This window comes from Cervus elaphus, chromosome 21 (assembly GCF_910594005.1).
Source record: "Cervus elaphus chromosome 21, mCerEla1.1, whole genome shotgun sequence".
Classification (NCBI taxonomy): Eukaryota; Metazoa; Chordata; class Mammalia; order Artiodactyla; family Cervidae; genus Cervus; species Cervus elaphus.
The window spans coordinates 64,952,896-65,024,984 of NC_057835.1; the positions used below are offsets into that span (position 1 = coordinate 64,952,896).

Genomic DNA, 72,089 nt, shown 5'->3' on the forward strand with positions numbered 1-72,089 from the left:
CATCACCACAGTCTATGACCAATGTGACCCTACACCAGGATTACTGCACCAGCCTTAGTCTCCCCTGCTGCAATTCTCTCTACACAGAGCTGCCAGAAGAGCCATCAAACTTTGTTTTCATCCCTAATGTTTATTTGCATGAGCTTTTACCAACTTCCCAGTGTCTGTCAAATAAAATCTAAGCTCCCCTTGACATCTAAGGTCTTCTGTCATCTAGGAGTATTCCTCATCTGAGCATTCTCAGCTTTCATTATTTCTTCATGGAGCCCCCTCTCTTTTTGTCAAGCTAACTTGCTGGTGTGTTTTCTACACGACACTGTGCCTTAAAGCACCATATAAATGTATGTTTTTCAGTAATGATGCAAGGTAAGCATGTGACTAACAAATGTTAACATAATGACCAATACATGTTGACCTAATGACTGAAAAAGATTATGAGATGAAGAGCATGAACCATTATGTCATAAGCAGCATCACTTCATAGAAGGCATGTCATAGCTGACGCAAGTAGATTTAGTGATTCAGACATACTGAACATATCTGACTTACAAAAGAAGTAAATAGACTCCAGATAGATGTTAGTAGAATCAAAGTCCTCATACAAAAACAGCTTATTTTTAGAGTAATTTACTGTGTTTATTCAATTATGTGGGACAATTTGAAAGGCATAGTACTTGACCAAATTCTCTCAGGTTCTGGGCACTATATTTGAAATGAATTCAATATTTGCTCATTCAATGTTTTTTTGTTTTAGCAAATATTAATTGTTCCCCAGTTGTATACCAAGCACTGTTTTAGGTCCTAGAGTTACCCTGGTGAAGAGAGTTCAAGTTCCTGTTCTCAGGGATCTTACATTCCAATGGGAAAGAGAGGACAGGTAAATAAAATAATTGCAGATTATAACAAGGGCTACGAAGAATGCAGTGGTGAGGGGACAACTGCAAGGGAGTCCTGTAGATGGCACACTCAAAGGCAGCAAGAAGAAGGTGACATTTCAGCTGAGACTAGATAAAGCAGAGAGTGACAGAAAGAGCCCAGAAAAGAGCATGCCAGAGTGAGTGCAAAGGCTCTGAAGCAGGAAGGGGCTGGCCTGTGTTAAGAGGCCTATGTGATTGGAGCCTAGTGATAAAAACAGCTGGAGTCAGATCATGCAAAGCCCAGTGGGTCTCTGTGAGAAGTTTGGATTTTATTCTACATGTAATGGAAAGCTGCTAACATGGCTTACATATTATTGAAATTATAATCATGCTATTAAAAAAAATCATAGTCAGTTTATAAACATTTTGGGCCACTTCACAAAACTTAGCATGATTTGGTTCAAAATGCAAGTTTAGAAGAAAAATGTCTAGGCATTTTAAAATTTGGGCCTCCTCCATAAGGATGGACGAGCTGGCTATGCTATGCCTATGCTATGCAATGGTTGCCATAGGTTCTACCTGCTGTTAGCCTTACCCGTCTTGTGAAATTAAGATTCTTCACATTCCAAGTGCAAGCCATCTCATCAACAGAGAGGCCACCTTCAGGGATCCTTTAAAATAGATTCTTACGGCTATGCAGTCATAACAAAGGAGACTGCTGATGTACTAATATGAAATATCCCTAAACAATGTTAGGGAAAAAAAGCCTTGTGCAAAACAAAGGTGTCCTTTTATATGCATGGGATCCATAAGAGATTGATAGCATTAGTCACACCGACAGTGAAGAGACCTGGGTAGCTGGGGAAGAGAGTGGGAGAGAATTCTTACTGTATACTTAAAAAAAAATTTTTTTTAATGTTTTAAATAATGTAAACGTGTTACCTTTTCAAAAAAAAATTTTATCAAAGTATAGCTGACTAATAATGTTAGTTTCTCAAAAAAGAATGTTTAATCCTAAATTTTTTTCAATATAGATGCTTTATCTTAAAGGAAATGAACAATGTCCTAAATTGATGAGAAGGAATTGCATTTCTGAGTAAATCTAAAGGTATTTTATGTAATTAAAAAGAAGCTTAAAATCTAGACCTGTGCTGTTCAGTACAGTAGTTGCAAGCCACGTGTCTATTTAATTTTAACTTTAAACAAATTAAATTTAATTTAAAATTCCATTTCTTGGTCACACTAGCCACATTTCAAGGCTTAATAGCCTTTAGCTGCATGTGACCAATGTCTACCGTACTGGACAGCACTGATATAGAACATTTCCATAGCATGAAAAATTCTTTCAGGTAGTCTGCTCTATAGACTTATGCAAAGTACCACCAGGGGTCTGATCTGGCTCTCAAGACTTAATCTTGCTGATTAATACATAGAGACTCAGGAGTACAGTAGTTCAAATATATTCCAATGCTAATTTCCCCAAGATGACTCACTAGAATGGTGCTTTGAGGTACAATCAAAACTCCCACCACTAGGTTTCTAGGGATATAATTTCACTAGGGATATAATTTTGTCACCACAAAAAATCAGTTTGCACTAGTATAGACACTGACAGTTATGGCCTGAGAGTTAAAAATTATTTTCCTAAATGTAAATTTAGATTAAGTAAAACTAACATACTTGATATTTACTGAATTTGTTATTCTGCACTGATTCAATAAATGAGTCAGTAGTGCTAACATGATAAGGGTGAGTAATGAGATTTAATTATATTCAACTTCTTTAGTACAACTTGCCAACTTTTCTCATTTTTGCTATCATTTATTTATTTTTTATCTTTTATCTTGAGAATGTGTCACATTTTTCTGGTACTTCATATATCACATAATACTGGACTATAACCTGGACAGTTTAAATGTTATGTTACAGAAACTCCAATTTTTTTTTTTTTTTAATATTCCTAAAAGGTGGGCTTCCCTGGTAGCTCAGCTGGTAAAGAATCTGCCTGTAATGCAGGAGACCCCGGTTCGATTCCTGGGTCGGGAACATCCCCTGGAGGAGGGATAGGCTACCCTCTGCAGTATTCTTGGGCTTCCCTGATGACTCAGACAATAAAGAATCCACCTGCAATGCGTGAGACCTGGGTTCGATCCTTGGGTTGGGAAGATCCCCTAGAGGAGGGCATGGCAACCCACTCCATTATTCATTCCTGCCTGGAGAATCTCCATGGACAAAGGAGCCTGGTGGGTCATGTACATGGGGTCACAAGGAGTTGGACACAACCGAGCGACCAAGCACAGCACAGCATAGCACAAAAGATATTGAACTGTTTGCTTTAGTGGACAATTAACTTGTTTAAAGTCAAACTGCAAACATTATAATGCCTGTGTTGAGTGCCATTTATATCTCAGTTCAGATTTTAATAAGTCATTCCCATATGTGCACAGTTGACAACTCAGAGGGGTTTGGGACAAGTTTCTATATGACTGGGTTTCCCTTTTTTAGTGGTCTCCTATCCTGCCTTCCTCTTTATTCTCCTATGTTCTTAGTTTTTTCCCTGGTACATTTTTGCTATCATTTATGACTGCAGCTTTTCACAGATTAACACATTTTAACTGACTATAGTCATCATTTTCTTTTGATATGCTAATTGATGGAAGTTAGTCATGAGTGTCCCTTTAAGTTGGCGTTTGTGTTCTTCCATGCAATACCATTATTACTGACCAATAAAATGTTTCAGGGCTCACCTGTGCCTTCCCAGGCCCAGGCTTGAATCTGTCAGTTTTCTTAAGCATGTTGTTTTCTTTAAGTGTAAAATAGCATCAGACCCCAACTTTCAGAAATTAGGAGTGCATAGCATCAGTCTCATGATGGTGGAGTAATATTGTTCCTTGACCATTTCATTGAACAGAGCTGGAAAAGATATGTTTTATTAAATGGCATTAGTTTATATTAATGTTTCTAACTTAGCCTCACATTGAAATATGCCTACCTCCATTTTTTATTCTTCATCCAAATTATATTTCTTTTTTTAATAATTCAGTGAAACATTATCACTCTAAGTAAAAATGTTGGCTCCCTAACAAAGTTACTATAATCACTCATTTCTTTTATCTGATGATGAAAGCATAAAACAGTAATACAAAGAGAGAAACTACTACATAATGTTTGAATTTTCTTTGCTTTTCTCTTCGAATACATCTCACTAAGGATGTCAACACCAATCATTTTGCCGCTCAGTAAGTCTTCATTTTGCATGCTTATAGTATACTCACCAGTGTAGGGACTGGTTCTTTTCTCTTGGTCCATCTGACTGCATCAGTAGGCAGATGATTGACACTTCTGAGTTCTTGGATGAAGTGACTTTCAGCTTCTCACTTTTTCCTCTTGAGAAATTAGGATTTTTTCTCTTAATATATATATTTCATTGAAGTATAGTTCACTTACAATGCTTCAGATGTGCAGCAAGATGATTGAGTTATATATATGCACATATATTATTTTTGAAATTATTTTCCACTGTATGTTATTAAAAGATATTGACTATAGCTCCTTGTGCTATACAGTAAACCTTTGTTGCTTGATGCAGATCTATTTTTTAATTATAAATCTAGTATTCTATTTATATGAAGTCAAATAAGTGGAATAAAAATATAAAATTTTTAGTTAGGCAAAAATTTGTAAGTTTTCTAAAATATATATATTACACATATTATTTATATATATGTATGCAAAGCTTTTCTACTACACTTGATAAAGCCTTGAGAATATCAGAAAAAAGAAGAGATGGAGAAATTAGAAAACATAAGCTAAATTAAATGAGAGCACTTATGAAATACAAAAAGTGAAACAAGCCTGATAAAAGTAAAAGATCATTCATATAGCCCATTGTTTTTAAACATGGTTGTTCATTAGAGACCTATCTGGAACTCTGGGGAAAAAAAAGCAATACCTGGGCTTTGGTATTTTTCAAAAAATTTCAAGATAATTCTGATATGCATCTGGGTTTTAGAAAGTGATTACAGGTTTTCCTATTAAATCATAGTTTTGGTGATATAGAGTTCTATTATTTTTCTTTGACCAATCATATACAATGGTATTAAATGAGTAATAGGTACATAATCACAATAGTGAAAGATGTTTATCAGTTTTCATAATCAATCTGTGACCTGTGACGTTGCTCAGTCGTGTCCGACTCTTTGCGACCCCATGGACTATAGCCTACCAGGCTCCTCAGTCCATGGGATTTTCCAGGCAAGAGTAATGGAGTGAGTTGCCATTTCCTTCTCCAGGGGATCTTCCCAACCCAGGGATCGAACCCAGGTCTCCCGCACTCCAGGCAGACGCTTTACTGTCTGAGCCACCAGGGAAGCCCTCACAATCAATAGCCAGACAAAAAATAAAAGATAATTGCAATTGCAAGCCATAATGGGAACATGATTAACTTAATAATATAAAATAATTACATACAACCTGGGGGGGGTGGGTCAAGCAGAGGGCTGTGGTAAGTGGAAGTGCATACATGCACATGTTTTCATCCTCCCAGCCAGTCTATGTCTTTTGGTGGGTGCATTTAATCTATTTACATTTAAGATATGTATGATCCTATTACTGTTTTCTTAATTGTTTTGAGTTTATTTTCTGTAGAACTTTTCCTTCTTTTGTGTTTCCTGCCTAGAGAAATTCCTTTAGCATTTGTTGTAAAGCTGGTTTCATGGTGCTGAATTCTCTTAACTTTTGCTTGTCTAGAAAGCTTTTGATTTCTCCATCAAATATGAATGAGAGTCTTACTGGGTTAAGTATTCTTGGTTGTAGGTTCTTCTCTTTCATCACTTTAAATATATCATGCCACTTCCTTCTGGCTTATAGTTTCCCTTGAGAAATCAGACTGATGGGACTTCCCTTGTGTATTTTTTGTCATTTTTCCCCCTGCTGCTTTTAATATTTTATCTTTGTCTTTAATTTTTGTCATTTGATTACTATGTGTCTCGGTGTGTTCCTCCTTCGGTTTATCCTGCCTGGGACTCTCTGTGCTTCCTGGACTTGGTTGACTATTTCCTTTCCCATGTTAGGGAAGTTTTCAGTTAATATCCCTTCAAATATTTTCTCAGGTCCTTACTCTCTCTCTTCTCCTTCTGGACCCCTATAATGTGAATATTGGTGCCTTTAATATTGTCCCAGAAGTCTCTTAGGCTATCTTCGTTTCTTTTCATTCTTTTTTCTATACTCTGTTCTGTGGCAGTGATTCCACCATTCTGTCCTCCAGTTACTTATCCACCCTTCTGCTTCAACTATTCTGCTATTGATTCCTTCTAGTATATTATTCATCTCTGTTTGTTTGTCCTTTAGTTCTTGTAGGTATTTGGTAAGCATTTCTTGCATCTTCACCAATGTTTTCCCAAGATCCTGGATCATGTTCACTATCATTATTCTGAGTTCTTTCTCTGGAAGGCTACCTATCTCCATGTTATTCAGTTGTTTTTCTGAGATTTTATCCTGTCCCTTCTGTGATTGTGGTTTTCATTCTGTTTTCCCTCTGATGGATAAGGATAAGAGGCTTGTGCAAGCTTTCTGATGGGAGGGACTAACTGTGGGGGAAACTGGGTCTTACTCTGGTGGGCAAGGCTGTGCTCAGTAAATCTTTAATCTAATTTTCTGCTGATGGGTGAGGCTGTGTTACTTCCCTGTGGTTTACTTCCCTGAGGCCAAACTATAGTAGGGGTAATGGCAACTTCCTCCAAAAGGACTTATGCCCGCTGGGCCTCCCAGGAGAGCTGCTTTCAGTGCCTGTGACCCTGCACTGACCCCGAAGCAGGGCATTGTTGACCCATGCCTCTACCAGAGACACCCAAACACTCACAGGCAAGTCTGACTCAGTCTCTTGTGGGGTGCTCCTTTCTCCTGGGCCCTGGTGTGCACAAGGTTCTGTTTGTGCCCTCCGATAGTCTGTTTCCCCAGTCCTGTGTAAGTTCTATAATTGCAAAATTCAGATTTGAATTGAGGAAAGTAGGGAAAACCACTAGGCCATTCAGGTATGACCTAAATCAAATCCCTTATGGTTATACAGTGGAAGTGACAAAGAGGTTCAAGGGATTAGATTTGATACACAGAGGGCCTGAAGAACTATGGACAGGGGTTTGGAACATTGTACAGGAGGCAGTGATCAAAACCATACCCAAGAAAAAGAAATGCAGCAAGGCAAATGGTTGTCTGAGGAGGGCTTAAAAATAGCTGAGAAAAGAAGAGAAGTGAAAGGCAAAGGAGAGAAGGAAAGATATATCCATCTGAATGCAGAGTTCCAAAGTATAGTTAACGAGAGATAAGCCTTCTTAAGTAAACAATGCAAAGAAATAGAGGAAAAGGATAAAATGGGAAATAAAACCACTTACCTCAGATTGGGACTTGAAACCACCTGGCTGGGACTGGAACCCAGCCAAACCCATGCTACCTGGTTTCAGGACCTAATGAAGCTCAGGTTCTTGATGTCTTGTTGCAGAAAGAATTCAGTGAGAAACAAAGTAATAGGTAAGAAATGGATTTGTTTAGATTCAGAGAGAAACACACTCTACATACAGAGTGTGGGCCACGTAGCGTAGTTCATTTTTATGGTTTGGGTAATATCATATGTTAATGAGTGGGAGAATTATTCCAACGATTTTGGGGGAAGGATGGAGATTTCCAGGAATTGGGCCACTTCCCACTCCTTGGTCTTTTGACAGTGCCTTGGAACTGTCATGGTTCCTCTGAGTGTGTCATTTAGCTTGTTGATTGAGGATTAAGGTCTAGTCAAAGCCATCTTGGACCCATTTGATTCTAATCTGTTTGTGTTGTGTCCTTGGGCTATGTCATTCTTTCATAAGTTGTGCCCTGCCCCTTTCCCTCCTGTTACAGAGAGACTAGCAATCTCTTCAGGAAAATTAGAGATACCAAAGGAACATTCACCCAAAGATGGGCACAATAAAGAACAGAAATGGTGTGGACCTAACAGGACCAGAAGATATTAAGAAGAGGTGGCAAGAGCACACAGAAGAACTATACAAAAGAAGGTCTTAATGACCTGGATAACCACAATGGTGTGATCACTCACCTAGAGCCAGACATCCTGGAGTGTGAAGTCAAGTGGGCCTTAGGAAGCATTACTATAAACAAAGCTAGTGGAGGTGATGGAATTCCAGCTGAGTTATTTCAAATCCTGAAAGATGATGCTGTTAGAGTGCTGTACTCAATATGCCAGCAAATTTGGAAGACTCAGCAGTGGCCACAGGACTGGAAAAGGTCAGTTTTCATTCCAGTCCCAAAGAAAGGCATTGGCAAAGAATGTTCAAACTACTGCACAATTGTACTGATTTCACATGCTAGCAAGGTAATGCTCAAATTCCTTCCAGCCAGGCTTCAAAAGTATGGGAACCGAAAACTTCCAGATGTACAAGCTGGATTTAGAGGAGATCCAACTGCCAACATCTGTTGGATCATAGAAAAAGCAAGGGAATCCCAGAAAAAAAATCTGTTCCTGCTTCATTGACTATGCTAAAGCCTTTGACTATGTGGATCATAACAAACTGTAGAAAATTCTTAAACGGGTGGTAATACCAGACCACTTTACCTGCCTTCTGAGAAATCTGTATGCAGGTCAAGAAGCAACAGTTAGAACCAGACATGGAAAAATGGACTGGTTCCAAATTGGGAAAGGAGTATGTCAAGGCTGTATATTGTCACCCTGCTTATTTAACTTGTATGCAGAGTACATCATGAGAAACACTGGGCTGGATGAAGCACAAGCTGGAATCAAGATTGCTGGGAGAAATGTCAATAACCTCAGATATGCAGATGACACTACCTTCTGGTAGAAAGCAAAGAGGAACTAAAGAGCCTCTTCATGAAAGTGAAAAGAGGAGAGTGAAAAAGCGGGCTTAAAACTCAACATTCAAAAAATGAAGATCATGGCATCCGGTCTCATCACTTCATGGCAAATAGATGGGGGAGAAATGGAAACAATGAGAGACTTTATTTTCTTGGGCTCCAAAATCACTGTGGATGGTGAATGGAGCCATGAAATTAAAAGACGCTTGCTCCTTGGAAGAAAAGCTATGACAAACCTAGACAGTGTATTAAAAAGCAGAAACATCACTTTGCTGACAAAGATCTGTGTAGTCAAAGCTGTGGTTTTTCCAGTAGTCGTGTACAGATGTGATAGTTGGACCATAAAGAAGGCTAAGCACCAAAGAATTGATGCTTTCACACTGTGGTGCTGGAGAAGACTCTTGAGAGTCCCTTGGACAGCAAGGAGATCCAATAAACCTTAAAGGGAGAACCAGTAAACCTTAAAGGAAATAAACCCTGAAAATTTATTGGAAGGACTGATGCTGAAGCTAAATCTCCAATACTTTGGCCACCTGATGCAAAGAGCTGACTCACTGGAGAAGACCCTGATGCAGTGAAAGATTGCAGGCAGGAGGAGAAGGGGGTGACAGAGGATGAGATGGCTGGATGGCATCATCAACTCAATGGACTTGAGTCTGAGCAAACTGCAGGCAATTGTGAAGGACAGGGAGGCCTGGCGTGCTGCAGTCCGTGGAGTCACAGAGTCAGACACGACTGAGCAACGGAACGAGAGCAATCTTGTCTCTTCATCTGGGACATAACTTTCTGCTTTTTCATCATGATTAACTTTCTGTAATATGGTTTTTTAGTGCTGTGGGACTGTGCTTCTTGCTTCTTCAGTCTGCCCTCTGATGGAGGAGGCAAAGTGTAAGCTTCCTGATGAGAGGAACTGCCATGGGAAAAACTGGCTCTTGCTCTGGTGGGCAGGGCCTTGCTCAGTAAAATTTGAATCCAATTATTTGCTGATGGGTGGGGTTGTGCTCCCTCCCAGTTGGTTGTTTGGCCTGAGGCAACCCAACCCCGGGGTCTAGGGATAGTGTTTTAAAATTATTAGTGAAAAGAAAATGATATGCCTGGGTAAATCTGAAGTAACTCTAACCAAGTAAAAGTAGGTTTACAATCCAAATTATATAGATATAGTTTTCCAAGTCAGAGACATAACTGGACAGGTACTTACATAATTTTGTCACTATCACCATTCAACATACACGGAGGACATAGGCAGCTATCCATCACTTAGTGTAAACTTTTTTTTTTTTACTTAACCTATGAAGGAACCCAAAGAATGATATCTATAAGGAAGTTGCTCATACCTTCTGTTTCCTAGAAGAAGAAACAAAATAAACCAGTGAACCACAGTTACAGGAGCTGTCTAATCATTAATGATACAGAACCGGAACTGATTATCTTCATTTAATCTGACAGGTAGGTCACTAATGACTCCTGAGAGCAGCTGCAGTGCTCTGTCAGGGCCTGACCCAGTGGAGGTGGCACCATCACCGAATGCATTGCTAGTGGGCTGGCTCTGTGCTGACCGTCCCTGGGCCTCACTTTGTTTCTCCCTTGAGCTATGTGTTGAGTAAAGGAGCTTGCTAAATCATGGCTGTTATTAAATTAGGAAAAGTCAACCTGATTGCTTCTCTCATGTCCCTGGCCCCAAATGCCCAAAGCTGAGTTCAGTGTACCTGTTTGTGTACCCAGAATGCCCTGTGCTCACCTACTCCTACACCACTTACAGTGCTGCCTTGCCATTGGTAGCAATCATGTCTGTCGCCCCACTCGACTACATTTCCTTCACGAAGTATTTTACCATTAAAGAAAAAAAAAAGAAATATCTTACCATTAAAGAGTCTCCAGAAAGTCTGCCTTTTCAGTTGGGAGATGCTATATTCCCTCTCTATTCATAGCAAGTGTGTTAATTGTTAAGTTGCGTCTGACTCTTTGCAACCCTGTGGACTGTAACCTGCCAGGCTGATCTGTTCATGGAATTCTCTAGGCAAGAATACTGGAGTGGGTTGCCATTTCCTTCTCCAGGCGATCTTCCCAGTTTAGGGATTGAACCTGGGTCTCCCATATTGCAGATGGCAGATTCTTTACCATCTGAGCCACCAGGGAAGCAGTTCATAGCAAAGAGGCTTCTTAGACTTGAACGCATCATGAAACCATTCAACCCTGATTTATCTTATATAATAAAGTATATTGTATAATATATAATAATATATAATACTTATATAATAAAGTATTTTTTTATTTTTTATTTTTTTTAATAAAGTATTTTTTATGTATATCCTAGAGAGCAATAGTTTGAAAATTATTTATAAATCACTAAGGAAGTTCAGTGGGGTTTCCTTGGTGGCTCAGTGGTGAAGAATTCGCCTGCAAATGCAGGACAGGTGGGTTTGATGTCTGGATCAGGAAGATCCTCTGAGAAGGAAACGGCAACCCACTCCAGTATTCTTGCCTGGGAAATCCCACGGACAGAGGAAACTGATGGGCTACAGTCCATGGGGTCACAGAGTTGGATATGACTTAGCAACAACAAGAAGGAAGTTCAAATGTCAAGTTTTCTAAGAGAACTTCTCAATCCATGCACTAAGCTTAAATCAATATCTACACCAGAGCTGAATTAAATGATGTTACTGTCATGCATTCTTTAAGGTAGAGAGTCTCTTGTCCGTTTCTGTATCCACAGTGTTTCAAGGTTCTTAACATATCACTCAGTAAGTATATGTTCACCGAATTAAGACACATGTAAATGTAGAGCCAGTATAGTTGTCCTTTAGTCACTCACGAGAAACCTCGGTGAGTTTAAAAAAGAGAAACCTCTTTTTTAAAGAGCCCATGCATATTTGAGATATGTTGCCTAATGGCTACAAGACCATCAGTTTTTATAGAGTTGGTAAGCTTTATGTAGAGCCTTAAACAAGCATACACCATGGGCCTAAATGAATATTTGGTTTGTAGTAAACAAAGGGATGAATTCTATAATTCAGTGTCCTTTATATAAAGATACATAATAATTTTTAAAGAGAGTCCCAAGGAGACTTTTAAGAGACTTTTAAGACACCAAGTAGATCAAACCAGTCAGTCCTAAGGATATCAACCCTGAATATTCATTGGAAGGACTGGACTGATGCTGAAGTGAAGCTCCAATACTTTGGCCACGATGCAAAGAGCTGACTCATTGGAAAAGACCCTAATGCTGGGAAAGACTGGGGACAGAAGGAGAAGGGGGCGACAGAGGATGAGATGGTTAGATGGCATCACCAACTCAATGGACATGAGTTTGAGCAAACTCCAGGAGATAGTGAAGGACAGGGAAGTCATGGGGTTGCAAAGAGTCAGACACAAGTTAGTAGCTGAACAACAACAAGATTTATTACAGGAAAAAAGTTTGTATTCCTGAAAAAAACTTGTGTGCTTCTTTTCATTAGGCAGTAAGAACTTGTCTTCTTTGACTTCACTTCTTGGAAGAGCAAAGTGAGATGGTTCCAAGAATATCTTAATTGGTCTCCCTTTTCTCCTCTTTCAAACCAATACTTCTACACTGCCACCAGAATTACCTTCTGATAATCCACAGATGGCAAGATTAGATCCCATGCCCCAGTTTATTTTTCTAGTAATAAAGCCCCAATCTAGTTTTCCAATGTTTAAGCCCTAATCTATTTTTCCCTTGTTATGCCCCTCTCTTTCACTCTTTCACTTGCCTTTACTGCAATTTGTGTGCCATGTTTCAACCATAAGATTTTCTCATACGCTCAGCACATCTTGCTTATTCCCACCTCCATGACATTCCTGATGTTATTTCCTCCACCTTACAATGCTCTTTCCTCTTTTTATTCCAAGTATTAGTTCCCTAATTCCCAGATCAAAGATTTTATCCTTTGATCTTGCACTACCTATGTTTGAATCAAGGTTATTTGACTTCTTTAAGCCTTGGTTTCCTCATTGGCAATATTGTTTCATATCTGATAGAGTTGTTGTGAAGAGGCTTGTAGGTACTCAACAAATATTAGCTCTTAGTATTAATAAAATTTCTATTTACCTGAAATATATTTTTGTCATTCTCTATAGCTTAATTTATGTACTTAGATTATTAGTGCCATGGTCCTAGAATAGAATCCATTTCAAAGTTCTCTTGTTGAGCCCCTGCTCACATAATCCACAACCTAGATAATTGACTTTAGTTTTGCTATTGTTATTCATCTGACATTTAACACTGTCTTAATGTAGCCATTGCAATTTTCTGTTCTCCAGATTGGCTTAGGACAGTAATGGTTGTATCTTTTGTATGTCTGTATATGTATGTCTCTGTGTAATATTTCTGCCATGGATTTGAATTTAGAATCTGCCAAATTGATATGTGCTTATATTTGCAAAACTAGGAACTGTTCAATCAATGGTAGCATTGTGCATTATATAATTTAAGCTTACATATCATACCCTATTCGGGTCTCACAATAATCCTATTAGGTGATGGTATGCCTATTGTAGCAGTATCCCTGTTGTTATCATTATACCAAACAATGATAGTGATTTAACTAACACAGATGGCTATGCCATCAGAAGAGCATTTTGTAAGAGACCTAAGTATGCTGAAATTTCTCTAAGTTTCTTATTCTCTTTCACTATAAAGCCATTAATTATCCTTTTCTCCCAAGATTTCTTCTCTGCTTATGAGTCAACGTTTATGACTCTAAATGGGTCTTTGTTTCTAGATCTGTATCTTCGTACTTGGCAGCCATTTTCTCAGAACTAATGTCATGTTATGTCATCTGACACACAATGTCAGAACCACTTTCAAACTTGTATAAATCCCTTTGTTCTTTCGGTATGAGGAAAATATGTAATGTATATGGAAGAAAACATAAAATCTGAATGGAACTCTTATAGGAAATCTTTCTGATCATGAGCATGACAGTTTACAAATTTGAGTAGGTGCTATATTCTTCACCAACCCAGCAAACCAATGAAGCAGTAGTTAATATTGTTAAACATTGTATAGCTTGGGTCTTATCATGGACATTGTTTAATATTTTTTTCTTTCAAGGATCTATGCAAAGTATATCCTTTCAGTTGGGAGGCGCTATTATATTCCTTTATTATTCAGCTCAAATATATCTCTCAGTATTATCCAAAGATCTTATAAGGCCAGTCAACTTTAGTTTGTCATACATTATGTGAAGTACTATAAATTGTTTTGGATATATTCTAAATATATCCTAGATATAGCCTGAAAATTATTTATAAATCTCTAGTGAGGTTCAAATGAACAAGTTCTCTGAAGAATTTTACATTTTATTTCCTAAGATTAAAAACAGGTTAATTGAATGATGTTGATGTCATTAGACATTCTTAGGCACCCACAGTGAGATGCTACACATATAAAGACATTATCCTGTCCCACAGTTTGCAATCTAAAATTAGAAATACACAGGCAAGCCAGATAAACATAGACAGCACACTTTTTTTAAGACCAAAAAGAAATGATGGGAGAGAAAAATGAGAGTGGTGAATCAAAAAGTCAAAGGGCATTGACACGTATTCTGTCTTCTGCCTTTTACCTGTAGCCTTAATTCTCTTTGTCAGAAATGATCACACTGTTGAAGTCAAAGAGGGAAGCTGTCTGACCGCCTCTGAAAGGTGACAGAACACGAATGGCATTGCCATGCACACTGTCCTCTGCTTCGGAGGTCCCCAAACTCCTTTTAGCCAGAAGTTCTGTTTGGGAGTGCACTTAAACATACTTCCTACTAGCTTGTCCCATGTGTGCAGAGTTTGGGAGTAGTGCACTGTGGCAGGCCACGAGGTCTGGACTTGAACCCAGCCCTAGCTTCCCACATGAACGTCAGACTGAGAGCTCACTATTAACCCCCACCTATGTGGTTAGTCTACAAGCCTGTCTGGCCTTCTCCCTGAAGTCAGGTTAAAAAAGAAAAAAGCGCCTCCAATGTGCCAGCCTTCATGCTCCATGTTAGGAATGCAGATAAATAGAATCTAGACCCCCACTCTAGTATTCTTGCCTGGAGAGTCCCATGAACAGAGAAGCCTGGCGGGTTACAGTCCATAGGGTCGCAAAGAGTCAGACACAACTAGCATGTAGACTCTCTTTTGGAGCTTACAGCTTATTTTGGAGAGACAGCTTAAGAACAGACTGTTTTGTTCGATAACATAATGTGCTAAATGTAGCAGCAGAGGAGTGGTGAGGGTAAAGATCAGAAGAAGAGTACCCAGCCCAATCTGGTGGTCCGGGGTTGGGGGCAAGGAGACAGGGGATAAGTCTGAGAGCAGGACAAAACCAGGAGAGTTGCCTCCCAGAAGCCAAGAGAATGTGTTGAAAAAAAAGAGACGGAGGAGAAAAACAGAGTCAGATCCTTCAGGTATTGAACAGTATGGACAAGAAAATCCATTGGATTAACAGATGGAGGTCATTGATGACTGTTGATAGGGCAATAACTGGGGAGGTGCAGGTGCAGAAAATCAGTGTAGTGCTCATGCTGAGGAATTAAAGGGAAGTGGAAATAAAAATCTTTGCTGTGAAAAGAGTAAGTTAGAAATCTGTCACTGAGGGAAAGTTTGTCTTGACTTTTAATCAGAAAAACAGGTTTCTAATTGGAGAGAAAAGAGCTGGTTGAAGCTAAAGAGGTGAATGATGGATCAAGGGAACAGGTTCTTGATTCCAGTTCCAGATCCCACTCTTCTTCCTCCTAAGGTGGCCTCTGTCTCCTCCTGACTCTATTAGCTCCCTCCTCTCACGGATGGACTTTGCATCTAGTCTCCCTGTAGAGACTCAGCTGTAGCTCCCTAAAATATGAATGTCAAGAACGACAGCTGCACAGGAATCCTGACCAACTTGATTCCCACAGTATTTACTAATCTACAAAGAACTGATACACCTTTCCAGTGACAAAAATACTTTTGTCTACCACCTAGAGCATCTTTTCCTGGGTCAAGGTGCCCTGGGGGTTCAACTAGTAATTGGGAGGTTGTTTGTTCAAAATGGATTATAACAAAGAGAAGTCTTCTGTGAGTTATTTAATCCAGAAGCTAGTGAAACCTGAGAGTAAGCCCTTTCTAGTGACTGGAGAACCCACATCCACTTTAGAATGCTTGCCAAAGTTTCCGCTCTCTTACAAAATTTTCTAGATTCAAAGCAGACCATCCCCCCCCCCCACCCCCCGCCCCCGCCGGCGACCTTTTGTCACTTACAATGATGTTTCAGTGAGCTCCATCAGAAATTGCACCCTCATCTTTCTCTACCAGCGGTGTGGATACTCTTAGCAATTATATATGTTTTTTGGTGGTTTCAGCTCTTGGTGTGATCGAATTTCCAAGTTATAGGTGGTGATTTCATTTCACATTTCTTTTAATTAGTGTACCTCTTCTTTCATTCGTCTGATTTTTTTTATACTCTGTTCAGTAATTTAATGAAAATACTAAAATGAAGTCATATTTTCTTTTAAAGTAAACAATGGAATTTCCATCCTCATTTTTGTAAGAAAATAAATTTAGAATCTAATAGAAAATCATCACAGCCAGATAAAACACTGGGATTGGATGTTTACTGTACTCACTGTAATGCTTATATGATTACCAGAGAACTCATTAGAAGACTCCTGAGGAAAGAAATTTGTGTCTGTCAAGTATCTTCCTCACATCCAGATGCACTTGGTAGGTATTCAATAAACGTATGGATGGACTGACTTTAACTACAGAGTTCTAATAGAGTGAATGGTGATTTGTCATCTAGGATAAGATCTGTCTTCCTAATGCACAGTCTCCCAGTCTTGCTCTTTTACCTAATAAAATACATAAGGTAACTTGTTTTCCAAAATATCAGTATTATCCTCTTCCTACCAAGATAGGGGCAAAATAGCACTTATGTGGGATTCTTCAGGTTTAAATCTGAATTGAGAATAAAGTACTCAGTCCACAACCAAAGATATATTTAACTTGCCTTAAAGTTTACTGAATTAAAGAATGAATTGGACAGTCATTTGAGACCGTTCTCTTAACAGTAAAATAAAATTATTACTTCTCGCTCCACCTTCCACACAAGATTGCTGTAGGGAACAAAAGATGCTAAAGCTTTAAAAATTGTAAAGTACATCTCTTCTCGGCCTTTTGGCTAAGATCAAGTGTAAAAATTGTAAAGTTCAATACTACTTTGAAGTGGGATTTGTATGTTGACTTAATGTCTTTCCTATCAACTGGTATTTTTGCAATAGCCTTCCTATTAAAGCCCCCAACTAACTCCACAACTGTTGTACAGATTTTTAATACTGCGTTTAGGCGATTTCTAATTGTGCCTGGTTGCAAGTCTGTGAAGCCATGTACGACCGTGACAGACTCGCACTTTGCAGGAAAACATTTTTCTGGAGTCCTGTTCTCTGTTTCAAATTGCTGGCAGAAGTAGCACGAAATCAGTGACTCCACCCTAGCCTCTTAAGTGAACTGTGATCACGGTACTTTAAAAAGGGAAGCGGACAAAGACCTCAAAATAGTTTGCCCAAATTAAAATCACGCTGACCAAAGACAGCGCCCAGATGGGAGACCCGGGAAGAGTCTTAAGGGCTCGGAATGGAGAGGCCCCGGAGTCCGAGAGCCCCTCCGCTCCCCGGTCCTCTATTGGAAGCACGACCCAGGTCCGGAGCTGGAACGGTTGCGGGGGGCGGGGATGGGTGGGCCTCCGAGCGGGCGGCCGGGACGCGCGGCCGGTTGGGGGTCAGCGAGCGCCGCGGCCGTTGAAGACTCCAGCTCCCAGCAGGCACCGCTTCCGCGGCCGAGGCGCGTGGCGGCGCTGCCCGCTGGGACTCGTAGTGCGGTCTGGTAGGAGAACCGGGGAGCCAGCTTGGGCTCCTTTTCGCCCACGTTGCGGAAACTAGGCCTGGGGGAATCACGCCGGCCCACTCCCGCCTGCCGGCCCTAGGGGGCGGGGTGGGGGCGAGTGGAACGACTGGCTGCGGCGGGAAGAGGGCCCTTGGGGGTCGCGCACGTGGGGGGTAGTTAAGCGCCGAGAAACCCGGAAGCCCCGCGCACCGCCCACCGCCCTGGTGACGGCTCAACGCCTCTACCGGGTGGAGGTGGGGCGGGGTGTGTGGGAGGAGGGGCCGGCCCACCCGGCTCCTCAGAGAGCCGCCCGCGAGCCGGCCCTCCCCTCCCCTCCCCCACGGGTCCTACGCCGCGCGGGGCCCGCCCACACCCCCACCCCCGACCCCGGCGCGTGCGCAGAAGCCCCGCCCCTCCGCCCCAGCCCCACCCCCTACACCCGAAGCCGCTGCCGCCGCCGCCACTTCCTCTCCCTTCCTCTCTGCTCTTTTCCTCCTCCTGTTTTTCTCTTCCCTCCTCCCCCTCCGCCTCCTTGTCTCCTCCCCCTCCGGCGCTGACGCTCGCGTAGGGCCCTGGCGTCAGACGCGCGGGGGGCGGGGCGAGTGCGGCGGGGGGTATAAGTAGAGGGTGCAGGAGGCGGTGCTTCCCCTTCTCCCCGGCGGTTAGTGCTGAGAGTGCGGAGTGTGTGCTCCGGGCTCGGAACACACATTTATTATTAAAAAAATCCAAAAAAAATCTAAAAAAATCTTTCAAAAAACCCCAAAAAAAAATTTACAAAAAAATCCGCGTCTCCCCCGCCGGAGACTTTTATTTGTTTTTTTCCTTCCTCTTTTATAAAATAACCCGGTGAAGCAGCCGAGACCGACCCGCCCGCCCGCGGCCCCGCAGCAGCTCCAAGAAGGAACCAAGAGACCGAGGCCTTCTCCCGCTGCCCGGACCCGACACCGCCACCCTCGCTCCCCAGCCGGCAGCCAGCAGCCAAGCCTCCAGCGGCAGCGGATCGACCCGATTCTGCGGCCGTTGAGTAGTTCCCGATTCCGGTTGATTTTTGTCCCTCTGCGCTTGCCCCCGCTCCCCTCCCCCCGGCTCCGGCCCCCCGGCCCCGGCACTCTCTCCCCTCCTCTGACGGGAAAGGTCGCGCGGCCTGTGGCCCTGCAGGCAGCCGTGCCGAGATGAACCCCAGCGCCCCCAGCTACCCCATGGCCTCGCTCTACGTGGGGGACCTACACCCCGATGTGACCGAGGCGATGCTCTATGAGAAGTTCAGCCCGGCCGGGCCCATTCTCTCCATCCGGGTCTGCAGGGACATGATCACCCGCCGCTCCTTGGGCTACGCGTATGTGAACTTCCAGCAGCCGGCGGACGGTGAGAGCCGGGCCCGGCGGGCGGGCGGCCGGGCGGGCGGCCATGAGGCTCAGGCGGCGGCGGGCGGGCTAGGCCGGCGGGCCCGGGGGGGAGGGGGCGGGAGGGCATGTCACCCCACCCGAGGCCAGCGGGCAGAGGCTGGGGCGTCAGGACCCCGGCTCCCCGCGCCGGCCGGGGCCCGCGCCGCCGGCAGCCGCACGCCCCTCGCGCGCCCGGCCACTTCCTTTTCCGCGACCATTTTCTCGGCCTCAGCAGCGCTCAAACTTTAGGGTGATGACGCGCCCGGAGGGTGGGTGAGGTTGGGTTCTAACACGACGCGGTGCTCCCCCCGGTAGCGGCGAGATCTTGGGGGTGTCGAGCGCCGATCCCCTACTCCGGTAGTCGGTGGAGGCGCTCCCTCCACCCCCAGGCTCCTGCCGGCGCCCCAGGACAGGGAGGAAGTGCATTTCGGTGCTCGAAAAATACCACGTGTTGAACCCGGTAACCTCCCAGGCCCGAGGCCTGTACCCTGTCGCGGGTCCAGTCGCCTGGGGAAGCCGCGGGGACTTGGAATAAAGTTAATCTGGTGGTCGTCCTCAGGTTTCTGCGACCACTCTCACTAACGTGGTGTGACTGACGGCTCCAGAAGTGTAGATTACCAACGAGACGTTGCTTTGGGGGTTTTCCCTTAGTTCAGACAGTTCTTGAAGCAGCAAGTTCGGAGAGAGGGGATGTAGAAGATGACCCATCGTTTTCTCAGGCAGTTTAGTTAGTTTTGATTTTTAAAATCTAGTTAGTTTCGTGGTACTGGTAATTCGGGGTTTGTGTTTTTCCATTTCCTTGAAATCTCTCTGGTTTTGAAGGATTTTACTTAAAAATGTCATCCCCAATTTTGACTGTAAAATGTTGCTTGTGAGTGTAGTGTGTACTAGACCATTATACTTATGTGGTATTCTAGTGGTGATTTCCTTATAAAAGTGGTCCATTATATTCATACATCGTGGGGAATGATTGAGTGAAAAGTAAGGGATTAATTAGTTTGAATGTATGGGAAAAAAGATGCGATTAACCTTATATTTTTAAACAGTTCACAAAAATTCGAATATTTGGCAAATAGATATGTGGCCTGATGAGTTGCCAGGATTTTTCTTTATAGCTGAATCAATTGACTTGGAAAAGTCATTTTCACTTAATTTTATGATCCATTTTTGCCCTTTTTCCCCTTGGCTACTTGAATATATGTCAAGTATTATAAAACATACAGAATCTAGTTTTTGTAGGAAAGGCCTTGAAGGTGGAATTTAAAACTTTTATATCGTTAAGGAATTATTTTGTGATCAGTTTTTCACTAGGTAAAGTTAATACTGAGATTTGGGGGTAGACAGGCTGTTGGACCACACCAAGTTGTAAAACTGCACTGCAGGTTTTCTGCCCTTTGCTTTGTAGGCAGTAGTTCCAAATGCCTCTCTGTAAGGTTTCTTCCCAACTCTGATCACGTTTATCACTAAATGGAAGATCAGGGAAGGTAATTTGGGTGCAGATAATCACAAACTGAAGGGTTGATAGAGAAAATTTGAACGAACAAATTCTAGGAATGTGAACTTTTGAAACTGACTGTTAACAGTTTCTAAACAATTTTAAATCAGAAAAAAAAAATTTTTAATTTCTTGGGATTCTAAAAGTTGAACTTCAGGTTACCATGGTTACAGTACACTCACTGTGTATTATCCTCTATACTAATAGACCTGTACTGTCACTACTGAAAAGAAGGTAGCATTTTTCCATCTTCAGTTTATTTTATTCCTATATTTATACAGATTATTTTCTTTACAAATAATTAAGTGATTTTCCTTCTACTCGCCCCCTTATTTTGCTGCATTGGTGCACTTGTAGAATAGCTTCTGAAAGTGGTCAGTTTCCAATTTAACAGGAAAAGGTGACTCATTCAAAAGAAGCTCAAGCAAAGTCAGCTAAAAAACTAGGGGAGCTGAGTAGGTGTGGCCAATTGATAAATGAGCTGACAGCTGATTGTCACTATCTTCTAGAAACTGAAATTTTCATTTATAGAAAGAAGCGGCTGGAAAATTTGTTTCTCACTAACTTTACAGTTAACACTAGCATGGCATTTGTGAAAATTGATGTTTCAGAACTTCAAATGGACTGTGTGTGTCCCTTCTTTAGGAACTAGTCTTTTCTACTTAAGGATACATTTTTCCATTTAGAGTCCAAACTTCTTTAATAAGTGTTTTTAATGGTACAGGTGCACATGATTTGATCCCTTGTAGACTCTGAACTCAGATTTTGAAATTTTCTAGCACTCTCCAGCAGTAACTAATCATCAGTTATTAAGTAAATGATCTAAGATAAAACTGGTTTTATATGTATTAATAGTGAGTTGGACTATTGTAAACCAGGTTATTTTAAAAATTTTGTTAATAGCTAAATATGCTCAACTTCACATTAGTTTTTAAAGGCATGACTCAAATGTTTCTGAATGGATAGAACCTTTCATTTTTTTTTTTTTAACATGGTAGTAGGAAGTTGTGCCATGAGTCACTGAAATCCCCCCCAATAAGCCAGGAACTTTTTTTTAGAAGATGGGCTAGCTTTTGTGTAATACTGACAGGAATAAGTGATAAAACATTTTTAACAAGTAGTAGGGAATAAGTTAAAATGCTTGAAAATCTGTAAACTGCTCTGCTTGTGGATAATCTGTAGTTGCTTTTAGTGTCTTTTTATATTGCTTATCAAGCAGATTGTGAAGGGGAAATCTGTTTTTATAGTTGATCAGGAACAAAAAAGCACTTTTAAATTTCATGGCAATTAAAGGAAGAGATTGCTTCAGAAATACGTTAGTTCTAAACAACATGTCATCTGTTAACATATGGGAAATTTGGGATTTCTTGATACTTGTCTTTTTTGTGTTGTATGATATAAATCTAGACTGACAGGTGTAAAGTCCAGCCATCTTCAGTTTAAGGAAGTAGAGGGGCCATGTGCTCAATTATTCCTTCCACAGTAGATTATATTAAGTAGACTGTAAAAGTTTTGAATAATATTTACTTTGAAAATGTCCTTTTTTGCAGCGGAGCGTGCTTTGGACACCATGAATTTTGATGTGATAAAGGGCAAGCCAGTACGCATCATGTGGTCTCAGCGTGATCCATCACTTCGCAAAAGTGGAGTGGGCAACATATTCATTAAAAATTTGGATAAATCCATTGATAATAAAGCACTGTATGATACATTTTCTGCTTTTGGTAACATCCTTTCATGTAAGGTAAGCAAAAATGTGACAAGTAAACATAATTTACTGTTCATGGGGTTCTCAAGGCAAGAATACTGAAGTGGTTTGCCATTCCCTTCTCCAGTGGACCACGTTTTGTCAGAACTCTCCACCATGACCCATCTTGGGTGGCCCTGCATAGCATGGCTCATAGTTTCATTGAGTTAGACAAGGCTGTGGTCCATGTGATCAGATTGGTTAGTTTTCTATGATTGTGGTTTTCAGTCTGTCAGCCCTCTGATGGAGAAGGATAAGAGGCTTATGGAAGCTTCCTGATGGGAGAGACTGACTGAGGGGGAAACTGGATCTTGTTCTGATGGGCAGGGCCATGCTCAGTAAATCTTAATCCAATTTTCTGTTGATGAGCAGGGCTGTGTTCCCTCCCAGTTGTTTGACCTGAGACCAAACTATGGTGGAGGTAATAAGGATAACGCACAACCTCCTTCAGAAGGTCTCATGCACTGCTGAACTCTGCCCCCAACCCTCTAGCAGGCCATCACTGACCCACACCTCCACGGGAGACTCCTGGACCCTCGGGGCAAGTCTGGGTCAGTCTCTTGTGGAGTCACTGCTCCTTTCTCCTGGGTCCTGTTGTGGACAAGGTTTTGTTTGGGCCCTCTCAGAGTCTGTTTCCCCAGTTGTGTGTAAGTTCTGGTGGCTCTAAGGTAGGGTTAATGGTGACCTCCAAAAGGGCTTACTGCACCCAGAGCCCCTGCCCCACAGCAGTCTACTGCTGACCCATACTTCCGCAAGAGACACTCAGACACAATTCTGGCTCAGTCTCTGGGTCCTGGTGCACACAAGCTTTGTTTGAGCCCTCTGAGCATCTCTGACGGGTATGGGGTTTGATTCTAAACGTGATTTTGCCCCTCCTGCCATCTTGCTGGACTTCTCCTGATCCAGCATTCTGTTAACTCCTGTCAGAGCCTAAATAGGCCCCAAAGATGAAAGTTGGATAAGACAAGGTTCTTCCTCTTACTGAGCACAGTCATCTTTCACTAGATTATCAGAAGCCAAATTTGGAAGATAATTGGGAACACTGGTGTAGGTCAAAGAACCCTGTGTGAAATACTTGGTTCAAAACAACAAACTATCAATGGTGGAATTTGTCTAGTAATAGTAGGGTATAAAAATGAAAATAAAGCGAGTAATAAAAGAAATTTTAAAGTGATGCTAGTAAAAATATATCTAGGAATTTCTCTGGAGCTGTTGTGGGTAGTGTGAGTGACTGAACTGAACACTTACTACAGTGTTGTAGCCATGTGCTTAGTGGCTCAGTCTCATCCGACTCTTTGCAGTCCTTTGGACGATAGCCTGCCAGGCTCCTCTGTTCATGGGGTTTTTTCGGACAAGAATACTGGAGTGGGTTGCCAATCCTTTCTCCAGGGGATCTTCCTAACCTAGAGATCAAACCCGCATCTCCTGTACCTCTTGCATTGCAGGCACACTTTACCCACTGAGCTTTGGGGAAGCTACTTGTAGTTTATTCCTTAAGATAGCAACTGTGCTTTCTGTTAATGGATATCTTTATTTCCCAAACACCGAGGTAAGGTAGCTGACACGTTATCTGAACATTGGAAAAATCCTAAATCAGTAGTAAGTAATGAAAAATTGGTATACATTTTCCCCTAGGTGGTTTGTGATGAAAATGGTTCCAAGGGTTATGGATTTGTGCATTTCGAGACACAGGAAGCAGCTGAAAGAGCTATTGAAAAAATGAATGGGATGCTTCTAAATGATCGCAAAGTGTAAGTATAAATATGAAGTTAATCATACTTCAAATCTGTTTTTAATAGTTAAAATCAATTCATCCATTTTACAAGAAATATATTTGTGCTCAAAAGAGGTAACAGCTAGAGTGAAAATTAATAAACCATATCTTGGTAGATTTTACAATTGTCTTTTCTCCATAGTTACTATAACATACAAATAACAGGGAATTAATACAACTGGTCAGTATTCAAACCGAAAAGAAAAAGGAGAAGCTAGGTATACTGAAAAAGTATGAAATGCAGGCAGAAACTTAGTCATAATTCTCAAGGTAATAATTAGTCCATTTTATATTCAAAGCTGGGGCTAAAGTGATTTGCCTATGTTTTACATGCTGGTATGAGAGAGAAACTGGGATACAAATTCGTTGCATAAATTGAGAGCCCGGGGTAGCTCTTTACTGGGCCTTGTTGGTTGCTCAGTTGTGTCCTAACTCTTTGTGGCCCCCATGGACTGTCACCTGCCCAGCTCCTCTGTTCAGTGGAATTCTCTGGGCAAGAATACTGGAGTAGGTTGCCATTTCCTTCTTCAAGGGATCTTCATGACCCGGGGATCGAACCCAGGTCTCTTGCTTTGCAGGCAGATTCTTTACTCTCTGAGCTACCAGGGATTCTTTACTCCTACAACGATTGTTGTAATTGTGGTAATTTGGCTCGCTTTTCTGTGTGAAGATAAATCGGAAATCAGAAGTCTTCATGGTTTATCTTTTCTGAAATAAACTTGTTATTAAAAGTTGAAAACTTTTTAAATGACGATACTGATAAAACCTCTGTAAGGCTTTCTGCTACAGGTTGTAAAAATACAGGTTTTTATGAGCCCAAAGAAATTACAGATCTCAATTTTCTTTTATCTTCTATGCCAGTGGATTTTCCTTATCTGGGCAGATTCAGCCTTGAGGTCATCTTGTAAGTGATGTCTGAGTTCATGTTGCCATGTGAACTGGGGTAATGGCACACACAGTGGGTTTGGGTCTTAGAGGTCTGCTGCATCACTCTGGCATCTGTGGCAGGTGGTGTGGTCAGTCTATCCATGAAGGAGTCGTGCACATGGTGTTAGCTGTTTGAGTTCTGTCACCTGCTGGTTAAGGAAAGATTAGGAATATGTAAAGAGCCTCAAATATGGCTTAAGAAAACCAGCAACTTCTCAGTATGAACAATGTTTACAAAGGATAATTCTTAAAGTTAGTACATCTTTAGATGAGAAAAATGTTTAGCATCACTAGCATTTACAGATGAAAATATCTTTGGCCTGTCAGCAATGGTTTAGAGGAGAAAATGGCTACCACTGGTGACAGTCTAGATTAAAGTAAGAACTTGATTTATTGCTGTTTTCTGAGTATAAAATGATATAACCCTATTTTGGAAAGCAGTTTGTTAGGTATAAACTTAAAGTTATTTATATAACCTTTGAACTGCTGTGATTTCTACAGTGCTATCCTAAGAACAAGTAACAGTCTTGTAAAGTTATGGCATTATTTATAAAAGCAAAAAGTTGTGCTGTCCACGATGGAATATTATGTTCCCATTGAGAACATTTATAAAACAATTGCATGGAGAAACACCACCATGTGGGAGGAGGGAGATGAGGGGTGTTCTAAGGGAATAAAATCATAGGTATCTTCTCTGAAAAGAAATTGTGCTAACTTAAACACAGAAAACAAAAAGACACTAAATTCAGTCACGTTCCGGGTGGAATTATCTGAAATGGATCTTTACTTTGATGATGTTTATTCTTGTATTCTGTAGTGACGTACATATTACTTTTATACTGGGGAAAGTCTTAATTTTTAAAACATTTTTGTTGATAATGTCACAAAGAAATTCGTCCCAGGCTGTTGGGTGTATGAGGACAGAATTCAGTAGCATAAATTTCTGTTTTGGAAGAAGCCATGTTGGAACAGCAGTGATAAAAGTTTTGTCTCCTCACTGGCCTGTTCCATGCATACTTCCATTCCATTGCATTTCTGGACATAATCTTCTGAACCCAGGTTAGCTAGAAGGACGGCAGAGGGGTATATTAGGGAAAATATCCTTTTTTGTGGTTATAGTTGAGAGGTTTGTTATATTTGGTGCTTTTATTTTTTCAGTTAAGACCCTATTTCTGCTTTATAGTGTGCTCCTTATTAGAGATTCTGAAATTAGCAGTGGCTATTACAGAATCACCTATCAGGCTTAGTTAAGCTGAACTTCATAAAGTAGAACCTAATTTTATAGTTCTTACATATTTTATTAGATTTGTTGGAAGATTTAAGTCTCGTAAAGAACGAGAAGCAGAACTTGGAGCTAGGGCAAAAGAGTTCACCAATGTTTACATCAAGAATTTTGGAGAAGACATGGATGATGAGCGCCTTAAGGATCTCTTTGGCAAGTTTGGTAATGTGTCTGAATGAAATTTTTATATTCACATTGTTACTTTTGGATAATATTTTATACTGAAAATAAATGAGACTTCATGGTACTTAAATTTTGTAGTTAATTTGGATTAAGCTACTGATAGTCCATTATACTAGCATATAAGTAAAATTCTATCCAGTTTAAAGGTTAATAGCCTTGCGTTAGCACAGTAAGTTGTCACTGTAATTGGAACAGCCTTTAAAAGGTTTTGCTATGTTAAGAAATTGTGCTGGATTTATGCACTAACAGATCCCATCTGATCAGAGGCATTGCATGTGACACAACCAACTTAGGTTGGAATGTAGTCTTTAATTATGGGTTAGGAAAGCTGGCCAGCTTTAGGATATTTGGCCAGTCTCAGCATCATGTTTGAGCAATTTAAAATAATAACTTTGAATGATCCAGATTTTCCAGTGAAGTGTAACCAGTCTCAATTTAAATAGTTGTGTAGCTAATCAGAAGATGAACCTGACATTGTACTCTTGCAGATGATTTGCTTGCCCCTTAACTTTGCTTTCCCTTTTAGTTAACTTAAACAGGTGTCCTGTTTTTTTAAGAGCATTTCAAATCATAAAGAATTAGGAAATGTAATACTTGATTATTGCCAAGCTGCCATGCCACATTGAACCCTCTAAACAGTCATATCTGTGCCCATAAATCTTGCAGATTCTCTGTAATTAGATGTGATTTTTTTTTTTTTAAACTTTTCCCCCACCTCCCTAAAACAATACCCAGTTCAGTTAGGTATTTTATTGAGGGAGCTGGTGGGGGAGAAGTGTGTCTTCAGAAACATGCCATCTCCAGGTGCCTCTGTCTCATCTTCCCCAAAGGTCAAGGCCTCTGTTTCCTCTACTCCCTGTTGAAAATCAAGTGGGCCAAGGCTTAAGGAATTCTTAAGAAAATCAAGTTGTTTTAGAACAATGCATCTGTTTTGTACTAAATGCTAAGAATAAATTAACTTTGTTACTTAAACATTTGTCTGAAACATACCTCCTTAAATGGAAGGAGGAATATTTCAGAGAAAGAGTTTACTTAGCTTCTTAGAAAAAATAAAGGGTCTTTGAAGAGAATGTTTAGTGCCTGTGATAGGAGAGAGGGTAAAAGGAAGAATAAATTTCTGGAGGTTTGGGATTTTTTTTAATCCCCATTTTTATATTCTTTTCCGCACAACTTTTTTTGAAACTTTAAATGTATAAACTAAATGTTGTAGGGAATATATTTGAATCATTAAATTTTTTTTCAGGGCCTGCCTTAAGTGTGAAAGTAATGACTGATGAGAGTGGAAAATCCAAAGGCTTTGGATTTGTAAGCTTTGAAAGGCATGAAGATGCACAAAAAGTAAGACTTAATATATACTTATCAGAGGCAGTGTGGGTTTTCCGTATTTTGTAATAAGAAATGGGGGATATAAAGTTGAGTTGCTCTTGCATCAAAATACACAAGCATACCGCTGGCCAGTCTACATGTTGTTTTTCACATGTATTGTTTTGAATTACTTGCATTTCATGTATTAGCTTTGAGAGTATAAATTGAAAACCTATATTATGTCTTAAAACCCCAAAGTTTAGTTTTTGTGATGGCTTGTTTTTTATCTTTAGCTTTTATAAACTAACAGATTTTCTTTATTGTTAAAAAATGAACTTACATATAGTGCAAGTTAGTAATTAAAATTTTTTTTTTCCATAAGGCTGTGGATGAGATGAATGGAAAAGAGCTCAATGGAAAACAAATTTATGTTGGTCGAGCCCAGAAAAAAGTGGAACGACAGACAGAACTTAAGCGCAAATTTGAACAGATGAAGCAAGATAGGATCACCAGATACCAGGTTCATTTTTTAACTGAACAAGTAAAACTAAGGCAGGAGTGAGGAAGCCTATTCTATATTCATTTCAGTTGCTGCCAGGCAACCGGAGGGTGTGAGGGGAACAAGGAAAGGAAACGGGATAAGCTAATAGGAAGTATGTTTAAGTACCACTGTGGTTTTCTTTTTCCAATTTTTTTTTTAAGGGTGTTAACCTTTATGTGAAAAATCTTGATGATGGTATTGATGATGAACGTCTCCGGAAAGAGTTTTCTCCATTTGGCACAATCACCAGTGCAAAGGTAAAGCATATGATGCATATCTTTTTTTAAGATTTGAGAAAAATCTGTGCTCGTGGATGTATGTATATAAATTTTATATTTCATACTGGAGTGTTGTAAGAGAACATGTTGTAAGAGAAATGTGTTTATCCTTTATGTTCCCTGAAAAGCATTTAAATGGAGTATTGTGCATCCATTTATTTTGAATGTATGAAGAAGCATGCATGTTTTACAAAGGAGAGTCTTTATAAAAAGTCCTTTTTAAAAAGAAGTCCTTTGTGGATCACTATATCACTGTTAGCAAGGAGATAAACAGTTTGGCAAGAATTTATTCTGAGAGAGGAGATCTTCATGTTAATTTGATAACACTTGCTGAAAAAACATTGATCAAGACAGAAAGGTGACAACTCCATGCTAAAGTCTGGCGAAGGACTTGGTTGGCTGTCCCGGATATTTTTCCATGCTTGTATACTTACTGTATGCATATAAAGTTTTTATAAAACAATCATAGTATACCTATTCTGCAATTTGTCTTTTTATTTTACAGATCTGGATACATATTTATCTCAGACCTTTTCTCATTTTTCACTAAGGGCTGACTGTTCATGGTCTAAGTGTACCATAATTTATTCTGCTGTGCCCATATTATTGGACACTTGGGTTACTTGCATGTTAACACTATTAGATATCTTTGCACACATACATACCAGTATTTCTAAAGTCCTAGAGTTGAAATTGCTGGTTAGTGGGTATGTATATTTAATATGACAGAATTGTTTAAAAAGGCTGAACAAACTACTACTAGTCTTGTCAAGTTAGTAGAAAGTGATACACATCTTTTTAAATGAGACATGCTATTTATGTGTTTACTTGTTTAGCCTATTCTTTGCCTGTTTTTACATTGCATTGTTTATTGATTTCATAGGGAGAATTTTATGTCAGCTGTTTGTTTTATATTGCAAAAATTTTTTCTAGGTCTTCCATTTAGGACTTGGGGGTCTTGTGTCATCTTAGATTTTCCCTGTATTTTGCATTTTTTGTTCAGAGTCAGAATCTTATCTGGCAATTGGAATTGTTTCAATGTGATGTGAATATAAGCTCTACGTTAATTCAGAATTATCCCGTTGTACCATATGCTAGATAGTCCAAAGTCCATCTTTACCCAGTGTTTTAAAATGTAAGCTTAACATCCCAAATTCCCATACTTGCATGGGTATATTTCTAGACTCTTTCTGAGATGTAACTGACATAAAACATATTCAAATGTACAACATAGTTGTTTGATATTTGTGTATACTGCAGAGTGATCACCACAGTAAGTCTAGTTAACATTTATTACCATAGATTAAAAATATTTTTTTCTTGTAATGGTAACTTTAAAGATTCACTCTATACAACTTTCAGATAAGTAACTCATATTAACGATAGTTCCCACACTGTCCCTATACATCCTATTCATTGCGTCCCTCGTCATTGCTTCCCTGTGACTTTATGCCTAGGAGTTTGTACTTTTAAACACCTTCATGTGTTTCCCCAAGCCCGCTGTCTGTGGCAGCCACCAATCTGTTCTCTGTATCCCTGAGGCCAGTTTTTTGTTTTGTTTTGATTCCACATTTATGTACGATCATGAGTCTGTTTTATTGCTCTTCTGTTTGTTCCTGTGTCACTAGCATGCTGTTTGATACAGCTGTATAGCATGCTTATATGTAGGTCTACTGAGTAGTTCATTTCATTTCCTTACTGCTTGTTTAAAAAATCTTTGGAGATATTGTGAAGTTTTCTGAACGTTTATTAACCCCAATATTTATGGCCCTTACGGTTGTGAATGGGAAATTTTAATTGTAAAATGAGACTCAACTGCTCCCTCCCCTCAAAGAGTAATATAGCATCTTGTCAGCTTGACTTGTTAGAATATAGAATAGTCAGATTTTAATTGTGCATTTTTCTAAATTTTTTACTAAGTAAATTTAGTAGGCTTTGAATGTATTTAGAAATTAAACCTTAATATTGAAAATCTAAAAACCTTAAAGTTTCTGTTGTGTCTCTGCCTCTCTACGTTTGCTTGGCTAGGATAATGCTTACATGTAGTTTACCCTTAGTATTTGGATATTAATGGGAAAATTGTGGGGAAAATGATGAAAGTATTGACAGGGTTTAGTTAAGTGTGAGTTGGTGGCTCTAGTTGATACTGTTCTTAATGCCTCATCCTTCCATTGCATTAATTGTGTGGTTTTTTAATTTTCTTTCAATAGGTTATGATGGAGGGTGGTCGCAGCAAAGGTTTTGGTTTTGTATGTTTCTCCTCCCCAGAAGAAGCCACTAAAGCAGTTACGGAAATGAACGGTAGAATTGTGGCCACCAAGCCATTGTATGTAGCTTTAGCTCAGCGCAAAGAAGAGCGCCAGGCTCACCTCACTAACCAGTATATGCAGAGGATGGCGAGTGTAAGAGCTGTGCCCAACCCCGTAATCAACCCCTACCAGCCAGCACCTCCTTCAGGTTACTTCATGGCAGCTATCCCACAGGTAGGTTCTAGAAGAGGACAAAAACCTCATGAAGGTTTTCCTGTTTCGTCACCTTTAATGTTTTGTCTCCTCCCCACCCCCCCACCAAAAAAAAAGAGTAAAGTCTTAAGATGAAAACATTTGAGATGTGAATTATGATTGGATTTGAAAAATGCATGCTATGTACTGAGTCACTTCAGTCGTGTCTGACTTTGTGACCCTGAGGGCTGTAGCCCACCAGGCTCCTCTGTCCTTGGGATTCTGCAGGCAAGAAAATGGGAGTGGGTTGCTGTGCCCTCCTCCTAGGGATCTTTTCCTGGAGTGAGGACCTGTTAAATATTTTGAACATGCATAATGTGTTGTATTATTTGCTTTTTCTATGATTGATACATTTGCTTGCTTCCTACAGACTCAGAACCGTGCTGCATACTATCCTCCTAGCCAAATTGCTCAACTAAGACCAAGTCCTCGCTGGACTGCTCAGGGTGCCAGACCTCATCGTAAGCTTTTTTTTTTTTTTTTTTAAGTTGCAAAGTATTTGAACTAAAAACATAAATGAGGCAAATTAGTTGTTATATCCCAATGGTATATTAGCTGTTGCTTTCCGTAATTTATAGTTTCAGGTGTTCATTTTGGGCATCTTTAGCATTTTGTTCTTTAAAAAGAATCTTAAAATGTTCGTAAAATATATGCTGGTTTGATTTTTTTTTCTCTTTTTATCACAAGTTTGAGAATGCATCCAATTCCATTTCATATTTTTATGATCTGATACGAGTGGCATAAAAGTCTGAAGAAATGGCAGATAGGAGCCTAAGCTTTTAAAAAATATACTTGTTTATATTTGATCATTTTTAGTCTTTTGTGCAAATCTGAAAAAGCAAGATGAACAGTTTTTCCCAGTTAATGTATGTTCATATCTTTAAATGTAGCATTCCAAAATATGCCCGGTGCTATCCGCCCAGCCGCTCCTAGACCACCATTTAGTACTATGAGACCAGCTTCTTCACAGGTTCCACGAGTCATGTCGACACAGCGTGTTGGTGAGTCTTAACCCTTCCCATGAAAGTTGGTCTCCAATTGGAAATACGAAGATAAATACAAAAAATGTTTCTATTTTTTTAGCTAACACATCAACACAGACGATGGGTCCACGTCCCGCAGCTGCTGCTGCCGCAGCTACTCCTGCTGTCCGCACCGTTCCACAGTACAAGTACGCTGCGGGAGTTCGCAATCCTCAACAGCATCTTAATGCACAGCCGCAAGTCACCATGCAGCAGGTGTGGATTTGAGGGCTTCTTTATGATAAAGATGACAGTCCTTGATTGCAAAGACTTTGAGGACAGCTGTGTGATGTGTGAGAGCTTAAGCTATCTAGAACATCTTGTTGAAGTCCCACTAATGGCTAGTATGTGAAAATATGTGCTATACTTGAGGAACTAGAGCATTGTTTTCCCTTCTGGAATTGCTTATGTGATTTGAGAGTTTTATTTGGCATAGTTGTAAGAAAGGGTGAAATAAAGTTTAGGTTGTAAGATTTGGCTTACTGTTTTTTTGGTTTTTTGACCCCTGGGACCAAAATTGTGGTTGATTATACTAGAAGTACGGTTCCAGAGACTACTCCAGATAAAATTCAACATCCCTGTGCTTATAATACTTGAGCACTTAGGTGTTAATAGCTGCCTTAGGCTGCATTTTCTGGTTCACTCAGCTTCTCCTGTTTATGTTTAGATTATAGTCTTTATCCAGTTATTTTCCAGTGATGACTGTGTTTGTGCTTGTCATTACTTCTGTACTTAGGAGTTTTCCCATTTTCTTTCTAGCCCGCTGTTCATGTACAAGGTCAGGAGCCTCTGACTGCTTCCATGTTGGCATCTGCCCCTCCTCAAGAGCAGAAGCAAATGTTGGGTAAGTACCTTTGTCCCACCTGGTAAATTACAGTAAGAGACTAGAAAATAGGAAGACACTTAGACTGCCTTTGCACCTAAAAATGACAAATTAGGGTGGCGGGATCTGAATTGGTATGAATGATTACCATGGCAGTTTGTCTGCCTAACTCATTAAAAGCCTGGAAAACTATTTAAATGTTGCCTTTGGTGGACAGGGTAATGGGGCATGACTTGCCAGGTATCCTACCACATTTTCTGAAGGAGGAGTTTGAAATTTGAACCAAATGAGTAAGCCACTTTGGTTTTGACTGAGCACAGATTTAACACATAGCTTCATTTCATCTTTGTTCGGCAAACTGATGCTTCCAAGAATTAATTGCCTTGTGGTAGATCTTAATCCATTTTATACTGATCATCTCATGAAAGATACTGAAATGGTGGATTATGGGTTCACATTTATTTGCTGTATATGAAGGGTTCATAAACCCCAGTTTTACTATATAGTAGATGCCTTAAAAAAATTTTTTTTTGATTGAAGGAGTTTTTGAATGTTTTTGTTCCTAGGTGAACGGCTCTTTCCTCTAATTCAAGCCATGCACCCTACTCTTGCTGGTAAAATCACTGGCATGTTGTTGGAGATTGATAATTCAGAACTTCTTCATATGCTTGAGTCTCCAGAGTCTCTCCGTTCTAAAGTAATTTAAATTTATCATTTACCTACCAGCTTCTTATACTACATATTCCAGGATGTTTTGTAGAACATTTATAAGTGCTTTGTACAAGTCACGCACAGTTCTAAGAGGTTTATAAATATTAATTGAAAATCCTAATAACTATGGTGCTGTTACCCCTATTTTATAGACACAGACAGGAAACCTGAAGCAGAGAGAGGTTGAATAATTTGCCTAGTTGCTCAAAAAGCAGCTAGTGAATGGCAGAGCTCGGCTTCAGATCCAGTCACTGTAACTCCAGTGTCCATTAACTCTTAGCTGTGCTCATCTGTATTTAAGAAAGGGATATTTGCTGATATTTCTGAACTTTGGGGGATTTTTGGTGGGGAGAGAGTAGGAAGTACAAGAAGTTAATAATTCCAAAACAGTGGTGGAATAGAGCCCAAAGGATACAGATGTATAGTTGGAATGTTGTGTTTTTTTTTCATAACAGTCATTAACACTTTCATCTGAGGAAAGAAGTTTGCCTTTGTTGGACATTTGTAGGTTGGCGGTTTGAAGCTATCTTCTAATTACTGTTTTTCAGAACCAGTTTGTTTTCGTTTTTTCAGGTTGATGAAGCTGTAGCCGTATTACAAGCCCACCAAGCAAAAGAGGCTGCCCAGAAAGCAGTTAACAGTGCCACCGGGGTTCCGACTGTCTAAAGTGAGCCTGCCTTGCTTGTCTTTCTTATTCTCACAGTTTGAGCATGTATTGAAACGTAGCAAAAACTCGTTTTATCACTAATCCAAATGCATTGCCAGTTTTTCAAAGAGAAGTAAAGATACAGAGGAATTAACTACCTGTTAACCCTGGTATAGACTTGAATTTTTGAGCTTAAGACCCCTTCAGACATTTTGTATAGTAATTTGTGTTAAACGGCTGTAACATGGATTGGCCCTGTGTAGATAGCTATTCTTGAAGGACTTTCATAGCTTAATACATTTTCTTGGGTGGCAGTGATGAAGTTGTTTTTTGGCCTCTAATACTGCCTTTCATTACCCCCAAGAAATAGGGTGATATAGCTGTGTAGCCAGAGCCAGGCGCGTACAAAGCTTTCCTATAAAATAGGAAATAGCTGGGGCTGTGCGGGCCATGTCCCGCGTGGAAGCTCCTCTCCCCGCTGTCGCCGTGGGAGAGCCGCCCCGCAGCTGGTGAACTGGTGCAGCCTGAGCAGGGGTGCTGTGGTTCGGAGAGCTTCACAGAGACGGCTCTCAACAGGCTGAGCTTGCTGAGGGCTTGGTCCTCAAGTGCCAGTACTGGTCCTCTTACTTGTTTTTATTACAATGCTTGACATAACAACATTGTTTAAATTTAAGGTGTGCAGCATGTTAATTGGATACATTTATATATTGTAAAATATGACTGCCATTATAGCTATAATTAGCATTTCTGTCACCTAGGTAAATGTCCTTTCTTTTTAGTGGTTGGAATCATTATGTTCTGTGTCTTAAGTTTGATGACCATCATCTCTTTTCCCCACATTTACAGATGATCAGGGACCATGAGAAGAAACTCGTGCTTCACCGAAGAAAAATACCTAAACATCGAAAAACTTAAATATTATGGAAAAAAAACATTGCAAAATATAAAATAAATAAAAAAAGGAAAGGAAACTTTGAACCTTATGTACCGAGCAAATGCCAGGTCTAGCAAACATAGTGCTAGTCCTAGATTACTTATTGATTTAAAAACAACAAAAAAACACAAAAAAATAGTAAAATATAAAAACAAATTAATGTTTTATAGACCATGGGAAAAAGAATTTTCAGCAAAGTACAAAAATTTAAAGCATTCCTTTCTTTAATTTTGTAATTCTTTACTGTGGAATAGCTCAGAATGTCACTTCTGTTTTAAGTAACAGAATTGATAACTGAGCAAGGAAACGTAATTTGGATTATAAAATTCTTGCTTTAATAAAAATTCCTTAAACAGTGCACAGTGATGTTATGCTATTTTATTTCTCTTTGTAATTGGCTTGGGAAAATAAGTGATAGTTGGAACTGACGTTAAGAGCCTCTTTCATAACAAAGATATTGTTTTTCAAAAATTTATTAGGTTTATGGAAGAGACATAAGACAATGCCTCTAATGCATTTTATGAAGTCAGATTTCCATGTGATTTCTTTTGAGATGATTTCAATATATGATATATGATATGTTAAGGTTTCTAGGCTGGGAGATAGCTTTTAAACTATCACTTATGTGGTATAAAACAGTAATAACTACTGTGTTTGCTGGACAGGAAGGTGTAGATAATATAAAAATTATACTAAAAACTAGTTACATTAAGTGTACTTAGGATTAGTTTTAAGCCTTAATTTTATAGACTTGTAATTTGACTTATTGATTATTGCGACTTAACTCAGTATAATACCTTATCATCCAAAGTACTTTTAAATAATGAAGATAATAGGGTTTCTCCATTGAGAGAAGTGGATTTAGAACATCAGGATTGGGGCCTGGGGCATACACATTAAACAGGTATCCCTGACAGTTTCAGTGTGCTTTAGAGAATGATCTGGTTTCAACTCTTATTTCATTCTCTACACACTACTGCCAGAGTTTGCTTTGTGAGTTGCATATCTGATTATCACCATGCTAGAATTACCTCAACTGTCTTGCCTTTGGGAGCAAATAAGTCTAAAACTTTAGTTATGACAGTGCCAGCCCTCCCTGCATATTGAAGCCTTAACCATGCTTCTGTACCTGGAATGCGTTTCACCTTATTCTGAAACTCAAGATACACAAACCCCACTTCCTGCCTCATGGCTTATATCATGCACCTAGTAGGCATTATTAACATGATGATTTTGTATTTTCCCTGGCTGTAGTCCTATCCTGACTGTTGAGATGAAAACAGTTTTTATGAATCATGAAAGCTTTCCTCAATGCTTAAAGAAGGCAGGGATATATCTCAATTTGAATACAGAATGGTTCAAGCCTTCACATTTTAAAGGAGCAGCTTCTAAGATGTCTTGAGCGAAAGTTCTCACAGTTGAAAACCATTCCAGATCTAGAGTCGCAGATAGTGTTCACAGACAGTAGTTTGCTTTGTATGTTGGATAGCTAGAATTCAGTATTTCTTGTGTGATACAAAGATATCATTTGATTTTGAAATGTCTGTTTTCTTAGAGGAAACAACAAAACAAGTAGATGTCTGTAATCTACTTATAGGAGTTGACATAGGAAAAAAATGTTCATTGTTTGATTGTGTAAGTTTACCTACTCAACCAAAAGTTACTTGCCACCCACAAAATCTTTGTGCACACAGACCAGTCATCTGTAGATGGCACAGAACGTTGAAAAGTGAGTCACCTGAAATCCACATGTTTCCAGCTGAACTAAAAAATGCCTTGTTTCAGCTCTCAAAAACAAGTGTCCGTTTCAAGGCCTGCTTGTGTCTCATTTTGACATTCTCGTGCTATGTGTGTCTGTGAGCGAGTGTGTGTATGATTTTACTGTTAAGTGGCCCCTCTGGAGAAAATCTATTTGGGCATAAGTTACAGAGCTGTCAGCTGTGGGTTCAGTGTTAACAATATATATTAAACAAGGTGTATTTAGACAGAGACAAAGCTGTGTGTCAGTTGATGAAAATGTGGTCATCAACTGGATGGTATAGGTACCTAACCTATTTCCCCTAGGAGCAGTGATTCAGTTATTTACTAGTTTCAGTGTTAGCAAGACTTCAGGAAACAATCTTCACAGATGATAACTGACTATTGTCTGATAAATACATGGCTGAGCACTCCTGGTACCTCAAACGGTAAAGAATTTGCCTGTATTCAGGAAACCTGGGTTCAGGCTCTGGGTTGGGAAGATCCCCTGGAGGGAGGGCATGGCAACCCACTCCAGTACTGCCTGGAGAGTCTAGGCTCCAGTCCATGGGGTTGCAAAGAGTCAGACATGACTGAGCACACCCAGCTTCAGGTAGGATTTGAAATGAAGCACAGTGAAGGATACTACTGTATCCTACAAGGCTTACTTAACTGCTTCTATTGACAGGAGATGATAATGGCTACTTGGAAACTGCTTTTTTAGCTTAGAATCTCCTTTTCTGTAGCATGCGTACTAAGTTGCATGGCTAAAACAAGCTACTGTATCTTGTTTACAGGATGCTACCTTTGATTATACCTCTGTCAAACCAATGGATCACAAATGAGTGAAATTTTAGAGAGTACTTTGAAGTTTTCTTACTCTTGATGTAAAACCATGGTCCCTAATTTGCAGTGAGTAAATGAAGACCTGGATAGCTGTGCTTAATAAGTGCATTTTTCCTGCAAGACCAGTTCTCATGGAAATGATCAGGTTCTGTTCAATTTTGAAGCCCAGTGGGTGGAGCTGGCCATCTCTGCCCCACCCTGATGGTCTGACGCATGCTGATTTGCTGGAGATCAGTGCCACACAGATGAGTTCTGGTCTTTTTTCTAGGCTTCACATGGAAGATTCTTCACATTCACAGAGTCAATTAGACAATCTTAACTGGTTGAACTTAAAGGGTTTTTAAGTTACTTTGATAACATCTCAGGTGTTGCTTTGTCTTCTCAGCCACCTAGTTGCAAGTGTTAGGTGTAAAAGTGGCAGAATAAGAAGAACGCTGATTTTAAGTGTTGCCTTGTTTACTTTTCTGTCTGTCCACAATTTTAAGTTTGGGGGCGGGGTAGGGGCAAATTGTCTTTTCAACAAAGAGTAGTGGTGATGGTGGTTCAGTCTCTTAAGACTCTTGTGACTCCATGATCTGTAGCGCATTAAGATCTGTACATGATCTGTAGTCCATGGAATTTTCCAGGCAAGAATACTGAAGTGGGTTGTCATGCCCTCCTCTTCCTGGCCCAGAGATTGAATCCAGGTCTCCTGCATTGCAGGTAGATTTCTTTAGTGACTGAGCCACCACGGAAAGCCCTAACAAAGTTAGAAAAGCATGCAATTTACTTTGTTACTGAAAACATCCCCAGAAAGCCTGAAACAGTTTGTTCATTTATTAGCCTAACCTGACATTCTCCCTATAGAGAGGAAGCTCTTTATGTTGGAAGGCAAGAATATTTTTTTAGATCCCACAAAATACATAGCAATAATTGATAAGGTATATATGAGCAGGTGGATATGTGACTGGTGATAAAGTTTTGTTTCTATGTGCTTCCAATCCCAAGTAAGAAAAAATGTACTTGGAATATCTTATTCTGATATTTAAATCTCTAAGTAAATATGCCAGACTGACATCCAAAAAGTCTTTTAATCGTCCCCCAGATGTTAATATTTCCCAAACCATTGAAACCTAAGATATTTTGACCGTTTTTTTTTGAAGTAACAGCATAAAAAGTTCTAAAAATGTAAAACAATGAATCAGATACTTCATTGTATGCTAGACATGGTTTTTAAATTTGTTACAGACCTCATTTTTTGTAAATAATCACTTAACAAATGTTGGTGATTATTTACAATACCGATTATAATACAGTGATAATTTGGTGGAACAGTTAATTATGGGCAACAACAAAAATTGAAATGAGTGAGGAATGGAGATCGTGTGCACTAAACAGTTATGGGCACCTGTGTGGAGCAGGGATTCTTAAGATGGGCGGAGCATTTGAAAAATCAGAATTTTTTTTAAACATTGAAAAGCTTGTTTTTGAATATTGAGTATGTGCTACATGTTGACGTATCAAGTGAACTCTACATGCACTATCTCATTTAGTTATTAAAACCATCCCTAAGTTAGATTCAATCGTATATTCTCATTCTACAGATGAGGAAAATTAAAGAAGTTTCATGACTTGCCCAAAGCACATAAGTGGTAGTGAAGCTTGGATTTGAATCCAGACCTACAGGCTTTACAGTGTATGCTCTTAGGGACTGTGTAAACTGCCTATGAACTATGAAAAAGTGAAGTTCCATGAAATCTCAGATGCTTAGGCTACCTTCAGCCTAGGAGACGGGAGGTGAGGAGGTGACGGGAGATATCGGTGCTTGAGAGTAAGGCAAAACAAAAATGCTTTTCTGTTGTCACATTTTAGGGCAGTCAAAAAAACAGGGAAAGAGAAAGTCATTCTTTACGAAAATGAAAAAGGACGTCTTTAACCAACCTGAGCATAATTTTAAATCAATCCTTTCTTCTGAGCATCTCGGACTGCCTGGGAACATCAGACTTATCTTTTAGCAACACTGTGATCATTTTTCTGAGTTTGTTCATATTCTCATTCTAGGTTCCCTTGGAATTATAAATGGACTTAACCAAAACCTTTTAATTACCCTAAGAGTTTTCATAAAACTTGTGGAACTAACCTTCTGACCCTGTATTGTATTGTGCCGTGCGTGCATGCTAAGTCACTCAGTCATGTCCAGCTCATTGTGATCCTATGGCCTGTATCCTGCCAAACTCTGTCCATAGGATTCCCAGGCAAGACTGCTGAAATGGGTTGCCATTTACTCCCCCAGGGGATCTTCCTGGCCCAACAATCAAACTCCTATAAATCTCCTGCACTGGCAGGCAGATTTTTTTTTTTACCACTGAGCCACCTGGGAACATACCAACCTTTTCTCAACAGTTATTAGCAAATAGATAAAAATTGCTAATTGGCTGCTGCTAAAGAAGAAATTTCCAACAAGTTGGGTATGTTTTATTTAAATAACCTGCTGTTAGTAAGTAGCAAAACCAAATCTAGAACTCCAGGATCTGTGACTCGAGTCTGTGCTATTAACTTTCATTTTAATTTAGCTTTTATTTCTCTTGCTATTCCTTTATGCTGAAAAAAATTCAGCAGACAAGAATTCTTTGAACTTCCTTTCCTAATTACATTAATGGATAATAACTTTTAGAAACAGAGTCAGATCACTGAAGTGATGTCAGAATCGTGATGATCTAAGTCCTTTTCTCTATCCTTTTGAACAACTAACCAGACCACAAGAGGACAGAAGCGCCTCCATACATGACTCCAGAGGACGCACCAGCCCACCTGTGCAGAGATAACAGGTTCTAGTAGGTTGTGGCTCCAAGGGGTATGATGAACCTACCCTACCCACCACCACTTGCCATGGATTGGGGGGAAAAGAGCCCAGAGGGTGCAAAACTGGGTGGATGGTGGATATCCACCTGCAAGAGAAAGCTGGTGGAAGTCTGGCCTGCCTGGGGAGATTCTGTCCAGGGAAGCACATTGATTGAAACTGCCCACCCCGGCCAGGCACCATAGTAACCATTTCCATGAGCTGTTTTATGATAGGAGATCCTGGTAAGGAATACGCAACTAATAAGCCACCACCAACAGGAAGAGTTTGGGAAAGGTCGAAAGGAGACACACCGTGTGTCCGTCCGCTTGCCAGAATCCCTCTCACTTGCATCCATCTTGGCTGAGTGATGCGTGTGCCACCAGGAAAGACTGAGTTAGAATGATTGGCCAAAGACCACCCGGAAACTAATCCCATCACCATAAAACCGAGACTGGGAGCAGAGCTGTTCTGGGTTCCCTCTACTGCTTTCCACCCAGGTGCCCTTTCCCAATAAAATCTCTTGCTTTGTCAGTACGTGTCTCCTCGGACAATTCTTTTCCGAGTGTTAGACAAGAGCCTGCTCTTGGGGCCCTGTAGGGGGGCCTCCCCCTTCCTACAACAATTCCAGCCTGCCATCAAAGCAGCATACACACAGAGGTAAGTTCGGAAGAGGGAAGAACTCACACGGGGCCCCTTTCCCAAGGAGGGTGCAGCAAGGGGCTGGGCTTTTCGTGAAGGCAGTGGTCACCTGTAAGGCAGAGGAGGTGGAAAGTAGTGACCTCACTCATGGAGGAGGTGGGTGGAGGGCAAAAGTGGTGAGTGAATGCCCGGCTACCACAGTTGTGCAGGGTTTAGCTGGAGAAACCCATCTCTCCAGCAGCACCAGATTTCTGAGGACGGACCTCTGTGACTGGAGAGGAAAAAGAAAGGTAAGGATATGAAAGAATATTAAAGAAATGCATTTCCTGTCTGTTTCAGGACTTCAGCAGGACCCACAAACCTCTGAGAGTATTCCACTCAAGGCTTCCCCCACCAGGCTGTGGTGTGGGTACACTCATTGCTCCCAGTGCCAAACCCACCTACACCCCACTCTACTGCCAACTCCTTGTCCACATTCCTGAATCCATCCCAAGACCCAGCTCCAGTAGGCACACAGGTGCCCAGATACAGGTCAAGTTCAGTGAGCAAGAAAGAAAGTCACAAACTTGAGCTTTAGAGCCACAGTCCAAAATACAAAATAAAGGATTCTAATAGCCAGCCTGTTGAACTCTAAAATCCAAAGAGAACATAAAATTTTGGTTAAGAATGTAGGTGGGGTTCTGTCACTCCATTGTGTCTCTTTGCAACCCCATGGACTGTAGACCACCAGGCTCTTCTGTCCCTGGAATTTTCCAGGCAAGAATGCTGGATCTTCCCAACCCAGGGATCAAAGTTGTGTCTCATATCTCCTGCATTGGCAGACAGATTCTTTAACCACTGTGCACCTGGAAAGCTAAGAAGGTAGCTGCTGCTTCAGTTGCAAAAGCAAGAGTACATACCTACAAACATGAATACTTTAACGGAACACAGACACATAAGATTGCAATCTAACTGATAAAGAACTTCACTTTAATGAAAAAATTCAGTGAGCTACAAGAACACTCAGGGGGCTTCCATGGTGGTTCAGTGGTCAAGAGTCTGCCTTGCAATGCAGGGGATGCCTGTCGGATCCCTAGTCCGGAAAGATCCCACATGCTGCTGAGCAACTAAGCCCAAGCACCACGACGACTGAGTCTGGACTCTAAAGCCTGCAAACTGCAACTGCCGAGCCCGTGTGCTGCAGCTACTGAAGGCTGTGTGCCCTAGAGCCATGTTCCTCCTCAAGAGAAGCCACTGCAATGAGAAGTTTGTGCACCACAACTAGAGAGGGGCCCTTGCTCCCTGCAACTAGAGAAAACCTGTGTGCAGCTACGAAGACCCAGCACAGCCAAAAATAACTAAATAAAATTATATATATATATGGAAATTCAGATAATTCAATGAACTTAGAAATAAAATTAATGAACAGTTTTTAAAATTAATTTTTATTTTATATTTTTATGTTTATATTTTAAATTTTTTTTACTTTACAAATGTAAATATATTTAAATTTTTTATTTTATTTGTATTTTATATTATAATTGTATAGTTGATTTACAATGTTGTGTTAGCTTCATGTGTACAGCAGAATGGTTCAATTACAGAAGGAATTCTTTAACAAAGAGATTTAAATTATAAGAAAGAACCAAATGAATTCTGGAGCTGAAGAATTAAATAGGTGAAGAATGCAATAGAGAGTATCAGTAATAGGACAGACCATATGGAAGAGAGAATAAGTGACTTGGAGAATAAAAATACAGAAATAATTCAGTTAGAAGAGAGAGAACTTAGATCTAAAAAGGGTAAAAAAAAAAAAAAAAAAAAGACCCTGTGAGAGCTATTGAATATGAAAGGCAAGATTAATTGGTGTACCAGAAAGAGAAGAGAGAGAGAAGACAGATTATTTAAAGAAAAGGCGAGAACTTCCCAGAATTTGGACAAACATACCACAAAGCTAATAGAAAAGCCTATTACTTCAATGCAAAAAGACCTTCTTCAACACACATTACACTGAAAACTGTTAAAAATCAATAATAAAGAATCTTAAAGGCAGACTGAGAGGAAAAAAGGTAACTAACAAAGGAACCTCCATTAGACTAGCAGTGGATTTCTCAGCAAAAACTCTACAGGCCAGGAGTGAATGAAATGACACATTCAACATGTTGAAAGATAAAAAATGCCAGCCAAGGATACTTCATCAAGAAAGTTATCCTTCAGATATGAAGAGAAATATTCTCCTACACAAAAGCTGAGGGAGTTTACCACCACTAGACCCGCTTTGCAAGAAATGCTGAAGAGTTAAGTTGAAATTAATATGCTAATTAGAAACATCAAAACATACAAAAATATACAATATTCTGGTAAACGTGAAAAAGAATTAGAAAACTCAGTAATGGTGTGTTAGGCATTTAGCTATAGTATAAATATTAAAGGAAGAGAATATTAAAAAATAGCTACTATAATTTGTTAATGAATATATAGCATAAAAGAGCCAAATTATAACATCAAAAATATAAGAGGAGAGGAGTAAAAGGGTAGAGCCTAATATAGATATACGAAGGTAAGTTGCTATCAGTATAAAATGGACTGTTTTATCTGTGTGGTGTTTTAAGTAAGCCTTATGGTAAACACAAAGCAAAAAATCTGGAGTAGATTCAGGAGACAAAAGGAGGGGAGAGGACACCAGCATGGAAAATCACCAGTGGACACATGTAGGCAGAAACTGAGGGGAAAAGAAACAATGGAGACACAAAATAGCCAGAAGTCTAACAATAAGATGGCAGTAGTAGGTCTTTAGGTATCAGTAATTACTCTAAATATGTGTGTTGAATTCACCAATCAAAAGGCCAAATGGCTGGATCAATTAAGAAAAAAAAAACAAGACCCCAATATGTTTACTGCCTGAAGAAGATTCATCTTCAGCTGTAAAGACACACAGGCTCAAAAGTAAAGGGATGGAGAAAGATATTTCATGTAAGTGGAGACCAAAAGAAAGCAAGGGTAATCATACTTACATCAGACAAAATAGACATTAAATCAAAGCCAGTAATGAGACTAAGATAGTCCTTATAATAAAGGGGTCAATACATCAAGAAAATACAACAATCATAAAACCATACACACCCAACAATGGAGCACCTTATATATGTTAAGCAAATACTAACAGATCTGAAAGGAGAAATACACAACACAATGATAATAGGGAACTTCAATACTCTGCCATCAGCAATTGATAGACTATCCATACAAATATTAAGAAAACGTTGGAATTGAACCATACTTTTAAACCAAATTGATTAACAGGCATACTTCATCTAGCAGCAGCAGAATACACTTTGTTGTAAGTGCACACAGAGCATTCTCCAGGATAAATCATATATTAGGCCACAAAACAAATCTTTATAAATCTGAGAAAATCTAAATCAGGTATGTTTTTGTGACCACAACAGTAAACTAAAAATCAACAAATGGAAAACCAACATGTGGAAACTAAACAACATATTTCTGAATAACCAATACATCAAAGAAGAAATCAAAAGAGAAATAAAAATTTATCTTAACAAATGAAAATGAAAACACAGCATACTGAATCCTATGCTGCAATAGTTCTGAGAAGAAAGTTTAAAGCAATAAATGCGTATATTAAGAAATTAGAAAGATCTCCAATAAACAACTTAACTGGACAACTTAAGGACAATGTCAAAAGAAGAACACATTAAGCCTGAAACAAGAAAAAGGAAGGAAATAATAATAAGCAGAGTGGAGAATAACTGAAATAGAGAGGCCAGAAAAAAATAAAAAGGATCAACAAAACTAAGTGCTGTTTGTTCAGAAAGATAAACAAAACCAGCAAATCTTTAGCCAGACTAAGAAAATGAGAGCAGACTCAAATAAAATTATAAATGAAAAAAGAGACGTTATAACTGATTGCTATAGAAATACACAGGATCATGAGAGACTACTATGAAAAATTGTATGTCAACCAATTAGACAACCTAGAAGAAATGGCTAAACTTCTAGAAATACACAGCCTACTGAGACTGAATCAGAAGTCAAAAATCTGAACAAACCAATAATGAGTAAAGAGATTGAATTGATAATCAAAACCTCCCAACACAGAAAACCCCAGAACCAGAGAGCTTCACTGGCAAATTCTACCAAACATTTAAAGAAGAATTTATGTCAATCATTTTCAAACTCTTTCAAAACATGAAGAGGAGGGAATGCTTCCAAACTCAACCTCCAAGGCCAGCTTTACCCTGACACCAAAGCCAGATAAGAACACTATAAGAAAACTCTTAGGTCAATATTCTTGATAAACATAGATGCAAAAATTCTCAACGAAATAGTAAACTGATTTAAAAAACATATTAAAAGGATTATGCAACATGAGCAAGTAGGATTTATCATTGAGATGCAAGAATGTTTCAACATATGTAAAACAATAAGTAACACATCATATTAAAAGAATGAAGATAAAAATCACTTGTTCATCCCCCTAGATAAAGAAAAAAACACTTGACAAAATACAACATCCTTTCAAGACAAAAACCTCATGACCCGGCAATTCCACTTCTGAGTATATACCCAAAGGAAATGAAAACAGGATATTGAAAAAGTATATGCATTCCATATTTATTACATCCTTCTTTACAATAGTCAAGATATGGAAGCAACCTAAATGCGCATCAACATTAGATAAAGAAAATGTGACATATATAAAATGGAATATTATTCAACCTTAAAAAACAAAAAGAAACTTTGCAATTTGTAACCATATGTATGGGTTTTGAGGACATTACGTGAGATAAGTCAGACAGAGAAAGACAAATACCACTATGATCTCACTTTTATGTGGAATCTACAAAAGCCAAACTCATGGGGTTCCAGATGGCAATATAGGAAGATCCTGAATTCACCCTCTCCCATGAATACATCAAATCTATAGCTACAACTGGAATAATTTCCTCTGGGAAATTACCTAAAAGTAGGCTGAGAAACTCCTACACATCAGGTAAATGAGGGAAAAAACCCACACTGAAGCAGGTAGGAGAGGTTAAGACATAATCTTACCATAAGCCCCACCCCTTACACAGAAAACCCTGAACTGGGAGGAAACTAAAAATTTGGAGATTCTTCTGAATTCTTTTCCTAATGTCTTCATTTGGGGCTTCCATCATAGTTCAGTTGGTAAATAATCTGCCTGCAATGCAGGAGACCCAGGTTCTACTCCTGGGTTGGAGAGATCCCCTAAAGAAGGAAATGGCAACCCACACCAGTATTCTCACCTGGAGAATCCCATGGACAGAGGAGCCTGGTGGGCCACAGTCCCTGGGGTCACAAGAGTCAGACACGACTGAGTGACTAAACCACCACCACCACCTTGAAGAATGAAGGGTTTGAACCCCATATTGGACATCCCAGTTTTTAAGATCTGCATCTTACAGATGAGCCCCCCAAATATCTAGCTTTGAAAAACCAATGGGGCTCATGTCTGTGATACATACAAGGAGATAGTGAACAGAGAAATGACTCTTAAGGGGCATGTGTGTTCAGACTCACCCAGAGAACAGCACAGAGGCTGCCAACTGAGAGGCGCTGAGACGTCCTGTGATAAAGCTTTATTTGCTTACCTTAAAACACTGACCTGAGTGGCAGGCACCTGTTGGGGTTCTCTCTGGGGTTGGACACGGGCGGGTGTCCTCTTTGCTCTCTTCTTCTGCCTCATGTCCGCTTGCTGGTGTCTCCAGGAAAGGAGCTTGTCCCCTCCTTGAACGTTGCTTTTCATGGCTGCCACCAGGGACACCTTTGAGGCTGACTGGCTTTGGTGACCCGTCAGGCTTACACTAGCAGGTCCCATAGGCATGTAACCAATGGAGAAAATGTTCCTAATTGGCTACCACTCCCTGGGCACAAGAAGCAACAGACTGAGGCGCCGAGTCCTACTATGAAAGCAGCCTACTAGCTTATCTTGATAGCGGTGTCCTGAAGGGCAGGCTTCTCCTGAAACACACACATGTGGGGGTCCACTGTAATCCTCCGCAGAGACGCCCAAGTGTGGGCACTGTCTTCATGCTGTCCCTCTGCCATGCTCCACAGTGCCAGTATCTCCTGGAGCGGGATGTGCACACCTATCTGGTGCCCTGGTTTTTTGTGGCTGCTGCCCAGGGGCTGCCATTGATTGCCCAGCTCTATGGCCAGCGGGGCTTGTGTTCCTTGTCCCCTGGGACTGTAACAAATGGCAAGACAGTTCTGGGCTGGCTACCGTGCCCAGGGCTCTAAGCAGACAAACAGTCTGAAACATGCTCTCACACTTTCTGTGAAAGAGACCTGTTTGCTTATTCTGGAGCTTCAACCTTACGGGCAGACTTCTAGTTTGACACACACTTAGGAGCCTCCTCATGCTCTAGGGATGGAGGTCAGTGGATACCATTTTTCATTCTCTTTACCTTGCTCCAGGTTACCAGCATCTCCTGAAAGGAACTAGTATACTCCTCTGTTGCCTCGGTTCTTGTGACTACCACCCAGAGAACATCTCCAGATCACCTGGATCTGGTGGCTGGTGGGACTTATGTTTGCAGTTCCACGGGTCTGTATCTGTCTGCATACTTTAGAAACTGCTACCTGGGGGTCTAGCTTTCAATCATCCTGAATCTAGGTACCACATGAGACCTGTCCCTTTGGAGTACTGACAGGTCTTGACATACCCTCAACTACTGGGAGCTACAAAAAATAAAATAGGCTGCTTGGACAATCACAAAGTTTTGAGAGAAAACTAAAAGAGGGCAAAGTCAAATGATAAGGCTCATCCACTACACAAGATTACTCCAAGACAAAAAGAGGGGGCTCTTTTATCTAATACATAGAAACTAACACAGAATGTTAAGGAAAATGAAAAACCAGAAATAAGTTCCAAAAGAAAGAACCAGGTAAAACCTCAAAAAAAGCCATTAATGAAATAAGAATAAGTGATTTATCTTATAAAGAGTTCAAAATAATGATCATAAAGGTGCTCACCAAATTCTGGAGAAGAATGGACGAACACAGTGAGAATGTCAACAAAAAGATAGAAAATATAGCTTCCAGCCCTAGAGTCATAAAAAGAGGAAGAAGAAGCAAATGTGCAGGCTGAAATGCCAAAGAAAGAGGCAGAGGTTCAAGTAAATGTGCACACCTATGGAAGCCACAGGAGCGGAAACAAGGAAGCCAGAGGCCAGGGTTGCTGGTACGAATTGTTGGACTGCAATGCCTACTGTCTAGAACTTGTCTTAATGGATCTAGAACACCTATGGCCACCCCAATCACCTAGACCACCTTTGAGACGCCCACCTTGCTCATATCAAAGGACACTTATGGTCCTTTGTCCTGGACCTGTGACGTTCCGGACTTGTTCTGTTCTCAGCCGTGGCTGAATGTAACGTATACAATAAGTCATCTCTTTTGAAAAAACAAAAAATCAGTTTTTTTTTAAAGAATATGTAAGATAGACCCAAATAGAAATTATGGGACTGAAGAATGTAATGAAGTGAAGTCTCTCAGTTGTGTCCGACTCTTTGTGACCCCATGGACGGTAGCCTACCAGGCTCTGCAGTCCATGGGATTTTCCAGGCAAGAATACTGGAGTGGGCTGCCATTTCCTTCTCCAAGAATGTAATAACTGGGCTGAAAAATACACTAGAGGTAGAGGTGTTCAACAGCAGACTAGATAAAGAAGAACCAACAAACAAGAAAGTGGAACTTACCCAAGCAAAGGGAAAAAAAAAGATAGCATAAGATTAAGGAACTTATGGGACAATATCAATCAGACCAATATTTATATTATAGGGATCCCAGAAGAAGGGGAGAGAAAAGGGGGAAGAAAACTTTTTTGAAGAAATAATAGCTGAAAACTTCCCATGCCTGGAAAAGGAAACAGAAATCTAGATTTAGGAAGCTCAGAGAGTTCCAAAAATGATGAACCCTAGAGAGCAACACCAAGATGCATTATAATTAAATTATCAAAGTTAAACAAAGAAACAAAATAGAGTCTTAAAATAAGCAAGAGAAAAACAACTTGTTATATTCAAGGGAACCCCTATAAGATCATCAGTAGATTTTAACAGAAACTGTAGGCCCAAGAAAATGGCCTAATATATTTAAGTGCTGAAAGAGAAAAAAAGAACTTGCCAACCAGTAATCCTTTATCAGCAGAGTTGTCACTCAGAACTAAAGGAAAAGTAAAGATTCCTCCAGGAAAGCAAAACCTAAAGGAACTTATCATCACTAGAGAGTCCTTCATCTTTATTAAACAAAATGGTGCTAAAGAGCAACAGGAAAATACATGAAAATGTAAATCTCACTGGTAAAGGTAAATGTACAGTAATATTCAGAATAATCTAATGTTGTAAAGGTGGTGGTTAGTTACTAACAAAGCTAGTACGAAGGTTAAAAGACAAAAGTAGTAAAAATTACTGTAACTACAATATATTTTAAAGGGAAATACAAGATAAAAAATATAAAATGTGACATCAAAAGCAAAAGATGGTGGTGGGGCGGGGGCAGGGTGCAGTGTAGAATAAGAATGTAGACCTCCAGAATGTGTTCAAACTTAAGTTGCTATCAGCTTAAAAAATACTGTTTTAAGTTGTTATTTGTAAGCAAAACAAAGCATAACAAAGCAAAAACTTACAGTAAATAAACAAAAGAGAAAGAATCTAAGCATACCACTACAGAAAAACCATCAAATCACAAAAGAAAGCAAGGGAAGAGAGGAACAGAAAAGGAACAGCAACAAAACAGTTAATAAAATGGAAATAAGTACATATCTATCAATAATTAAATGTAAATGATTGAATTATCCAATCATAAAACAGAGCAGCTGAATGGACAATTTACAATTGCATCAAAAATAATAAAATAACTAGGAATAAATTTAACTAAGGTAGTGAAAGACACGTACACCAAAAATTATGACATTGAGAAAAAAACTGAAGACGACACAAATAATTATCCTTTTAAGATGTCTATCCTACCCAAGTGAAGTCGCTCAGTCATGTCTGACTCTTTGCGACCTCATGGACTGTAGCCTACCATGCTCCTCCATTCATGGGATTTTCCAGGCAAGAGTACTAGAGTGGGTTGCCATTTCCTTCTCCAAAAGCAACCTACAGATTCAATGCAACTCTTATAAAACTTTTAATGGCATTTTTTCACAGAAATAGAGGAAACAATTCAAAAACTTTCATGGAGCTAAAACACACACACATGCACCAAATAGCCAAAGCAATCTTGAGAAAGAACAACAAACCCAGAGGTATCATGTGCTCTGATTTCAAACTGTATTACAAAGATCTATAATCAACACATTACGTGTCTAACTTATGCCAAAACCAAAGACCAACAGAGCAGAATTGAGAGCCCAGAAATAAACACATGTGTATACGGCCAATTTATTTAGGGCAATGGAGACAAGAATATACAGTGCAGGAAAAGACAGTGTCTTCAACAAACAGTGTTGGGAAAACTGAACAGTTCCACGCAAAGGAACAAAACTGGACCACTATGTTACAGCATACCGCCAAATTAACTCAGACTGAATTAAAGATTTAAACATAAGACTGAAACCATAAAATTCCTAAAGGAACACAGGTGGTAAGCTCCTTGACTTTGGTCTTCCTTCAATACGGCAAAGGAAACAATTAACAAGATGAAAAGGAAAGCTATAAAATGGGAGAAAATATTTGTAAATCATATCTGATAAGAGGTTACCACTCAAAATATATAAAGAATTCATATACGTATACATGTGAAAATTTGCACATGTATATAAAAATACAGAAAATATTATAATAAATCAAATGTTCCCATCACCCACTTTAAACACTTACTGACAGTCAATTTTGTTTCGTCTACCTTTCCCTGAAACCACATGCCTTCAGATTATTTTGAAGCAAACTTTTTTTTTACTTTTAAAAATTTATTTATTTTTAACTGGAGGATAATTAATTGCTTTACAATATTGTGTTGGTTTCTGCCATATATCAATATGAACCAGCCATAGGCATATGTATTTGAAGCACACTTCTAACAGTATATCACTTTACCTATAATTATTTCAGAGGATATCTATAAAAAAGACTCTTAAAATAACCACAATGCCATCATTCCAACTAAAAGAAATGAACATTAATTCTTTAATACATAAAACATCCAGTCAGTATTCTTGTTTCTCCAGTTGTTGAACTTTTATTTTTGCGTGTGTGTGGTTTTGAGTTTGCTTTTGTCTGTCCTTTGGTAACAGTTTGTCTGTCTGAATCAGGATTTAAATAAGTTCAATTTATTGGTCTTGGTTGACATGTCTGTGACACATCTCTTACAGTCCTTAGTCGCTCAGTCATGTCTGACTCTTTGCAACCCTGTGGACTATAGCCCGCCAGGCTGCTCTGTCCAAGGGGATTCTCCAGGCAAGAACACTGGAGTGGGTTGCCATGCCCTCCTACGGCGGATCTTCCCAACCCTGGGATCGAACCCATGTCTCCTGCATTGCAGGAGGATTCTTTTACCAAATGGGCCACCAGGGGAGCCCAACACATCTTGGTGAAAGTTGCTCAGTCATGTCTGACTCTTTGCAACCCCATGGACTACACAGTCCCATGGAATTCTCTAGGCCAGTATAGTGGAGTAGGTAGCCTTTCCCTTCTCCAGGGGATCTTCCCAACCCAGGGACTGAATCCCGGTCTCTTGTATTGCAGGTGGATTCTTTACCAGCTAAGCCACAAAGGAAGCCCAAGAATACTGGAGTGGGTAGCCTATCCCTTCTCCAGTGGATCTTCCAGATCCAGGATTTGCATCTCTTAAGCCCCTCTGAATTTAAAGTTTCCTACTACTGACCATGAGTGATACTGGGCACTTTTTCCTTGCTTATTCACCACTCGTGTGGGTATCTTATTTTGTGAAATATCTTTTCAAGTCTTTTGCCCAAGTTTTTAAAAACTGGGTTTCTCACCTTTTTATTGAGATATAGAAGTTCCTTATATAGTCTGAACACAAGCCCTGTGTATGTGTGTGTGAAATATTTTCTCCCATTCTGTGACTTATCTATTCATTCTTTTGAAAGAGAAGGTGAAGTCGCTCAGTTGTGTCTGACTCTTTGTGACCCCATGGACTGTAGCCTATCAGGCTCCTCCGTCCATGAGATTTTCTAGGCAAGAGTACTGAGTGGGTTGCCATTTCCTTTTCCAGGGGATCTTCCCGACCTAGGGATAGAGCCCAGGTCTCCCGCATTGTAGGCAGATGCTTTTACCATCTGAGCCAGCAGGGAAGTCCATGAAGTTCAATATATCAAGTTTTTCTTTCTTCATGCTATCTGGGTCCTTCTCTGTACTCAGTAAAGGTATTATACTTAATATTATTAAATTTCTTTATGATTGTTGGAGCAGGGTGATGAGGGTCACTAATTAGCAAAATCTTGGAGGCTAGGATGGTAAGTTATGGCATTTAACAAATCGAGGTGTAGTTAACACATTAGTTTTAAGTGTACAATGATTCAATATTTGTATACACTGAGAATTGAGCACAAATTGTTGCTAGTTAACATCCATCACCACAGGTAGTTACAATTTTTCTTGTGACAAGAACTTTTAAGATCTTCTTTCTTAGCAGCTTTCAAGTATATAACACACTGTTGTTAACTGTAGTCACTATCTTATACATTACATCTCCATGACTTATTTTATAACTGGAAGTTTGTACCTTTCAATTTTGTTCACTCATCTTGCCTGTGGCATGTTTTCAGAAAATATCTGTATTATTTTGTCCTCTTACTTATTCTAAAAATAACAGCTCCTCTGAAAAACGATTCAAAATAAAGCAGAAAGTAAAAGCCCTTCATTACTGGGTATATGTTGGGGGGGGGTGGTATTGGGGATGAGGAGCTATGAAGTAAAACTTAGAAATGTCTATTACATCCTAAAAGAATGATTTTTATACTTTCAAGCAAAAAATCTTGACATGACCAAATCAAAACAATCGCCTATGTTCAAGGCTCCAAACAAAATACACCCTTCCATGGAGCAGCTAGATGGAAATGTCCTGTCTGCTGAGTGTACTGGTTTTTAATTCAATTTAAGTTTTTTACTTGGAAACAATCACAAGTTAAAGAAAAGTTAGAAATATAATACAAAGAAACATTTTTCTAAACCACGTGTGAATAGGTTGCCAATCGGATTGCCCCTTTCTGTAAAACAGTTCCTGTTTTCTATAAAAGGACATTTTCCTACAGAACTATAATATCACTATCCGTAGTATTGATGCATTATGGCCACCCAGCCCTCAGATCCCATGTAAGTTTCTCCAATTGTTTCAATGATATCCTTTGCAGCAGAGGGTTTAGTTTAAAAGCACGTGTTACACTGAGTTGTCAGGCCCTTTGTCTTCTTCAACTTGGGGCAGTTTGTCTAGTCTCAGCTTTCCTGACCTGGATGCTTTGGGACCCGACAGCATATCCCTCAATTCAGGTATATCTGATGTCTCCTTTCCGTGAGATTGAGAGTATATATATTTTTGGGGGGAGTGTCACAGAACTGGTACTTTCTTCCCATCACATCCTGCCACTTGGCCCCGATTTCCATTTGTCCCATGACTGATGATGTGCAGTTTGAACACCTAAGTTAGTATCTGACCCTATAAAGTTGCTATTTTCCCCTTTGTATTTAATAATATTTTGTAAGTATTTTGAAACTATGTACATACCCAATTTCTCCTCACATGTTCCATTTTTTCAGATTCATTCGTATTTGTGTGCAGACATGGCTCCTTTATTCAACAGGTTGTAATCTGTTACTCTCATTATTAATTATTATATGCCAATTGTCCATCATGTGACCAGTGGCAGTCCCTTCACGCTGGCTTTTGTATCCTTTTGTTCCCGTTATTTTTTTGAGCAGTTTCTTGGTTGGGGAAGATTTTCTTATCTTTTTCCTGTTCCAGCCCTATATTGAACCTTTTTTTCTAAAGAGCCCTGGTTTCTTTTGGTGAAAAACAGCATTTATAAACTGAGACTTGGGTGTATATATTATATATATGCTTGTATATTTTAAGAGGGTTTCTGCTCTTAAGCTGTCTCAGTGAAAAGTGCGAGGGAATATACTGAAGGCCTGTGAATTAGAGTATGCATTTTTAACAAAACCCCTGGCTGATTCATGCATGCATTAAAGTTTTAGGAGCACTGCCCACCTACCGAGTAATGACTGCCGTGTCCTAACCAGCTGTTGGCGTACCAGCTGTCGCAGCTCCATCTAAGGCATCAGGAAGGAGAAAGGAGGCAGGAGGACTCACCCCCTGTTGCCTCACTTTCCTTTAATCCCAGAAAACCCTCATGGCAATCCTGCTAACATCTTGCTTAGAACTTATTCACATGGTTGCATGCAAGGGAGCAGGAAAATCTAGTTTTTCTAGTTTTTCAATTCTTCCTGGAGAAGGAAATGGCAACCCACTCCAGTATTCCTGCCTGGGAAATCCCATGGAGAGAGGAGCCTGGCGGGTTACAGTCCAGTGGGCTGTAAGAGTCAGACATGACTTAGCGACTAAACAATAACAATAACAACCATCATGTCTGCCCACCTCACCTTCTGCCTGGCCCAAGAATGCAGCGAGGGCCAGATTTCAAGGACCAGCAAGATAAACCAGAAAGCATGGGGTGCAGGGTTTAGCACAGAGTCTTAGCTGGGAGACTCTAGAAACCGGCCCCCCTAGATTCAAACCCCAGCACCAGCACTTACCAGCTGTAGGGCTTTCAGTAAGTTACATCTCCTTGCTAGACCTCAATGGCCTCCTCTTTTTTTTTTTATTTTTTTTAATTTTTTTTTAATGGCCTCCTCTTAAAAGGAGTGAGCACAGACCAGCCTCACAGGTTCTTATAACGATGTAATGGAAAAACGCATAATAATAATAATGATAATGATGATAATAGTAATAATGCAAAGCTCTTCGAGTGCCTGGCTCACGGAATTCTATATGAACAGAAGTTATTATTACTGAGCAGAACTATCAAGAGCAAAGACATGACCTCCCTGCAGACAGCTGCCAAGTCTGACAGTGGATCTGGGTCCAGAGACCCATCGACAGGAAGTATGAAAACCACTAACTTGGAAGTGCTAGTTATTTACTTAATAGTGTCATCCGGTATTCCCACCAGCTTAGAGAAGGCAACCAGCTTCACTGACTATTTAACACCCTTGTGACAAATCCCCAGGACTTTCCTGTCTGTTGTTATTTTATGGCGCAGTATCTTTTCTTTCCATGAGTTTGGTTTCCCTTCTTGATTATTAGAACTGCATTTTTTTTTTTTTTTTTGGAACAACACTTTAAGCAAACAAAAAACCGACATGCTAGATAGAGCGTTTGACCTTACACTCATCTTTTCCACGGTAAAGCCCGCAGCCACCACTGTCCTTTCACAAGGACTTAGCAAATGCTGGCAAATCCACATTTGTCACTGGATACATGCAAAGGGACACTATCATTTTCTTAGACAAACATCCTGGGCAATCTGGTTTCTTTTACTTTGTCATTAACAACCGGTTTTGCTGAGGGCCTTAGGGGACCTTGAATGACCAGTTCTTATTATTTCAACCTCCTCACTAGCTTATCATTTGGATTTGTCATTCTAACATATTTGCCAATGGCTTCCAGGTATCATTGAAAAAAATTCCTAAGATAAACAAAGAGCATTTTTTTCTTTTTTTTTTTTTCTGAGATCCGTGTCTCCATAATGGGGAGTTGAAGAATGTCAACAAGTCTGTGAGCAGGTGTTTAGGCAAAGCCAGGACTCAATGTCCCCAGCAGCCTCTGTTGAGCCCTTTTGGCCACTTCCCAGTTTGGCTGAAACAGTTGCAAGTGATCCCTTTGCCTCTTTAACCTATGATTTATTTACACTGAGACCCAAATGACACCTGGTTGGCCACCGCATGGACCAGAGAAGTGAGAAGAGTAACAGCGCCCCCTACAGGGGTGTGCCTGTGACAGTGAGCTGCTGCTGCTGCTAAGTCGCTTCAGTCCTGTCCGACTCTGTGCGACCCCATAGACGGCAGCCCACCAGGCTCCTCTGTCCCTGGGATTCTCCAGGCAAGAATACTGGAGTGGGTTGCCATTTCCTTCTCCAATGCATTCATGCATGCTAAGTCGCTTAATCGTGTCCAACTCTGTGTGACCCTATGGACAGCAGCCCACCAGTTTCCTCTGTCCGTGGGATTCTCTAGGCAAGAATACTGGAGTGGGTTGCCATTTCCTTCTCCGTGACAGTGAACTAGACCATCGGAAACCTCTCCTAGGGCCCCTTGAAGCAACAGGGTTCTGTCCCCTGGTATCCGGCCAGATGGCAAGTGCAAACTGGTGATGAATGGAGACAGTAAGGGTGGTACCGACTGCCAGTGTCTCCAGGAGCCCGGAGACTGGGCCCTCCCTGTTGTCTCTACAGTGGGCTGTGGGAGCTACAGCTGGGGTCTTTCCAGCCGGTTTTCCCCTCTTCTTCCCCTTTCCCTTCTCCTCCACTTCAAATGAATCTAGTGGGTTTGATAAGCCACCGTGTTCCATCCTGTCCACAGGGTAGGTTATGACCCAGCCAGGGCAGTCTTGGATCTGCCTCCCTTTGGACGTGGTTGAGCAAGCTGGAAATCTGTATGTCATCCATGACACCAACCGCCTGCTCACCGGCTGTATCAAAGCTGTCAAGGCCTGCCAATCTCAGCACCGACATTTCTTTCTTGCCCGTCTCCCGGGTCATCCTAATCCCAGTTGTCATTTTCTCTTTCCCAAACCACTGTCTAGCTTCTAACTGAAGTTCCCACATCCTTCTGGGCCACCTCCATCCAGTCTACTGCAGTTAAAGTCCTTCTTTCAAAGGACAAATATGGGACTTCTCAGGCGGTCCAGAGGTAGGTTAAGAACTCACATGCCGATGCAGGGGACATGGGTTGGATCCCTGGTCCAGGAAGATGCCACATGCTGCCGGGCAAGTAAGCTTGTGCACCACAACTACTGAACTTCTGAGCCCACGTGCTGTAGAGCCAGCCCCACAGTGAGAGGAGCAGCCACGATGAGAAGGCCACACTCCATAGCTAGAGGAAGCCCATACTCAGCAAGGAAGACCTAGCAAAACAAAAAGAAAATTAAACAAAGAAAAGGACAAATATGATTGTGTCAGTCCACCCATATCCTGTGTCTATCCTGGCTTCCCATGGCTTTAGGACAGAGACACACACACAAAAAAGTTTTTAATATTTATTTATTTGACTACGTCAGGTTTTAGTTGTACCATGCAGAGTCTTTCTTGGACCATGCATGATTTTTTTTGTTGCAGCACACAGACTCTCTGGTTGTGGTGCGGGGGCTCCAGACCTTACGGGCTGCAGTAGTTGCTGTGTGCAAGCTTAGCTGCTCCACAGCATGTGAGATCTTCCCCTAACAAGGACTGAACCTGAGTCCTCTGCGTTGCAAGGTGGATTCTTAACCACTGGACCACCAGGGGAGTTCTGACAAAATTTTTCTAATGTCACCCACAAGGTACTCTACGGACTACTCCCTCCGTGTTTCTCCTGTCTTACTTGAACTGCTCTCTGCAGGCCTTCCTGCAACCCCAGGCCTTTGTATTAAAATATTGCTTCTCCTACCCTACGGAACCCCCACCCTGATTCTTCACCTAAGGTACTCATCCGTTTGATCTTAGCTCAAACATCATTTACTTAGGAAAGCTTTCCCTGACCTCCAAGGTCAAGGCCTCTTCTATACTCTCATAATACCACCTATCTCTTTCTCAACTCACTTGGCCACACTGCCATCTTGCACTTGAAGCCGTTGATTTATATTTGTCTCCTCCTACTGATTATGAGCTTCATGACTATAGTGTCGTTTTGCTCATTACCTAATGAAGAAAATGACGCCATAGTCATGAACTTCCCTGTGGCTCAGCTGGTAAAGAATCCATCTGCAATACAGGAGACCTGGGTTCTATCCCTGGGTTGGGAAGATCTCCTGGAGGAGGGAACGGCTACCCAATCCAGTATTCTGACCTGGAGAATTCCATGGGACTGTATAGTCCATGGGGTCACAAAGAGTCAGACACGACTGAGTGATTTTCACCTCCTGCTGATTTTGAGCTTCATGACTATGGTGTCATTTTGCTTATTATATTTATTGAATGACTGACAATAAATTGGTCCAAGTGGTGAGCAAGCATAGGCTGGGCTGACTGGAGCTTTTCCTCAGCTTTCCCAAGTCAAAGGTGGAGGAGAATGGTTCTCTTTTATTTTGGGCTCAGGAGTTACCAGGAGGCAGGCTCTAGGTTGCAGATGACCATCTTCCCTACCTTATCTGTCCACAAGATGAAACCCAGCAAGTGGAGAGGAGACATGGTCCTGCCAGCATGGCATCCCTCGTTCCATCCTCAGGCCCCAAGCTCAGAAAATCTCCCCCTAGCTCTTCAAGCCTCCCCAAGTCATTCCCAGTGGTGAGAGCCAGTAAAACTCCAGGTTGAAAAAGCTGGTTGGGGTTTTGCAACTTGCAACAGAAAGATCCTTGGCTCAGGCAAGTTAACCTGGTGGTGTGAGCCGAGAGACTGGAGAGACTTTAAGTCAGGACTTTAACAATCAGCCTAAAGGCAAGTTAAAATTGTATTTGACATGACAAATTTTGCTTGCTACAGTTAGACAGCCTGAATGCTCACAGTCATCTGCCATAGGGAAGGTGGCCCTAACCTGCCGGCAAGCTTTTGGGGAGCGGTTCAAGTATTTCATCCAAAAGCTGAGTCCATCTCTGCAGCAAGTGAGCACCAATCTAACCAGCCATCCGTTCCTGCAACACACATGTATTGCGTACCTACTATATGCACCAGAGATTCCACAGGGAACACAGGATGGATGGGATCCAGCCCTCTTGAGAGATTTGCAGTGTGGTTTGCTCGGGGGTGGGGCACGGATGTGGACAGGATAGAAAGTGATCGGAGCCAACTTCCGACAGGCAGCATGAGGGGTGGGGCGGCAGCATGCCGGTTAGAGTCAGAAAGCCCGGGCTGTGGATTTTGGCTCTTCTGCTCACTGACGCAGAGCCTCACTTAGTTTCCCCTGTTGTTAATAGGGATAATAATACCGCTGCAGGTTACAAGGAGGATTAAAACAGAATATAAGAAGTGCCAAGCCAGAAGGCTTTCAGCAAATTGGAGTTAATGTTATTATGTGTCCAGATGTCACCAGGGAAGAGCCCCTGCCCAGATTACCCCTCCACACATCAGCCGGAACATCTGAAATACTAGCTTGAAGGTTTCGGGTTTTGAGTTTATGGTTTGATTGCTACAAGGTCCCTGTGAAAATGCACATGTATTGCTTGAAAGTGCTAACACAATGAGTCGGTGGAAGGGATGAATTAAGTCAGCAAAGAGCAGACTAGAACTGGAGAACAAGGCAAAGGATACTATGACTCAGCCACATGCAGGCACTGTGCAGCCTGTGTTTTTCATACCCAATTTCCCTCGGATAATTGACCTAAGCTCCTGGTAGCTCAGTGTCCTCATCTGAAGACCCTAATAATAACAGCATCTCTCCCATAGGATTGTTTTGACAGGTAATTAAGATATTACAGGAAAACCACAGCCACCGTGCCCGGGCACGCCAGAACTGGGGGCTCAAGCCTGTCTGAATGGTTAGGAAGCATGTGGAGCCACAGTCTGTCTGGTAAGAAGGGAGACAGCAAAAGGGGAGGAGGGAGCACTCAAGTTCATCTGCGGCCAGAGCACTTACGATGCCATAGTAATATGGCCACAGAGCATGGCTTCACCAGCTATTTTCCCTGGATACAGGCCCAGGAGTGAGATTACTGGATCATATGGTAGTTCCAGCTTTTGAGGACCCTTCACATAGTTTTTCTGTAATGACTTGACCAACTGACATTCTCATCAATGATGTTATAAGGGTTCCCTTCTCTCTGTATCCTCACCAACATTTGTTACCACCAGCTGAAAATGGTCAGTGAAGGGATAAGGAAAGGCTGATGCAGCTGGATCCTTTTGTGATGGCAACAGGAAAGACGAGATCGTTACCAGATCTCTCTGACCTTGAGAAAATCTGTTCTGAAATTCCACCAGTTCTGTAAATGCCACCTTTTAAGGTGCATTCTCTCTTCTTGTACTTCTAAGGACTAAAATGTGCTCCATGTGTAATATTTTAAGACAGGGGAACTGATCATAAGATGGTGCCAGCAGGAAAGATTGAGTTATATATGGCTAAAATATCTGAAAGTAATGTAAACACGGAGACTTCTTGTTGCAATAGTCCACAGGGGGGCATTGCATGACAATTCATAATTTATGGAATTTTCTATTCCACCACTAGACACCTGAAGATCACAAACTCCTACACACAAACGAATGACAACTCTGGTATCATCTCAGTGGGAATTGATTCTCTTTTGTCTTCATTAACTCATACTCTTCTTCTGATGGGAAGGGTTGATTTTTTTTTTTTTCAAAAAAGGTCAAAGGCAACAAAAGCAAAAAAAAAAAAAAAAAGTGGGACTACATTAAACTAAAAGGCTTCTGCACAGCATAGAAAAACCATCAACGAAGTGAAAAGGCAACCTGACGGTGGGAGAAAATATTTACAAATTATGTATCTGATAAGGGGTTAATATTCAAAATATAGAAAGAACTCATACAACTCAATGTTTTCCTGATAGCTCAGTTGGTAAAGAATTAGCTTGCAATGCAGGAGACCCTGGTTCAATCCCTGGGTTGGGAAGATCCCCTGGAGAAGGGAAAGGCTACCCACGCCAGTATTCTGGCCTGGAAAATTTCATGGACTGTATAGTCCATGGAGTCGCAAAGAGTCAGACATGGCTGAGTGACTTTCACTTCCACTCTCATACAACTCAGTAGCAACAAACCAAACAATCTGATTTTTTTTAAATGGGCAGAGGATTTGAATAAACATTTTCCCAAAGAAGACATACAGATGCCCAACTGGTATATGAGAAGGTAATCAACATCACTAACTAACAGGGAAATGCAAATCAAAACCACAGTGAAGTTCCAGTCACAACCGGGTTCCCAGGGGACAATCACAACTTAGATTTTGTGGAATTTCTAAAAAAAGACAAAGCATGCTAATTAAACAAAGAATTGAGCTCATGGGTACACAGAAAAAATTGGTAGTTAACAGAAGTAGGGGGATAGTGAGTGGAGAAAATGGGTGAAAGGTGTTAAAAAGTACAAATTATTAGTTTTAAAATAAATGAGTCTCGGGCATGTGATATACAGCACAATGATTATAGTTAATAATGTGTGTGTGTGTGTGTGTGTATGTGTGTGCGCGCGCATGCTCAGTTGTGTCTCTTTGTGACCCCTGGGACTGTAGCCTGCCAGCCTCCTCAGTCCATAGAATTTTCCAGGCAAGAATATAGGAATGGGGTGCCATTTCCTCCTCCAGAAGATCTTCCTGACCCAGGGCTGTACCCACAACTCTTGTGTCTCCTGCATTGACAGGAAGATTCTTTTTTTTACCTCTGTGCCGCCTGGGGAGCCCCCATAATTAATAAGACTGCACTGTATATCTGAAACTTGCTAAGTGAGTAGATCTTAAAAGTTCTCTTTACAAAGAAAAAAGCATTGTAACTATGCGTGGTGACCGATGTTGACTAGTCTTCTGGTGATCCTTTCCCAACACATACATATACTGAATCATTTTGTTGATACCTGAAACTAATGAAATGCTCTGTGTCGGTTAAATCTCAATATAAAAATATGTATCAGCTTTGGAAACAGAAAAGATGGAGGAGAGATCAAGATGGCAGAGTAGAAGAACGTGGAGCTTGCCTCCCCTGCAACAAACATACCAAAAATACATCTAACATGTGGGACAATTCTCACAGAGTACCAGTTGAAAGCTGGCAGAAGATCTCCTATACAACCACAGTGGCAAGAAAGATCCCCACATAACCAGGTAGGATGAAAAAGAAAAGAAAAAAGAAAAATCAGGATGGGACCTAAGCCCCTGGGAGAAAGTGGTGAAACAGGGAAGTTTCCACGACCCCAGGAAGCGCCTTTGCAGCAGCTGGGTGCTGAAGCTCCGGCTACAGCTAGCAGAACTGGGGAGAGGACTCTGTTTGGCTGTGCCTGGGGTATGGTCTGGGCTGTCACTTGGAGTACAAGCAGGACAGAGCAAGGGTCCATCAGAGAAGCGCCTTTATGCCTACATGAAGGGCGGGCACAGGTCTGCCATTACAGCCTCACCGTCAGCATGTTCATGGCCCAGCTGGGTTCCAGCCACCTGGGGCTTTGAGAGAGCTTGTGCCCAAGGGGGAGCTGACCTCAGGGCCCATTAGAGGCACCCCCACAGCAGATGGGCTTCAGTGGACTTGAGGACCTCGGGCTGGTCAGATGTGAGACTGATGTCTGAGCTGATTAATAGTGCTCCTACGGAGGGGGTGGGTCTGGGGGCAGGTCCAGCAGCAGCAAACTTTGTGGACACGCACACCAGCTGGTGTGCCACAGAGTCACACCTCCTGGTGGACAGGTAGAAGAATTAAGAAAGACTTCATAGAAACGCAGATCACTGTAACAAGAAATTAGAAACTAAAAAGAGGAAGCAGTCAAAATTAGACAACTCAGTTGCCAAGAAAAATACTAAGGTAAAGGCAATGACTAGCAGACAAAATAATACAGAAGAATGAATAAGTGATATGGAAAACAGAATAATGGAAATCACACAATCAGAGCAGCAGATAGGCAAATGAAAAAAAAAAATCAAAGCAACAGTTGAGATCTCTGGGATAATATTAATATAAAGCATGCCAACCTACACATAATAGGGATTCCAGAGGGGGGAGAAAGAGAAGGGGATGGGAAATATATCTGAAGACTTTATGGCTGTAGACTTTCCAAACTTTAAAAAGGAAACATTCAGGTAAAGAAGACACAGAGAGCCCGAAACAGGATGAACCCACACAGACCTGCACCAAGGCATATCGTAAGTAAAATGGCAAAAGTTAAAGAGAGGATTCTGAGGCAGCAAGAGAAAAAAACAAGAGAGTCAGTTACTAGGGAACCTCCATGACGCTATCAGCTGATGTCTCTACAGAACTTTGTAGGCCAGAAGGGAGTGGCAAGACATATTTAAAGTCCTGAAAGGGAAAAATAGGCAACCTAGGATACTCTACCCAGCAAGATCATCATTTGGAATAGAAGGAGATAAAGAATTTCTCAGACAAGCAAAAAATAAAACAATACAGCAATATTAAACCTAAACTTTAAGAAATCAAAAAGTCTTCTCTAAATAGAAGAGAAACAAGAATCTATAGAAAAGGGAAACACAAGAAAAGCCAAATATACTTAAATACTTAAATAAGCCAGTACATAGATTAAAAGTTTTCCTGAAAGCAATCATAATTACAATAAGTAGCAAAATGATAGATATGAAGATATAAAATAGAACATCTAAATCACAAAATGTGAGGGTGGGGAGTAAGAAAATGTAAATCACTTAAAAGGTGTTCAGACTTACATGACTATCAGTCTAGAAGTAAGTAGATACAGTTACTAGGTTAGCATACTTGAAAACCAGGGTAACCCCAAAGCAAGAGTATGTTACGGATTCACAAAAACCTAGAGGACAGGAACTCAAGCATAACACAAAAGAAATCCATCAAACCACAAAAGGAAAAACAAGAAAGGAACAAAGAACTGCAAAATCAACTGAAAAGCAAGGATTGAAGTGGCAATAAACACATACTTACAATTACTTTAAATGTCAATAGACTAAGCGCACTAATTAAAAGACATAGAATGGCAGATTGGATAACAAAACAAGAACCTACTACAAATGATAAATGCTGGAAAGGGTATAGAGAAACGAGAACCCTGGTGGGAATGCAAATTGTTGCAGCCACCATGGAGAACAGTATGAGGTTCCTTAAAAAACTAAAAATAGAGTTACAATATGATCCTTCAATCCCACTCCTGGGCATAAATCTGGAAAAGATGAAAACTCTAATTTGAAAAGATATATTCACCCCAATGTTCACAGCTGCATTCTTTACAACAGCCAAGACATGGAAGCAAGCTAAATGTCCATCAACAGATAAATGGATAAAGAACATGTGGTATACACACACAAAAGAAGATTACTCAGCTATAAAAAATGACATTGACAGGAGCATGGATGGACCTAGAGAAGATCATATTAAGTGAAGTAAGTCAGACAAAGAGAGACAAATATCATATGAGATCACTTGTATGTGGAACCTGAAAACCTGCACACCAGGGCATTTGAAAGTGTAGGGAGGTATTTCTGGTTGTCACACCCGGAGGAACACGGAGTGGGAGAGATCAGAGATGTTGCTAAACATCCTAAAAGCCACAGAGCAGCCCCTGCAACACAGGATTTTCCTATCAAAGTGTCAGCAGCGCCCAGATGGAGAAGCCTTGCCTGAGGGACTTAACGGAGGACATGGAGGACATTTGGGAAGTGAAGTGCTAGGGATTCATCTTCTCCCTTTTCCCAACTGAGCCACGTCTGGGCAATTTCAAACCTCCACAACTCAGCCTTTCCCTAAATATCTTCAAGGAGAAGGGACCCACCTTCCTTCAGAATTCTTCCCAGAGTCTTGAGACTTATTGTTTATATTAGGGGTCCTTATCCCAGGATCCAGAGCTATGGGGAATTTATGAGCCACCTGAAATGGTTTACAAAACCAACACAGTGAGGGAAGGAGGGGGGCAAACAGAGAGAGCAGCACTGTCATATATACACTGCCACGTGCAAAGCAGATGGCTAGTGGGAAGCTCCTATAAGGCACAGGGAGCTCAGCTTGTGCTCTGAGAACCTGGAGGAATGGGAGGCTCCGGAGGGAGGGGATACAAATAAATATACAGATACACATACGGCTGATCCACGATACTGTACAGCAAAAACTAGCATTATAAAGCAGCAATTATTATCTTTTTTAATGTGTGCATGTCAATTTTTCCAGAAAAAGTGTCATTTTTAAGTGGGTTCATGAGCCAAATTCTTTAGGTCTTCTAACCATTTTCCCACCTATTCAGTTTTCTGTGGTATCTCTTCATAGGTAGAAAATTCTGTTATTTGATGCCAATTAAGACAGAACTGAGAAGAAGCCATGGTGCAAACAGGGAGGAGGTTAAGCCGTTTGTCCAAGGACACTGCTCGCTGGTGGCAGAGACAAGTCTAGACCTTCCCTTGGCGCCTCACAGAGAAAGAGGCTTTGCAAAAATATTCTAGCAAAATGGCCAAGAGCACTGGCCTTGGAGCCAGGTGGTCTGGCTTGGAATTCCTGCTCTGGCACCTGTGGTTGTACAATTTTAGGGATTTTTAAACCATTTTGTGCTTCAACTTCCTCATCTGAAAAATGGGGGTAGTAATACCAATCAACTCCCATGGTAAGAATTGAGAGGTTAACATGCTTTGAATGATCCTAGCAGGGGATAAACACTTCATTCTTTTATATTTGTTATTTACACAGTACTTCTCTATATTTTTAAACAAATGAATATAGTAATCAATGTTTTTGACATGTCGGCATGAGGATTTTTTTTTTTATATCCTTGAAGGCAGATTTTTGTGTGCAAAATTAAAAAAAAAAAATCAACGTAATATCCAGCATATAATCCGCCAGATGGTGGTGGGTAGTGCCGTGAAGACAGATAACAAAGCAGGATGAGGGGTATAGAAGGTGAAGGAGTAAGCGGAGGGCATGGAGGATTTTGCACAGGGATGGTCAAGGAAGACATCTCTGAGAAGGTGACATCTGAGTGCAAGAAGGCAAGGGATGACCCATGTTGCCATCAGGGAAAAGAGCATTTTGGCAGAAGGAACAAAAAAGTGCAAGGGCCCCAGAACTGGGATGCTTGTCTCAGCCATGAATCTGAAGTAAGCAAAGCAGAGAGCAGTAGGACATGAGCCAGGAAAGTCAGAGCAGTGGGTGGGAGTTAACATCTTGAGTGAGAAAGGAAGAGCCAGAAGTTGGAAAAGTGTCATGACCTGGCTAATAGACGATGGGGGTAGAAGTAAGGGACCACTTTGGAACCTGTATTTTTTTTTTTTTAGCCCAGGAGAGAGACGATAGTGGCTAGATCATGGTGGGTGTAGGAGTGAAGCTAAGTAGGGAGAAGGACTCTGGATATTTTTTAAAGGAAGCGCAAACAGGCTTTGCTAATCAGAATGGGATGTGAGACAAAGGAATCAAAGTAAATTACTATTTCTAAAGTAAACACAAGCCCCTTCTGAAACTTAGTTCAAGTTCTGTAAACATCTTAAGCTGTGTTTATTTATTTCACATGTTCAGTTTAAAGCATCTCAAATGCTAGATTAACCAGGACACCCATCCAGTACTTAACCATAAACAAATCTAATGAACTAGATGACTGGTGAAAGGAATTTGCTAGTTATCTTAAACACTAGACTATTGTTAACATATTTGGATAAATTCTATTATATTTTAAATTAAAATCTAAAGTCCACAACTGATTACTTAATTACACATTTTACCCTGGAACCACAGGGCTAATATGTTATAATCCCTTTAAACATTACAAACACTGCAGGCACCAACTGACAAATGTTACACAGACAATTTTCAAATTTAATACAAAAATATTTAATAGAATTGCTTTAACTTCATCATCTCTAAGATGATGAAAGCAAAGATGATGTAAAGTCTAAGACTTTACAGGGGTAAAGTTGCACACACTCAGTAAGGAACCAGTTTCCCCTCAGTTCACCTGGGGTGATATCTCCTCACTGACTAGTCTGAGATTAGTGGTGAATCAGATAGTATTGGCCAGGAAATAACTTCTGAAGATGCAGAGATCCAGGGAGAGATGTGTGTTTCTTTTTTTAATAAGGAAGGGCAAGTGGAACTTAAAAGGAAGGACTCCTTGCCCTCCCCCAGAGGTTCTGGTGGGGTGGGAATTTAATGGCCCACCTCCCCTGGACTCAGATTACTAAGTGCCTAAGACTTTTGTGATTTCCTTCTATTTTATCCCCAGATTTGATGGGACAATAACCTTCCCTCCAATTATTTCACCACTCGATCAGACTCAGTCTTGGGTGTGGCTCTCAAACTTGGCTGCCCAATGTGGGCACCCCACCTCTGTGGGGCGTTATCAACAGTGAGGCCAGGATCCCATGCAGAGACTCTCGTGTAATGGGCCCGGGATAAGACCCAGGTCTCGGAGTTTTGACAGCTCTCAGGTAACGGCACTGTGCAGCCAGGGTTGAGATCCATTGCTGATGCTCATCAAATGTGGGTACAGGCTAAAATCTCCCAAGTCTTTCTAATCTTGTGGTGATTCAGAAATCCTTTAAAGTCTTGGAGTGCTCAGGGGCCGGGGTGGGAACACTCAGCAGCAGCGTCTGTCGAGTGCTTCTCCTGCACGAGTCATGCCTTAGGCCCTGGAGGTAGGTACACAGTGTGGCTGAGACACATCTCTGCCCTGCTGGCAGTTAACAGTCCAGAAGGGAGACAGCTGACTGCCAAATAACGAAGAAAATCAGTCAACAACGGTGTGAAGAGCGCTATATGGCCTAGTGGTTAAGAACATGGGCTTGATCTAGCTGGAATCTAAGTCCCAGTTTGGTGTGACCTTGGACAAGTTCCCAGGTGGTGCCAATGGTAAAGAGCCTGCCTGCTAATGCAGGAGACATAAGAGACACAGGTTCGATCCCTGGGTTGGGAAGATCCCCTGGAGGAGGGCATGGCAACCCACTCCAATATTCCTGCCTGGAGAATCCCATGGATAGAGGAGTGTGGTGGGCTATAGTCCACGGGGTCACAAAGAATTGGACATGCCTGAGCAACTTAGCACACACGCACATGGACAAGTTACTTACCCTCTCTTGCTTCTGTTTCCTCATGTGTGATAAAGGAATTGTAGGACTTCTCTGGTGGCTTGGTGACTAAGACTCCACACTCCCAATGCAAGTGGCCTGGATTCAATTCCTGCTCAGGGAACTATATCCCACACTCCGTAGCTAAGAATTCGTGTGCCGCAACTAAAGATTCTGTGTGGCAGAACTAAAAGATCGAAGCTCCTACATGCTGCCACTAAGACCTGGTGCAGCCAAATAAATAAATGAATTTTTTTTTAATGTTAAAAAAATTGTAATAGCCAGGTCAGTACCCACTCATAAAGTTGTTAGAAGAATAAAAAGAGTTAATATATGTAAAATATTTAGACTAATGTCAGATGAATAGAAAACAGGGAAAATTAACCATTAATTTAACACCAGAAACTGATAATTTTATAATAACAAATCAAACTGAGTTAGGGGATAAAAATGGTGGGAGTAAGAGAACAAAAGGCTGGGAAGGAAAAGGAGGATTGTTATTTTAGCTAAGGTGGTCAGAAAAGGGCTCTCTGAGGGGGTGACATTTATGCAGAGACCTAAGTGCAGAAAGAGTGAAAGAAAAAGTGTTAGTAGCTCAGTTGTGTCTGGCTCTTTGGGACCCCATGGACTGGATAGCCCATTAGGCTCCTCTGTGTGATTCTCCAGGCAAGAATACTGGAGTGGGTAGCCATTCCCTTCTCCAGTGATCTTCCTGACCCAGGGATCGAACCTGGGTCTCCTGTACTGCAGGCAGATTCTTTACCGTCTGAAGTCTGACCCACCAATAAAGAGGAAGGTATCCCTCAGATATTCTGGGCTGAGAAAATAGCAAAACACAAGACCCTGAGGCAGAAGACAGCTGGTGGGTCCAGAATAAAAAAAGGAATGGAAAACACGGGGTGGAGTGAAGTGGAGGTGGGAGTAGGGGTGGGGAGGAGCCCATTGTGTTGGTCAGCACATCTGTCTGTAGACTGTGATCACCCACTAGACTATGAGTCTCAAGTCTTTGTATCACTAGATACCCTGCCAGGCCATGGTATATGCTCAATACATGTTTAGTGAATAAAGGAAAATGAATTATTAACCATATAAAGCCCCCTCCATCAGCAAATTAGAATATTCCAGGCTCAGTTGTTCACTCCCAAGTTCCATGCAAAACCCAACTGGGAGGTGTGACATTTATGGAGGTCTCCCAAGGCCTTCTTTTATAAAAGATAGAGTCAGCAGCCCATGAAGAGGGATGTCAGATGGGCCACCAGTAGATAAGAACAATACAGTTCCTTCCTTGGTACTTACAAGTGAGTGGACACAATTCCCTAGAGGGCCATGATTATGTACAGTTGCTTCTGTGCAGCCAAGGGTTACCAAAATTAGTGCTCTGCTAGTGTTTCCTGGGGACTGATTTAACATTCAGTGGAGGAGCCGAGCTGCCAAGTCTGGCTCTAGGGGGTCGCCATCTCCCACTGTGTGTGTGCACGGCATAGCTGGAATTCCTGCCAATTTTAGGTGAAAGCTTTCTTATTATTGCATCATCAGTGCAGTTTAGACAGGAACCGTGGCTTTCTCTTGCAGTTTTTCTTGCATTTTAATGATAACTTTCTGTTTCTCTTTATCCTTAGGAATCTGGTTTGTTGTGGGTTGTGTGGTAAGCCCTGGAGGCTGTAGTAGAGAATGTTCCATCGACGTTTCTCCATCACTTAGGTTCTACGTCATGGGTAAACTGGTTTTTGAGCATAACTGTTACCTTAGCCTAACCAGCTTCGCTTCTGCTTTCATGCAGAAGCAGCACTCCAGTTTTACTTTGGGGACCCCTCCTCAACTCCACACGTCTCTAGTGGGGTGTTTAACTTGGACTCTTGCCTTTCCTGTCTCCTTCCTGGCCCCTCATTCAAGGGTGTTCAGCTACCCAGACTAGCCAAGAAGAGCACTTCCTTCTAGCCACAGTGAGTCTGGGCTCAGGGGTGGGGTCCGACCCATTCTAGATGATCGAGGTCCTCATTGTGAAGTTGGCAAATTGATGCTGATTAGGCGGGAGAAGGCTTTGTCCTTTTCCTCTAGGACAGTGGTTCTTAAAGCCAACCCTTTCTTTTTAAAAACAAATATTGCTATTACCCCTTTAACATACCAAAGAGAATTCATAGATAATACCCACCATTAAAAATAAAACAATGTTGCCCTAATTCTAATATGAAAGAGAAAAATAACAATAAAAATAACTTATAAAAAGTTTACAATGAAATAATAATGCATCAATATGTACAAGCATGAGCATGCCTACTCTAGAAGACGTAGTAACATAATCAGATGCTTGCCCCAGACATGAACAATCACTGAAGCAGAACAGTTGCCGACGGAGACACGTGCTGGGGAGCTGTATTATATCTTTAATACCATCAGCCACATTACCATGGGTGATGTGACACCTGAAATAGTCAACAGCCCTTGGCAAAATTCCAAACAAAAGAAAGTAAAATTTTCTTTCACTTCATACACGGTAGTGAGTGCTAAGTCGCTTCAGTCGTGTCCGACTCTTTGTGACCCTATGGACTGAAGCCCGTCAGGCTCCTCCGTCCGTGGGATTCTCCAGGCAAGAATACTGGAGTGGGTGGCCGTGCCCTCTTCCAGGGGGTCTTCCCGACCCAGGGATCCAACCCGTGTCTCTTCTGTCTCCTGCATTGGCAGGCAGGCTCTTTACCACCAGCGCCACTTCGTGGACAATGCAGTGTGTATTAAAACTGCGCAGCAGGTCCAGGGGCCTACTCAGCTGCTCTCTGGGGATGGGGGCTGGGGTCTCCATCTTTGCTCTCTCCCGCTCTGCCTCATTCCAGGTCAACAGTATCTCCCAGAAAGGAGCTTGTCCGCTGTCCTGGTTCCTGAGTCTTGTGGCTGCCAACTAGGGAACACCTCTAAATGCCCTGGCTCTGGTGGCCAGTGGGGCCCATGCTTGCGGTTCCCACAGAATTGCAAAAATGAAGAGCCCTTAACTGGCCACCACCCCCAGGAGACAGCAGCAGGCAGGCAGACTGAGGAGCCCAGTCCTTCTGTGAAGGAGACCTATTAGCTTCTCTTCATAGCTATGGCCTGAGGGGCAGCCTTCTAATTAAACACACACCTAGGGCCACTTGTGGTCCTCCCTAGAGGCCTCAGGGGGTGGGGGTCATCTCTGCCATGCTTCAGAGTGCAGGGCCTCTCAGCAGGCAGCTTGTACACACATCCCGTGATTGAGTTTCTCCATCTGTTACCCTGGTTTTTGTGGCTGCCACCCAGGGGGACATCCCATATCACCTATCTGTAGTGGCCAGTGGGGCTTATGTTTACAAGTTAAATGAGATTGTATACAATGCTGCAATAAATAAACTTGTTCCTTGGTCAAATAAATAATTCTTATAAAGAAAAAAAAAAGATTGTAGCAAAAAAAAAAGAAAGAAAGAAAGAAAGAAACCATTCTTAACTGGCTATAACCCAGAGGGGTGGGGGGGAAATTGCATACTTTAAAAGCTACTGCCTGAGGATCTACTTTCCAATCAGCTTGAATCTAGGTGCTGACTGAGATCATCTCCTTTGGGACACTGACAGGTCTTGGCATAACTACTAGGATCCACTTAAAAAAAAAATCTGCACAAAGTTTCGAGGACAAAAAAGAGGTAGGCAAGTTTTAACAAAAAGGCTCTTCTCCAACATGAAGTTACTCCTTTAAGGCTGGACTTTTTGCCCAGGACCAGATGGCTTCACAGCTGAATTCTACCAAAAATTTAGAGAAGAGCTAACACCTACCTTACTCAAACTCTTCCAGAAAATTGCAGAAGAAGGTAAACTTCCAAACTCATTCTATGAGGCCACCATCACCCTAATTCCAAAACCTGACAAAGATGCCACAAAAAAAGAAAACTACAGGCCAATATCACTGATGAACATAGATGCAAAAATCCTTAACAAAATTCTAGCAAACAGAATCCAACAACATATTAAAAAAATCATACACCACGACCAAGTGGGCTTTATCCCAGGAATGCAAGGATTCTTCAATATCCACAAATCAATCAATGTAATACACCACATTAACAAATTGAAAGATAAAA

At 40.9% G+C, this 72,089-nt stretch overlaps 1 protein-coding gene across 1 annotated transcript; it reads left to right on the plus strand.

The window, feature by feature from the left end:
* The first annotated feature begins 18,008 nt into the window (after window positions 1–18,008).
* Window positions 18,009–35,479, plus strand: PABPC1 (poly(A) binding protein cytoplasmic 1). The gene is made up of 15 exons (XM_043879303.1): window positions 18,009–18,932; window positions 21,998–22,191; window positions 23,830–23,945; window positions 26,200–26,339; window positions 27,604–27,698; window positions 28,048–28,185; window positions 28,368–28,463; window positions 30,695–30,967; window positions 31,356–31,446; window positions 31,876–31,986; window positions 32,069–32,223; window positions 32,767–32,851; window positions 33,397–33,527; window positions 34,115–34,208; window positions 35,034–35,479. Exons 1-14 carry the CDS (start codon window positions 18,740–18,742, stop codon window positions 34,205–34,207), a joined length of 1,911 nt encoding a protein of 636 aa, XP_043735238.1. The 5' UTR covers window positions 18,009–18,739; the 3' UTR covers window position 34,208; window positions 35,034–35,479.
* Window positions 35,480–72,089: the final 36,610 nt, after the last annotated feature.

Bases quoted from the DNA above. Each gene is read 5' to 3' on its own strand.
- PABPC1 (XM_043879303.1), top strand. From the start codon at position 18,740: ATGAACCCCAGCGCCCCCAGCTACCCCATGGCCTCGCTCTACGTGGGG. The intron at 22,192-23,829 runs GTAAGCAAAAAT...ATTTTCCCCTAG, and splicing joins GTAACATCCTTTCATGTAAG to GTGGTTTGTGATGAAAATGG. The intron at 30,968-31,355 runs GTAGGTTCTAGA...TGCTTCCTACAG, and splicing joins TCATGGCAGCTATCCCACAG to ACTCAGAACCGTGCTGCATA.